Source organism: Amborella trichopoda, chromosome 9 (genome assembly GCF_054954075.1).
Source record: "Amborella trichopoda isolate Santa Cruz 75 chromosome 9, AtrichopodaSantaCruz75HAP2 v2.0, whole genome shotgun sequence".
Lineage (NCBI taxonomy): Eukaryota > Viridiplantae > Streptophyta > Magnoliopsida > Amborellales > Amborellaceae > Amborella > Amborella trichopoda.
The window spans coordinates 14,825,616-14,897,704 of NC_142344.1; the positions used below are offsets into that span (position 1 = coordinate 14,825,616).

The window sequence follows — 72,089 nt, forward strand, 5'->3', positions numbered from 1 at the left end:
AGAATTAATGTTATGAATCCCATGGGGGGGGGAATGATTGAGTGACATGTCCTCCCACCTTCCTATGTTTATAGTGTTGTCGAAAGTATGTCCCATGAAAATGATAGGTCCAGCATTACAGAGGGGCTGAACATGAGTGCTTCTCTACCATGTTTCAGGGTCCGAACAGTATTTTAAAACATGGATCGGGTGGCCGACACGGTAGCTATTGGGCCGAGCTTGATTTGGGATCCCATCTTGTTCAGCTGAGTCTATGGTCTCAAATTTTAAAAAGAAAAAGAAAAAGGTAGTTGTGCGATTCGGCGGTTTCAAAGAATTAGGCCGCCCACCTTTCAATCTAATGTAATGATTTTTTTTTTTTTTTTTAAAGGATGCGATTTATATAGAGCCAAGGCTTTAAACAATCAAAGTAAAGCTCACTTTTAAATAGTGTCGAGAAATACTAAAAATCTTTGTGATAGCCTTAAAATATATTTTTATCTCTAATTATAAATTTCAAGTTTAAAAAATAGTGTAGATCGAGCAGATCTATAAAAACTTGAAAATCTTGAAAATTGACGGTTTAAAAATGCATTACAAGATGCACTATTTCTAAAACTTGAAATCCATCTTTTCTCATGTTCATGCATCGTGATGTCGAGATGATCAATTTGAAGATATTTGGGCATCAAATCCAGTGAAAATTTTAATGTGCGCTCTAATTTGATTCCTTAGAGCCTCGCTTTTCCCTTCTTTTCATTTTTTTAATCATAGAGATTTGAGAAGTAGAATACGAAGTTTTCTATGGAGGACAAGCATCACGCCATGGAAAGAATAAGCATGGTTGGTGTGAAGGATAATTTGAAGGGAAAGCTTTCTATGTTTTCCCTACGGCATAGAAGTTCTATCCTCCTCCTACCATCCAGCGGTCCAGTTTTTTATCAAGAGAGCCACTCACCGTTTAATCGTATATCCGACGTCTCAAAATATATATATATTTTTTTTAAATACAAATTTTCTGAATATGAAATTTGGTACGTGACATCTTCTCATCGGGACGCACCTATAAAAAATATTAATTATAATATTTTGATCAAAACACCCCTTGAAAATTTCAAGGGTATTTTGATCATTTTTTTTTATTGAAAATAATTTTTTTATATTTTTTCGTTAGTGCGAGTTTAATAGAGGAATGGATGTCCAAAATTTAGTGTCAAAATAGTATATAGAAAAAAAATTAAAAATAAAATAGTGTAAAGACGCAGGATTGTGATTGGAGCAATCTTAACCCTCCATTAAAAAATGGATGGTTGGATAAGAGAGAGGATATAACTTCTATGTTGTAGAGGGAACATAGAATGCTTTCCCCAATTTGAAATCATATCCTGAATTCACGTAGAGAACGTTGTGAACTTATATTGCTAATCTACTAGCCATATGGAATTTTTCCTTAGTTGATTTTCTAAGAACAAATTTTTTTAAGAGTATAGTAATTATTAAGACTGATTTGCGAGAATTTCAATTTGCATAGGATATGTTTAGACCCAAACCTGAGAAGGAAGGTTTGAGGCTTCCCTTCCAAATTAATATGGAAACTAAGGGAAATTTTAGTATTGAAAATATTAAATAAGATGAATCCTGTCAAGTAACAATTCGAAACTTATGATATGTCTTTGTGAACTGCCACTTACATTGGCTAGATCTCGACAAATTTTTTAATAAAAACCAATTTTAAAATTCTAAATTATAAAAATTTAAAATCAAATAAAATATAAAAAAAATAAAAGTAATAAAATTAAAATGAATGAAAACATAACAATTTGGGCACACGGGCCTTGCACCTAAAATGGGGACCTAGCTTCTAGGATTTGCACGTCAATCCTCTCTAATTTTGAAATAGAGCCTATATTCTAAATTGTTATTATTGTTGCTATTGTTATTGCTATGGTTGTTGTTGTTTTTATTGCAATTGTTGTTGTTGTTGTTATTGCTATTGTTGTTGTTGTTGTTGTTGTTATTGCTATTGTTGTTGTTGTTGTTGTTGCTATTGCTATTGTTGTTATTGTTGTTGTTGTTTTTGCTATTGTTGTTGTTGTTGTTGTTTTTGCTATTGTTGTTGTTGTTGCTATTGCTATTGTTGTTGTTGTTGCTATTGCTATTGTTGTTGTTGTTGTTTTTAATTGTTATTATTATTATTATTGTTATTGCTATTGTTATTGCTATTGTTGTTATCGTTGTTAATTGTTATTATTATTGTTATTGTTATTGTTATTGTTATTGTTATTGTTATTGTTACTGTTATTGCTATTTGCTATTGCTATTGCTATTGTTGTTATTGTTATAATTATTGTTATTATTATTATTTTTATTGTTATTGTTATTATTATTATTATTATTATCAGATTTCTATGATAAATTAGCTATAATAGCAAAACCGCTATTTGATAGACTAAAAAAGAATCCCTCAAAATGGACCGATGCTCATACACAAGCCGTAAGAGTAATAAAGGCAAAAGTCAAAATATTACCCTGCCTTGCTTTATCTAATCCAACAGCTTTTAAAATTATTGAATGTGATGCCTCAGAATTAGGATTAAGAGGCATACTAAAACAACAAATAAATAATAAAGAACAACTTATTCGTTTCACCTCTAAAGCATGGAATCCTACTCAGCAAAACTATTCTACTATTAAGAAGGAAATATTAGCCATTGTTCATTGTCTTACTAAATTTCAAAGTGATATTTTAAATCAAAAATTTCTTATCCAAATCGACTGCAAAGCAGCTAAAGATATATTACACAAAGATGTTCCAAATTTAGTCTTTAAATAGATTTTTGCTCGCTGGCAAGCAATTCTCTCTTCCTTTGATTTCTCTATTGAACACCTCAAAGGATATTCTAATTTCCTTCCCGACTTCTTAACTCGCGAATTTTTGCAGGGGGGAGCGGGAGCAGGATAGAGAAGAACAACAGCAGCTAATAATGAATATGAATATTCATAATAAAGACAAAAGAAAGATGGAAATTGTTCCATCAATATCTTCTGGCTCACTGATAAGGAGTTATCCTCCTTCACCAAACCCATATAATTCTCCTAGCCAGTTAGTAAAAAGACCTGCGCAAGAATACTCTCCTCCTAACCCAAATAAAACTTCCTCCGTTGAAACCTCTGCTTTCGTTGAAACCACCTTTCTGATAGACTCTTTAATAGAAGATAAACATGTCATCCTAGATCCAAAAATCATTGCCAACTATTACTTGATGAACAATTTAAACTCTTCTAATGGTAACAAAACCAGAGAATGGTATAAGGCAATTCTATTGGAGACAGGCTTAATATCTTTGGTACATTTCTACCAAAAAAATACTAATATAATAGCCTACTCAAAACTCCAAATACAAAAAATAATATCATACAAGGAATGGGGCTTAGACCCTACCAGAAGCAGAAAACTGCAGGGGCCAGAATTTTCCAATAAATATTTTAAATATTCAGAATATATTGACGCCTGGCATAAAGTCTTTGCTATCCAAAATAATTATAATTCCCATACCTAGTTTATTCAGTTTAAAATGCCAGTTACTGAGGCATTTTCAAATTGGTTCAGAAATTGGTTCTTAATTTGGGGATTTGGTTCTCAGATTCTCTCTGACCAGATTCAGATATCTCAACAAAAATTTGTGGAATATAATAATAAAGATCCAAATATAGACTACTATTTATATTTCATGGCTCTTTATCAAGTCCTATAGATTATGAAATGGGAATTTGCAATATCTAAAAATTTGACGAATGATTGGGAATATATTCCAAAAATTGGTAAAAAGATATTTGTAAAATGGTGGAATGGCTATTATTTTAAATCTCTTACTCCTGAAAATATTAAATTGAAAAAAGTCCTAGATCAAAACCATGATGAATACCCAATAGTTTTGCCGAATATGTGAATAAAATGAAACGGCAAAACCCTCAGGCTACTAAAGAAGAGCTGAAAGAACAACTTCTACAAATACTAGAAGAGGAAACAGATGACATGACCACCTTTTCCCAGAATGAAGATAACACTACAGAAGACAAAGAATTTTCCCAAATGCCATAATTCACGAGGACCCGACCCGAAAAAATGATAATAAAACCAAAATATGCAAATATCTGCCGACAAAATCAGTCATATCCTATAAAGATACCCACTGTCTCGAATACTGTAGAAGATGCTGCCACCTGTCCGCCCTGTAGAAGATGCTGCCACCTGTCCGTCCTGTAGAAGATGCTACCTGTCTCGCATTAATCTAAAAGAAAGTCTGCCGACACCCACTTGTCCACTATCTCGCATCAGTCCAAGATAGTCTGCCGGCACCCACTTATCCACTATCCCGCATCATTCCAAAATAGCTGGCCGACACATGATTCCTTCAGATCTTATGGCCGACAGAAGATCAAATCACAGCTTCTGCGCTGGTACCCAGCTGGCACCCATAATTATTGAATCCTTCCCAGCCTCGCCTATATAAGGAGGGGACCTCTCAGTTACCGGGCATCGAAAGAAAGAGCCCTCTCACTCTCTCTTATAAGCTCTCTCTCTCTCTCTCTCTCAAGATAATTATGAATTCTAATTCTCTTTAAACTAAGCCAGGAGCCTGCCTTATTTCGAGAAATCAGATATACTTCTCTTTGTGTTCGTTGTAGTAATATTATCATAATCTGTCTTAGTCTTCAGGTGACATTTCTGAAACTCTCATTCTATCTGTGTTGTTTCTCTGCTTTCCCTTCTCTGCTGTTTCTCTGCTTTCCTCTGTGCTGTTTCCCTGCTTTACTTTTTGTTTCTCTTTTCTGCTTTTTTTTACATATATATTTAATTGACTTATAAGTCCTGTATATCGGGTGGTGTATTATAAACCATCCAAATTGCAAATGTGTGATTGTAATTTTGATAATTTGCCAAGCTACTGCCCTACCGAATGGAAATTGTTCACTAGCTTTTGTATTTGTAAATTGTAAGTCTCTCTTTTGTATCTATAAAATATCAAAGTATTATAATGTTTTCATCATGCAAATAAAGTTCATATTATCGGTAAAAATTAGAAATCTGACTTATACAAATTGGCTTGTCATAGACATCTCTCCTTTTTCCCTGTTTCTATTAATAATTGTGTGCTTATATTTTGGAATAGTCCAATTAATAATATAATAGTAAAAAATAGATCATGTGATCTGATTGGTATCAGAGCCAAGTTATCAAATTCTTTATCAGTAATATTCTTTTAGAAGATACTTTAGTCTTAAAGTACAAAGTACTTGACAAAATATCTCATTAGAGGTTAGTCCGAGAGTTGAGACCATTTGTCGCCCAGACCCGTTTTACCGCTTCAGGCCAGGAAGAGCCGCTTAGGTACCAAGGACGTAAGAGGTTGACTAGAGTATTCATCCGTTACCCTAAATGGAGAATTTTATTAGAACTCTGTCCAATAAGACTTTAGCCCCTTCTAATAGCATATTAAGGATAAAGAATAAGGAAGAAATAATAATTGACAATATAGAAAAACAAATACAAAACTGGGATATACCAAAAGTCCCTATAACAGACATTTATAGAAAAGGCACTTTTGAACTTAAAACTGGATATGCTATAAAGACGGTGGAACAAAGTCTATCTGTCAATAGTGAACAAGAAAATTTCCAATTATTATCTGACAATTATTATGTGATAAAAATTAAATTTACACATAGGATTAATACAAATAGCTATTAAATTATTATCTGATAAAAATTTCCAATCATAATCTGATACAAATTTCCAATTATTATCTGATAAAAATTTCCAATTATTATAAAATTTTCAATTATTATCTGATAAAAATTAAATTTACACATAGGATTAATACAAATAGCTATTAAGCCTCTTACAAGACTTGGACTCAATAATTCAATATTATTATGCCTCAAAGATAGCCGACATAATAAATTCATAGATTCTTTACTAGGAGTAGTGAAATCTAGCCTATGTAGTGGCCCAGTATATTTCAATTGCTTTCCCAATTTCTCGGTTTCATTAACTGATCCAAATTTACTAAAAGTACTCACACTCAATTTAAAAACTCAAGGATTCGATATGAATCCAGGATCCCAAAATATAGCTTTAATTTATAGAATATGTTATAAGGTGATGAATACACTCTGTCCAAATGTTTTACAAGTAGATACTAAGGGACAAACAATGTTTTTTCAAACCAATATGGAAAAATCAAATACTGTCATCCCAAAATCTATAGATTGGTCCCAAATTGTCCTTCCAGAAAATTGGTCAATCCAAAATGAAAACCAGCCTTATAGAGTCTCTGTCAATAAACATCCAGATCAGATAATCGAATACCCAGATGGTGAGATAGAAATACAATTTAGTTCTAATAGAAGAACTGAGTTAAACATTTATGATGACAATATAATAAAGCCCTCACAAAAACCATTAATACCATCTAGACATTCTACTTCCTCTTTAAGAGAAGAACCTATAATACAAGGACTAAGTAGAAGTACTAGTAATATACAGAGACCTTTATATAAACCTTTTGACCCTAGTCCTTCAAAACCAGAATCACATATATCTGATTTTGATTTTCAAATTTTAACCCTCCCGAAAAAAGAAAAAGTAGATATAGAATTTTTTAAAAAAGATTATCTCTCTGAAGAAAATACTAAAATAAGAAATTGGTATGTGAAAGAGTTTTCTTAAGAATTAATTAATGCCTTCCACAAGAGATATAATAAATTCTTAAAAAAGAATAAACGGACAATAAGTTTCTTTGCTTGGTTAATAGCAACCTTAAAAGAAAAAGAGATTCCAGTACCAAACTTTGAATTAAATACTTTAGAAGTCCAATATCAAAAATATTATACTTCTAAAGGTAAAGAAATATACAATATCCACCCTCCTGAACAAAACCTAATAATTAAAGGAATAAATAAGGAGAAGCCAGAAGCAAAAGCCTCCCCTTATAAAATTTCAAATGAGCATGCTCACATAGTAGAACTAATCCCTCATATTATAGAACAAAATAATTACACTAATCTCTACCTACAATCTTTAAGAAGACAAACCACAAGAATAGAAAATATGATAGATAAACCTAAAGAAAAAATAGAAGAAAGACGAAATGTTCTATTTAAACCACCGCCTATTATTAATGAAGAAAGATTCCATTTAAAAGGAATTAAAAGGAAAGAAGAAAATAAGGAATTAGTAGAAGAATTAATCAATAAATTATCTCAGCTAAACCTTAAAGACAACAAAGGAAAAACAAAGATAGTCAAGGCTGAAGCTCTAGTCCTTCAAGAAGAAATAATATCTAATAATGAAATAAAAAATATAGAAGAAGCATTCAAAGAGGATGATGAAATAAATAGAATAGACTATGGGAAAAAATGGAGACCAACGGCACAAACTAGAATGTACCATCCACGGCCTACTCCAGTAGATATCCAATTTGAAGACGATCTTGTCTCTCATACTGTGTCATATTCAGGTATAACCATTGTAAATTGGAATATCGATGGTACATCTTACCATCAAATCTTAGATACTATAAAACACATTACCATGTATGCTACTGCTTGTAAACTAGCAGGAAACCATGATCAAGATGCAAGAAAGGCCATTGTCTGTGGGTTTACAGGATGGCTTAGGGGATGGTGGGACTTCCAACAACAAATTATGAATGCTACTAAGCAATGGATAATAAAAAATGAACAAAATCAAGATATACCCTATAGTGAAAGTGATGATGTAAATACACTTATATACACAATAACTCTACACTTCGTAGGAAGTACTTCCCTATTAGACGCTAGATCTGAAGATCTTTTGTCTAATCTCCGTTGTCCTACACTATCTCATTATAAATGGTATAAGGATGTTTTCTTCTCTCATCTTTTAGCAAGAGAAGACAATGGTGCAAATCATTGGAAAGAAAAATTTATAGCAGGATTACCTTATCTATTTGTAGAAAAGGTAAAGAATAGACTTAAAAATAAGAATGGAGAAATTATACCATACTCCTTGTATACCTTAGGAGAACTTTCGGCAGAAATATGTGCAGAAGGCTTAGCTTTATGCACAGACCTTAAATTGAGAAGACAACTTGATAAGCAAAGGATGACCGGAAAGAAAGAATTAGGTGACTTCTGCGAACAATTCGGGTATAAATCAATACCCTTAGTAGACAAAGGATTTAAAAGAAAAAATAAAAATAAAAAATAAAAAATAGACAGAAATAAATCAAAAGATAAATTTATAAAAAAGTTTGCTCCTAAAGCTAAAAACAATAAGGGTAATAAAGGGAAAAGAAAAATACATGTATGCTATAAATGTGGGAAAGTTGGGCATTATAAAAATAATTGTAAAGTAAAAAAGAAAATAAATGCATTACTCTTAGATGAAGAAATAAAGAAACAAGTGTTCAATATAATTTGTCTAAAAGGAGATGAATCTGAAACTGATACTTCTAGTGATGGCTCCCTAATAGGAAACTTAGAAGATGAGAATTTAATACTTAGTAGCTCCGACTCATATATGGAACTAGATCTAGAAAACTGTATCTGTAAATCTGTTAATACTTTAACTAATGAAGAAAATTTGATTATAGATTTAATAGATAAATTAGCAGACCCAGAAGCCAAAAGAGATGCTCTAATAAATATTGCAAAAACAAAAACTAAACTTGCTTTTATAATAAAACCACATGAAGAATACAGTTTACATGAAATACTCAAAAGAATTAATAAGAAGAATATTATAGAAAAAGAACCAACTATCTCTGACCTAAAATATGAAATAAATGAAGTCAAAACAGAAATTCAACAATTAAAAAACAGAATTAGAATTCTGGAAATGGCTACAGATTTTACTGAATCTGATATCGATTCGAATAATGAGTTAGAATTTGATAATCTATTAAATACCCATAAACCCTTACACCAACACTTGAAAAGGATAATCCAGAAACTTCTAAAATACAAGAAAATAACTACGTCAATATTTTAGATAGAGTAATAATACAAAAATGGTTTGTGTTAATAAGAATAATAGTAGATAAGGAATACAGCTTTCAATCTCTTGCTTTAATAGACTCAGGAGCAGACCTAAACTGTATAAATGAAGGTCTTGTACCTACCAAATATTTTCATAAAACTACCCAAATACTAAATACAGCTGATGGGGGTAAATTGATAATCAAATACAAATTATCAAATACAGCTATATGTAATAATGGAAACTGCTTTGAAATGCCCTTTATCATGGTAAAAGGATTAAGTCAAGCAGTCATCCTTGGAACACCTTTCTTAAATTTGCTTTACCCTTTAACAATTGATAGTACGGGAATAAATTATACTGTTAAATTTGATTTTATTGATAAACTCAAAGTCAAAAAAATTAATAATGTTAAAACTACAATAGATAATAAAGAGAGGTTTTTATATCATTTAAGAGCAGAAATCAAACATAAAATAATTGCACAAAAATTAGTAATACCTGAAAATATAACAAAAATAGAAAATATTAAAAAACAAATAATAGAAGAACTCTGTAATGATTTACCAAATGCTTTTTGGAATAGGAAAAAGCATATGGTAAAATTACCTTATGAATAAAATTTTAAAGAAAAAGATATACCCACTAAAGCAAGATTCATATAAATGAATGCACGACTTCTAAACATTTGCATAAAGGAAATTGATGCCCTACTCCAAAAGAAACTGATTCGGAAAAGCTCATCTCCCTGGAGTTGTTCAGCCTTCTATGTAGAAAATGCTGCTGAAAAAGAACGAGGAGTGCCAAGATTAGTAATTAATTACAAACCTCTGAATAAAGTATTAAAGTGGATAAGATACCCTGTACCTAATAAAAAATATTTACTTGATAGATTAGTAAATGCATGTATCTTTTCAAAATTCGATTTAAAACCAGGATACTAGCAAATTCAAATAGCTGAAGAAGATAGATATAAAACTGCCTTTAATGTACCTTTTGGACAATACGAATGGAATGTAATGCTATTTGGATTAAAAAATGCACCTTTTGAATTCCAAAGAATAATGAATGAGATTTTAATCCTTATACTAAATTCATGCTAGTCTATATAGACGATGTCTAAGTATTCTCCGAAGATATACAACAACACTTTAAACATTTAAATATTTTCATTAATGCAGTTAAAACTGCAGGATTGGTAGTATATGCAAAGTTTTTAGCTTTAAGAGCAAACTTTTTTTATAAATTTATCTTTTGATTTATTTCTGTCTATTTTTCATTTTTTATTTTTATTTTTTCATTTAAATCCTTTGTCTACTAAGGGTCTTGTATTATACCCGAATTGTTCGCAGAAGTCACCTAATTCTTTCTTTCCAGTCATCCTTTGCTTATCAAGTTGTCTTCTCAATTTAAGGTCTGTGCATAAAGTTAAGCCTTCTACACATATTTCTGCCGAAAGTTCTCCTAAGGTATACAAGGAGTATGATATAATTCTTCCATTCTTATTTTTAAGTCTATTCTTTACCTTTTCTGCAAATAGATAAGGTAATATTGCTATAAAGTTTTCTTTCCAATGGTCTGCACTATTGTCTTCTCTTGCTAAAAGACGAGAGAAGAAAACATCCTTATACCATTTATAATGAGATAGTGTAGGACAACGAAGATTAGACAAAAGATCTTCAGATCTAACGTCTAATAGGGAAGTACTTCCTACGAAGTGTAGAGTTATTGTGTATATAAGTGTATTTACAACATCATTTTCACTATGGGGTACATCTTGATTGTGTTCATTTCTTATTATCCATTGCTTAGTAGCATTCATAATTTGTTGTTTGGTGGCTTCACTTATATGGAAGTCCCATCATCCCCTAAGCCATCCTGTAAACCCACAGACAATGGCCTTTGCTACTTCTTGATCATGGTCTCCTGCTAGTTTGCAAGCAGTAGCATACATGGTAATGTGTTTCATAATATCTAAGATTTGATGGTCAGACATACCATCGATATTCCAATTTACAATGGTTCTACCTGAATATGACACAGTATGAGAGACAAGATCGTCTTCAAATTGGATATCTACTGGAGTAGGCCGTGGATGGTACATTATAGTTTGTGCCATTGGTCTCCATTTTCTCCCATAGTCTATTCTATTTATTTCATCATCCTCTTTGAATGCTTCTTCTATATTTTTTATTTCATTATTAGATATTATTTCTTCTTGAAGGACTAGAGCTTCGGCCTTGACTATCTTTGTTTTTCCTTTGTTGTCTTTAAGGTTTAGCTGAGATAATTTCTTGATTAATTCTTCTACTAATTCCTTATTTTCTTCTTTCTTTTTAATTCCTTTTAAATGGAATCTTTCTTCATTAATAGTAGGCGGTGGTTTAAATAAAACATTTTATCTTTCTTCTATTTTTTCTTTAGGTTTATCTATCATACTTTATATTCTAGTTTGTATTTGTTTTTCTATATCGTCAATTATTATTTCTTCCTTATTCTTTATCCTTAATATGTTATTAGAAGGGGCTAAAGTCTTATTAGACAGAGTTTTGATAAAATTCTCTATTTAGGGTTACGGATGAGTACTCTAGCCAGCCTCTTACATCCCTGGTACCTAAGCGGCTCTTCCTGGCTTGAAGCGGTAAAACGGGTCTGGGCGACAAATGGTCTCAACTCTCGGACTAACCTCTAATGAGATATTTTATCAAGTACTTTGTACTTTAAGACTAAAGTATCTTCTAAAAGAATATTACTGATAAAGAATTTGATAACTTGGCTCTGATACCAATCGGTATTATTGTTGTTGTTGTTGTTGTTGTTGTTGTTGTTGTTGTTGTTATTATTACTATTATTACTACTATTACTATTACTATTTAGGATTATTATTATTATTATTATTATTATTATTATTATTATTATTATTATTATTATTATTATTATTATTATCATTATTATTATTATCATTATTATTATTATTATTATTATTATTATTAGTATTACTATTATTACTATCAGTATTACTATTATTACTATCAGTATTACTATTATTATTATTAGTATTACTATTATTACTATTAGTATTACTACTACTATTACTATTACTATTTAGTATTACTATGATTATTATTATTATTATTATTATTATTATTATTATTATTTATTATTGTTATCTCCCTCTAAACTGGATGGACAAGATTTCTATAAGTCGATCGATACATCTATTCATATGAGTCCTCTCTAAATTCGATCTTAGTGATGCATTTTGGATCTAAAATTTTTTTGGTGTTTACAATCTATACCGTTATGAATGTGAATGTAAAACAATAAATTGATTTTCAAAATAAAAATAATATGCTTTATTTATACTTTATACATCATTAATTTGTAGGTGGTGGTGGGATCAACAACTTTTAGCATCCATCTTTCAGATGGATGTTAGTCGAATCAATGTGTTACGCATGCCACACATTTTCGAACTGGATACTATTGGGCATCTTTACTTTAATAGAAGTTGAGTTTAAAGATCAAAATGGCTAAAACTTATCTAAATCGAATAAAATTTGGAATAGACTGGGCCAAACATATTAAGGGTACGATATGAATAGTCCAAGGCACGCATTAGGCATAGCTTTATGATCATTTTGTAAAATCATTTTGGGAATTTTACATTTCTCCTCTTTCCACTCTCTCCCAAATGAAATGTCAAAATGAGAGGATCCTTGGACCGTTAAAAATCTCACTATATGTTCTTCAATTTGGTAACAACTTCATGGACTTTTTGGATGAAAAATGAATGAGTTTTCATTTTCCATCCCTAAATGGCTGATTTTAATGAATACGGAAGCTCTAAAATCCAATAAACTGATTTTGGGTAAAACAAAGAGCGAGAAAATAATAACGAAAAGCAACAAAAAAAAAGAAAAAGAAAAGAAAATGATGCAAGAAGGAATATAGAGAACAAAGATGACCACGTTCATGGATGAAGACAATCAATAGTTTTCATAATGCAAGGTGAAAAAGAAGAGCAGCAGAATAATTCTTAACTAGAAGGGAACATGAGACGCATACAATATCAATCTGTCACAAACTTTCTCAACTCTTTATGAACTTCTATTCACCAATATAAGAGAGGGTGGAGAGAGATGGCACGTAAAGAGAGAGAGTGCGGGTAGAGCGAGAAAGAGTGAGATTTAAAAGGTAAGGTAAGGAGGGCAAGAGTAATTTAGTTTTTAAAACAATTATTTTTTTTACTAAGGGGTTAAAGCAAAAAAAAATAGTAACTGGGTCATGGGTGTAATACTAAAAGTATTGGAGGCATAGAATGTCTATAAAATTCATTTTGAGAAAAGTATCCATAATTTTTCCTAGAAACTACGGGAAATCTTACTATTGAAAATATTGAATAAGATGGATCCAGTCAAGTTACAATTATAAACTTATGATAGCTCTTTGTTGAACTGCCACTTGCACTGGCTAGATCTCGACTAAAAAATTTAATAAAAACCAATTTTAAAACTCTAAATTATAAAAGTTTAAGAAATGAAAAATGTAAAATTAACAAATTAAAAAGCACAACTGGTGCCCCATCTAAGATCGAAGCTTCTATTCTCACCTAACACATTAAAAAACCACTAATGATTTAAAAAAATGGATAGGGGCTCGTCATCCCCACTGAATTATCCAAAAAAAGAAAAGAAAAGATGGAAAACATAACAAATTGGGCCCACAACCTTTGCACATAAAATTGGGACTTAACTTGTAGAATTTGTATGTCAGTCCTATCCAATTTGGGAAAGAATTGGAGCTTGGGGTTTGATCTTAAAGATTGAGAGCTTTTAACGATAGATCTAAAGTACGAATCACTGAAAAATTAGGATTAGGATTAGGACTAGGTCTTGGGCTTTCAAGGTTACTAGGCCTAATTGGGGTTATAGGATACTCAAAAATGGTTTTTGGGGCAATATGTGGGAATTAGGGTTTACTAGGATAGGAAAAGAGCTCAGGGACCTCAAAGATAGGACAAGGTTTCTATGAGTCGGCTGATACATCTATTCATATGTGTAAGGTTGTTGTGAACCCCTAGCTTGAGGAACCGGGAATCCCAAATACCGGGATCCCACCCAAGATCGTATACATAATTAGCTAAATGTGAAATAGATGAATACAACTATAAATCGAGTGTGAGAAATAAAACAAACATAAAAAAACACACCACCACAACACACGTTTTATGTGATTTACCTTATAGGGCTACATTCGCCGCCTCGGTAAGTAGAAATCCAACATCACAATGAAGATTACAGTTTGGGTTACAATAGATATACCTCTTTCTAAATATCGATAAAAGACCATCACTGATCTTCCTTTCTAAACTCACTCTCCCAACTGAGCAACACTGTTGATCAATACATTCTTCCCCACTGCAATACCGCTACCGGAAAGATAACTTCGAGAGCAACCGAGAGATTCTCTCTCTAAAAGTGGAAGCCTTACCAACCCAAAACTCATGGGAATACCACCTCTCTCTCAGAAGCCACGTCTCTCTCTCTTGAAGACACATCTCTTTTTTGGAGATCTATTATCATAACCCCAAAGGGGTGACTCTCAAAAGGATAGGATATTATGTTTTCATTGAGTCTCTCAGATAGGTATCACTTTCTTATTTCCCAAGAAAGTCTATTTTTATTTTACCATAAAACCCTTAATATTTAAAAGAAAATATAGGTATGGTGATTTGGCTATTACCAAACCCAACAATATGAATCCTCACTCTGAAATCCATCTTAGGCATTTTGGATCTTAAAAATTTTGGTGTTTACAATCTACATCCTGGTGAATGTGAATGTAAAAAAAATAGAAAAAGATTTAAAAAATTAATATTTTTTATTTATTCTTTATACACCATTAATTTGTAGGTGGTAGTGGGACCCCCAAGTTTTCACATCCATCTTTGAGATGGATGTTAGTCGCGTCAGCATGTGCATCCCTGTGTCAGCATTTACATCCCCTGATGCATGCTCCTTATTTTCAAACTAGATAAAATTGGGTATTTATAATTTAATACAGGTTGATTTCAATGATCAAAACGGTTAAAACTCGTCTAAATCGAATAAAATTTAGATTCGACTAGGGCCACACATGTAAAAGGCACAATATAAGTTGCCCATAGCATGATGCATTGGGCATGTATGTACGAACATGGAACATTTTCCGAATTTTTTATTTGTACTCTTTCCACTGTCTCTCCCAAACGAAATGACAAAATGGTACGATCTTTGGACGGTTAAAAATCTCACAACATGTTCTTCAATTTAGTAACAACTTCATGGACTTTTTGAATGAAAAATTAAAGTGTTTTTGTTTTTCAACCCTAAATGGCTTATTTTAATGTATATGGAAGCTCTAAAATCCAACAAATTGGTTTTTGGCAAATCAAAGAGTGAGACAATGAATTATCCAAAAACAAAAAATGAAAAAACAACGACCAAAACCAATAGAAAAAAAAAATGCAAGAAGGAATATAAATAACTCTTATGGTTTACCACAAATATGACTATGTCCATGGATGAAGACAATCCATAGTTTTCCATTATGCAAGGTGAAAAAGAAGAGTAGGATAGCTCTTATCTGAAAAGGAACATGAACACAATCTCAATCTCTAACAAAGGTTCTCAACTCTATATGGACTTCTTTTCACTTTTATGAAATCTTTATTTCCCTTGCACACACACCGAGCTTTCTTTACACCTCTCTCTACATGACAACTTTATCAAAGATAGAAACTTTCAATAGAGACTAATATGACACTCTCCTTACCTTCCCATAACAAAAGATAAACATAATCACCTCATATCCTACTCTCTAGTTTGTTAGATATGGGAATATATTATGGGAAGATATTTGATCCTAAAGATTAATTGTTCATTTCCCCACAAATAGGAAAGCAAATCTTATAAGCTACAAAACCTAAAATTAACTCTCAAGCGACATGGCTTAGAATCTAAGACAACCCTAACAAGTTTCCACCTTGGCTTTAATTCTTCAAGAGACTCCTTTTTATCATATTCTCTATATTTGGTCCACTTCGCCCACTTCAACAACATACTAATAAAATATGAGCGTCACTTAAACTTCTATAATAGTACTGACTTCATCAATATTAAATTCACTGTTCTTCTGGGTGTCAATCTTTAGCAACAAGATATCACCTGAAGTTATTGTCTCATTGATAAAATGATAGCTAACATCAATATGCTTTGTTAAGTGCATTATGTTTTCTCTACACTAAATATTTGAAAGTTTCAAAAAAAAAAAAAAAAAAAAATCAATATGTTTGTTCTTGCTTGATAAACTTGATCTTCATCCAAAGTATTGTGATATATCACACGAAACAATATTTCCATCTTGCTCTAAGCTCATATCACTTACAAACCTTCTAAATGAAATGTCATCTTTATTGCTTTGTAACGACCATGTATTCTGCATTGGTTGTAGATAAGGCAAATGTGGGTCGTAGCATCGACCTCCAATTAATTATAGCTCCAGTAAACATAAATACATAACATGTAATAAACCTTCTACTATCCAGATAACTTACTTAATCAACATCCACATAACCAACAATATTTCCGACGTACTTGTTGCTACTGTCTACACAAGTCACACGTATGATGGACATATGTTAATGCTCCCTTCCAGATTTAGAAATATACTAGCTAAAAACACTTATGTCATAATATATTTCTGGATAAGTGCAAACCATTGAATGCATGAGACTTTAAGATTTTTAAATAAATATGACTCTAAAAAAAAAAAATAGCACACAATTAAGGAATAAATGTACCAAACACTTGTATAAAATCGCATAAGTATGCACATTTCATTTACAGCCAACTTTATACAAAGAATGGAACACCTTTGATCCATGAGTACAAAGACTCAGAAGACTCTACGAATATCAAACCTTAGAATTGATATAGATGTTGGATATCTTGTGTATGAAGTGAGGGTGTCAAACTGCTACTTTCTCTCTCTATAGTGCCTTAGCTTCTGCCCTGAAGTTTTTGGTTTGATTCTCTCAATCTCCTAGATATACAAAGATCTATATATCCAGAACGCTTTCTTTAAATCCTTTTTTTTTTTTCTTGGGTGAGTCAGTGGGGTGAGGGCCCCTACCCTTTGTAGGAATTGAGCCTAAGACGTAGCGTTGCAAATCGTGAAGTGCTAACCAATTAAGCCTGGGCTCTTTTCCTATTTTGGGTGAGTTAGTGGGGAGAGGCCACTACCTTTGGTAGGAATTGAGCTTAGAACGTAGTGTTGCAAATCATCAAGCATTAACCAATTAAGCCCGAGCTCTTTTCCTAAAAGAGATCTTTTTTTGGTGAGTAGGAAAGTTCAAGTCAAAACTTTGAATTAGCAAAAAAACAAGAGTGGTTGTAAGAGTGTCATTGAATAGATCCAAAGTTCCAAAAAATATTTCTTGGACTTCGTGACTCACCCCAACCTATCCAATTTGACATCTAATGAGTGAAAATGATTGTGACTTCCATGCACAAAAGATAAATGGTCTATTTGTAGACAATTCGTATATATAAATATCACTTTTAGTACTATATAGAATCATACCATGTGAGATCCATATTCAGAAAGATTTGATTTGGTGTTCAAAAGACGGAAGTCTTCTCATATTGATCCTAATTTCATTAATTTAGGGCTTAATCTTATTTGAATTTGATTAAAGAACATTGTAGAAACATTCTCTAATGTCATTAAATCACTCTAAAAGAGACCCCCATTAATTTGAAGGTTGAAAATCACAAAATCAATAATTTCACAACAAGGGGCGAGTATTTCTTCAAAGTTCACTACAAAGATGAATTGGGGTCTTAGTAAACCACCATGTTTTTAGCATTATTCATTCTCCAGTTTGATAGCAAATTAATTTCGATTTGATTTCCCCTAGCAATATCTAAAGACCATGAAATTTTAATTGGAGATTCTCAACACAATCCCGCAGAATTCTATAAAAATTTATTAGATTAAAATAAAAACATTTTATTGCCATTTTATCACTCGTATTTGCGCCCATTTTAAAAACTGCAATTTGCTGCACAACTCGTTGAACTTTCTATAAACATCTGAAATTCATGAATTTTAATTGTAATTCTTTGATTCATTGATCGATAAATCTACATAATGTTGGCTTTATTGATGGTCTATAGCATAGCCTACTAAAGTTCACACAACAATAGTATTATGAATTCTATTTATTTGGAACCCCCTAAACATGTCAAAAATCATAAAAGTAATCTTCTAAACCATTCTAGCATCTATAAAAAAGAAAAATTTGCTTGATTGGCGTCTCAGTTGCAGTTTACCATCTTGTGGCCATACCATGCACTTTTCTTTATTAATCGTGGTGATGAGACCGTGCATTTTAATGTGAACTTTTGCCTCAAGGTAGGGAGTTCAATCATGGTGATGAGACCCTGCATTTTAATATCATGTAACTAGGACATTACACAATTTTAAATTTATTTAATGTACTTAACATTGCCCTTGTGTATAATTAGAATGAGAACTTAACATTGCCTATGAACTATTACAACACGTAAAGAAAAACAATGCAAACTCATATGAGCGCAAATCCTTACAAAATCCATGAAGCCCACAAATGCATATGCTTATATGATTAAGGGATTTCTACTTGGGCACATTGCATAGGAAAATCATTGTATCAAATAGATCAAGACCTACAATATGGACCGTATGTAGGGGCTGGCTTAGGTTCATATGTGTATGTGTGTACCAAGGCATAGACCACAAAATCGAGTAGTTCAAGGTCATGCGACGTGGACCACGAGTAACGAATAGTCAAGGTGGCCCACCAAAGCAATGATCATGCTCCCCTAAGAAACCATATTACAGTTGCATGGGGCTTAATGGATGGTACGATTTAAGAAAATGAAAATTAATAGAAAGCGTAGCCTTTTTCCCCTTCAGGCTTCGCTAGAATAAACTTTCTTAACAATCAAAGACCCTACCCACTTTGGTTTGAACCTACGATGCGATTGTATTGCCATAAGGATGGGTTGAATTATGGCCAAGATTAAATCTCCTTGTTCTAGTGGTCATACTTTCATCAAAAGCATTCATGCAAGATTCATAAGGCATTTCTCGTCCATAGCTTCCAACTATTCGAGATGTAAACAACGACAATCTTGCTGACATAATTCCCAATGGACTTCTGCCTTAAGAGAGGGGAGTTCGAATTCTGATGGCACATCTCTTCCTTCTCATAGAAGAGAGAATGTGGCGTTGACTCTATTGTAATTCAGATTAGTGTGGTTTGCTGACAAAGGTTTTGGTAAATTTTGCATTGCAATCTCTTCCAGTTTTAGAAATTACTTTCTTACATTAGGTGTTTTTGGTCCATGACTTTGAAATCTTCAAAACACAAATAACAATAATCTTGCTAGTATAATTCACAATGTACTACTGCCTTGAGAGAGGAGAGTTCAACTACCAATGGTAACACCATTTCCCACCGATAGATAGAGAATATGGTGTTGTCTTAGTTGCAATTCGAACCATTATGTGGTATGCCTACAAAGCTTTTGGTAACTTCACATTCCATGTGAGTTTTAGAAATTGTTTTCTTTGAGATCTTACACGAGATCTTATTAAATGTCTCAGCGAACCCATTAGTTCTAGGTTGTACATGGACGAATACTTCGAAACTATATGAAACAATCTTGAGACAATTAATAATATGGTTTTTTGAAAGGCGACCTACTATTCGAAATTATGGGTTCCGGTGCACAAAACGTACTTATGATATGTTGACAAATATTCCAGATACTTTCTTCAAAGGAAGCCTCAGTCCGCTTAAAAAAGTAATTAGTGGTGACAATAATGTATGAATGATCGCCACAAGATATCGGGTCATTGGGCCAATGACATCCATTCCCCCATTCAGCAAAGGGCTATGATGTAATATTGGAACAGAGAGGTTCTGACATTTGATTGGATTTGATATATAGTTTGGAATTGAGGAACTATACTTGAGAAAAAAAACAAGCTAGAAATAGTGGAATATGGCTCAAGCCTGAGTACCTGACAAGACACATTTACCCTTCTCCAACTAGAATAGAACTGGAAAGGCCATGGAGGGCCAGTAGTACCAAAGGAAATTTAGTCGATCTTAAAGTTTTGGGCTGGATTGATACATCCTGCATATGTCAGCATGCACCTTGTCCATATCTTATTATGCCTCATCTTAGAGAGAGACATCAAAGGAGAATACCATCATAAGACTGTGTGTAAAGGGTTATATTGAGCAAGTGTATCTGATATATTGCCTCATAAAGGCATTTCTCTCTTTTCAATTAGTTGGAAGTCATCCAAGAAGGATGTACCCCGACAAAGGTTACCACCAGTCACTAATGGTAATTTTTGCACACATCAACCGTTAGACTTAGTGATGTTGAAGATTAGGGAGGAAATCATCCTCGACGATGTGCTAGACATCTGCATTCACTGCTACATCTAGTGGTATAATCCACCTCTCTTGAAATTGGATTTGTATGGGTTGCTTGGTGGGAAGAGTCATAACTATGCTCAATCTAGCCAAGCATCTGCTTGGCTATTGCACCAAGAGGAAATATGCATGAGATTGATCTCATCAAATATGGATAACCTTATTTGTGTATTGCAATAAACCATTAATTATGCAAGTTTGACCTCATATATCATCTTCAACTATTTGATGGCCCGTTGTGAATCCCCCAACATGGCCATGTCCTAAATACACATTTCATAAGCCATTTCGAGGCCGGCAATGAGGCTTCATATTCAACTTCATTATTGGATCACTTATTTTTTTTAGTGTAAATGAGGAGGGGAGAATTTCCTTATCATGAGTTATAAAAAGAATGTTTGCTTCAACCCCATAATTTTAAGAAGCATTGTCAAAATAAATTTCTCATTTTCTCATCAAAAAATGCCTTTAGGTATTCCTCGTACACCTGTTCAAATCAATTTGGATTCCCCTTTTCATATCCCCTACTTTCACTTTTTACTTGCCTTAATAATTATACAACAGAGCGTATACGTGAGAGAGGGAAATGTTTTTTTAAGCGGGGATATGGTAGAGACACGCACACGAAAGATTTCCAAAGATTACTCGTTAACATCACAATAGATTTTTCACCCCTCACTGCACGTAATAGATTTCGTTATTTTTAAGGAAATCTCATGTAACATCGAATAATCTATTTCCATTTTCTTACCATTAAAGTGTACCCAAGCAGTGTAAATGTCAGATTTCCTTGTAATCTATTATCAGGTAATAGATCTTCACATACCCAAATGGAATGTATGAACTATGGATAAATTGGGGAGAAAAAACGAACAAAGTGTTGGGGCCTTCGCATAAATTAGAAAATAAGCAGTCCTTACTCTAAAGGAAAGAGTTCTATATGAGGCGTATACCTTATACTATATAAGAGAGGCACACCTCAAAAAACTCATTGGAAAAGGTTGTTCTAACTATGGGAAACTCTTACTTGGGCTAACAATGAGTTACTTGGCTTGGCCCAGCTCTAAAAAACTAGGGTCAAGGCCACCAAATGTGGGCTAATGGCCGGGCAACCATGATCTGAGGGCAGGGCTAGACTGGGCCTAGCTATGCGGTGCAATAGGGTCAGCTTGGTTTGGTTCGGCCCAGCCAGTTTTTAACTTTTTATTTATATTTACTTTTGATAGATTCAAGGCCTTTTCGTGTAGGTCAGGGTTGAGTCGAGCTGGCTTGGCCCAGGCCCTACCTTTACCAACCGTAATCTCTAATTGATTATATCGACCTCGAGATGTATGGTTATGAAAAAAATACGATTTTCAGTCTTAAAGGTAATGCATCTTCATCTTCACATTATTTGGACTATCAATTTTCAAGATTTTCAAATGTTCACAAATTTGCTTGATCCGTACTATTTTTGGAGTTATAAATGTCATAATTAGAAAAAACAGATTTTCAGGGTATTGTAAAAGTATCTGACCCTAGAATTGCATCTTTTAATAGGATTTGGAGGTCTTACTTTGATTGTTTAAGTTGGCCATCTTATATAAACTGCAATGTTTTCTAAATATACATTTCATAAGGATTTATGTGTAAATTTTCCTAAACTTTCTTTTTGGACAATTCATTTTAATTATTTTAAGAAAATCAATTTTAAAAGTAAAATTAATCTCTTTTAGGGTACGTTTGGTTCGTGTGAAATTGTTTTCTAGAAAATATTTTCACATGAAAAGAGTTTTTTATGTGGTTAAGTATGGGAATATTTTTATACTAATTAGTCTTAGTGCATCTTTTCACACTAATTGATAGCTAATTCATGTAACAATATTCCGATACTTAACCACGTAAGAGAATTTTTTCATATAATAATGTTTTCCAAAAAATAATTTCACGCGAACCAAACATGCCATTAGTGATTCAAGATTAGGTTAGTAGGATTATTTGGTGTGAAAGTTTAGCTCCCACATCCATCTCCTATAGAATTCTCGAGAACCCCATAGCTTGCGGAACCGGGAATCTCAAACACCGGGATCCCACCCAAGATCTTATACATGATTGGCTGAATGCGAAGTAGATGAATACAACTATAAATCGAATGTGAGAAATAAATCAAACACAAAAAGGCACACCACAACAATACAAGATTTACGTGGTTCACCTTATAGGGCTGCATCCACGACCTCGGCAACTAGAAATCCACTATTACAATGAAGATTACAGTCTTGGGTTATAAGAGATAATACCTATCTCTAAACATCAGTAAAAGACCATCACCGATCTTCCCTTCTAAACCCGTTCTCCTGATCGAGCAATACTGTCGATCAACATCATCTTTTCCACCACAATACCGTTGCCGAAAAGATAACCTTGAGAGCAACATAGATATTTTCTCTCTCTAGAAATGAAAATTAACCAACCCAAAAGTCATGGGAATACCACCTCTCTCTCGAAGGCCATGTCTCTCTCCGTATTGGAGATACATTCCCATAACCCTAAAGGGGTGACACTTAAAGGATGGGTATTATGTCTTCATTTACTCTCTTATAAAGATATCACTTTCTTGTTTTTTAAGAAAATCAATTTTTTATTTCTCATAAGACCCTAATCTTGCTTCCTAAGACAGTCAAATTTATATTTCTCATAATACCCTAGTCTTTAGAAGAAAATATGGGTATGGTGATTTAGCTATCACCAAACCCAACATCTCCAAGATGGGATTTTGGAAGGGGATGCTTTTAGACAGGGTGCTATAGCACAATATATCGATTTCGGGGCAGCAAAACTGGTCAGATTGAATCCAGAGTTGAACCTAAAAAAATGACCTTGACCAAAATATATAGTATGAGGCTCGAACTTAAACCAAAAAATATAGTGTGGGACCTGGATCCAGATAAAAAAATGTAGTGTGGGACTTAGACACGGGCACGGGCACAGACCCAGTCTAAAAAAGGTCGCGCGGGACCTAGACTCAGGTTAAAAATATAGTACATGGCCCGGACCCAAACACGACTCAAAAATTAAAATATTTATATATTTAAATACATTTAATATATTGTGATCTGAAAATATTACCCAACCCAATCCCGCATCCAAAAACTAGTGTTCAAGTCCAAGATTTGGACCCTAACATGTCCAATTTTTTAATCCGTACTGACACCCGAATCGGGTCTATGCATCGGCTCCCGGGTTGGGTTCGGATCTATTGCCACCCTTTCTCACGACCAAAATAAAAAAAAAAAATAAATAATAATAATAATAATAATAATGAAACTTTACGGGATAAAGCCGTTCTCACCTGAGGCGCCAATTCGGCTCACTAGGAAGAGGGAGAGAGCGGAGGTTCTTGGCCGCCATGGGAACTCTTCGCCTCTCCTCCTCTCTCAACCTCTTCGCCTCTCGTTCTAAGAATCCTTTCTTAATTTGCGGCCACTCTCTCTCTGTTTTCCGGCAGAATACTGGTCGTGTTTCCCTCTCCAGTTGCCTCACCTCCATCTCCAGTGGCTTCTCTACTCAGCCACAAAAGCAACAGCAGGTGCAGGAAAATGAAGAGAGGCTCCCAAAACCCAACCAGGAAGGCATTACCCCGCGCTCTCAGGACTTCAACATGTGGTATTTGGATGTAATCTCGCAGGCCGAGCTCGCCGACTATGGCCCTGTGCGCGGTACCATGGTCATACGCCCATATGGATATGCCATCTGGGAAGCCATCCAGGTCTCTCTCTCTTTTTCTCTCTTCATTTTTTGATTGTTCTGGTTTTGAGTGTAAAATTTTTGTGTTCCAGGACTATTTGAATGTAAAGTTTAAGGAAACAGGGCACAGCAACATGTACTTTCCTCAGGCATGGTTTCTGTTCCCATTTTTACTCTTGTTTCTGTTCAATGGGATCCTAGTTTCGGATACTTCGTTTTCAATTGAATGCCGCGAAATTTAGTTTCAGTTCTTTGGACCTTGGAGTTCTTTTTCATCTTCTAAGTGTCATGGAGAAGTGAATTGATATGGCTGTTATAAAGCATCTCCCACCACATTTTTGGGTTGTGCAGACTGAATTCTTTATGTGAAATGTCTTGCTATTTTTATCGAGAACATCGAGCGAGGTTTTTTCTTCCCCTTTGTTAGTGTTGTTTGCAGTGATTCATTATATTGCAGGTAGGAAAAACTTGATGCTCCAAAGGTGTTTGAAACATTGTACCCTTGTGAAAATGTTTTCGTGCATGATTGTTTGTGTGTTTTATGTGCGGGACTATTGAGCTTTTTCAATGTTGCATGTGACTGTGTAAGGACTCTCATCCATATTGATGAAAATTTGAACCCAAAATGTGCAAGAAATCACCTCCACCAGTGTAATATGAACATACACTTTATGTCCGTTTCTCTTCTCAGAAAAAGAAAAATGACAGAATTTTGGGAATATAAAACTTTTTAAAGTTAATATTCTTCATATAGTATGTCTAAAAAAATTTCATGCCTAGATCAAGGGATCATGAATATTACGTTAGTGTAATGGTTATTGAGCTATAAAGAAGCACCTAGGCCAATGCTTATGCCAACTCTACTAGTGATTTTTGTTTTCCCCATACTGTAGTTCTCAGCTTTCTCTTATGTAATTCCAACTTCCCGATGGATCAAGCACATTGATGCACATGGTCAGCAGTGCATGGTCCTACATTTTCAGAAGGATGAACTAAGAATATTATCTCGCATGTGTTTGTTATCTCAATCCATAAGAAAAATGTCTTTCCTACTATAGGCCGACCTGTTTACTCATATAGTCACATTCGTAGGGACAGTGTTGTCTTTATCTTAGATTAGCTTTTTTCTCCCACGTTTGTGCCATATGTATTGTTCCTATATTAATGGAGGCTGGTCTTACTTTTGAATCATTCTCATGGGGAAGTGCTGTCTGCATGGCTGACTTTTGTCTTACCTATTCTTTGCTTTCTTCTTCCCTCTAATGTCTCTATCCAGCATTGCATGTTTTATTGTTCGCATAGGCTCATTCTTGGCATATCATTGTTGGTCATTTATTTATCGTTTACCTCCAATAGATTATATTAGCACAATATAACACTAGAGTTTCAACAGGTTATGGCTTGTTTCCTTGAAGTTGTATTTTCTTTGTCATCTATTTGTGAAGGGTTCTTTTGTTTCATGTTTCAGAATTGTGAATTCCGGAGTAGAATGTCATCAATCTCCTTTTTTTGGTTTATCTTTTCTTTTCTTTTTTCAATTGTAGTTGGAGGATTCTATATGGATTCATCTATACTTCATCAAACAAATGTAGCCACCATGATTCAGCAGAGTATCATGAAAATGACTTTGATGTGTTCTTAATCCTTTATTTATCTAAGCAACATGATCCAGCAAATGTTGTAATATCATTGCCCTTCTCATTCGTAATGCAGAAGATTAATATGTCATATGTGTTTTTAGCAACTTTTCTGTGTAAATAAATAATCGAGCCATTCCATTGTTGGCATAAGTGAAATTTACTTTGGGTTAGTTGTGGATCTAATTGCCCATTGTAGTAGGTTTCTTGTTTGAAAAGTTGCTTTTTTGTTCATCACGCATGTCTTTTCTTCTACTACTAGTTTGCTGTGAAGATGATCAGTTATACACTTGGCTAGGTACTGGCCAAATAAAAGGGACTTGATGTTGCTGACATAAGGTTCAAAAAACAAAAATTTTCTTACTTTGTGACATACCTCAAGCCATCCAATTTGACATCTAAGGGCTAGGAGAGATTGTGGCCCCCTTGTAACAATGTTAAACGGTCTTATAGTATTCAATCCCCATATATATATATATATATATATATATATATATATATATATATATATATATATAGTGATTTCATGCCACCCCATATATATATATATATATATATATATTTCGTGCCACATTTATATAAGTATAATGAAAATGATCTTTAAAAATCATGTTAGGGCTATTTATTTGACTTCATTTTTTGAATTTACACAGTTACACACTTTTAATTCCAATGAATAATCGCAAAAAACGCAAAATTTGAAAACACACTAGAGTGTTGCTAACACAGCTACCCTGCTCAATATTAGCATGTCTTCTACGCTACTAGAGTGTTGCTGCATTGGTGAGTTACATAGTTGCAGTATGTACCTTGGCCTTTTCATCCCTCAAGGAGATGGCCTCAAAGTACCTATCCATTGGCCATAGGAAGTTGTCTAACTCCCTGGCATCCCTAACTCCACCAAAGGTTTTAGGATCAGGTGTGCATATCTTAGGGGTCTCTTGGGTCACTAAGCCTCTATTTCTCATCTCTCTCTTACATAGGGCCAAATCAATCCTGACCTCATCAACTTGATCTTGCAACTTCACTAGGATCACCACCATCTTTTGTTGAGTATCCATCATCTCATTTAGAGCATCCCACGTCTCATTCTTGAGCTCCTTGAGCCAAGCCTCGAGTCCCTCTATGCTATTTCCGATCTCCGCAAATCGGTCTTACCCATTGCAAGCAGCTAGCTCTAGCCGTGCCACATGTTTCTCTAGTGCCGCTAAAGGGTCTTGGGGCTTGTCCCTTTTCTCCTTTTTGTCACGAGCTTGACTACGAGCTTGGTCATCTTTGTCACCTCAGAAGCCATGGTGCTACTCTCTTAATCTACAAAAACCGTAGCTCCCACAAGCAAGCTTCTAATACCATTTTTCATAGCCTTAGTGAAGTCCCGCGCATCGACCGTGCAACACTCGTGCACTCAACCCTTTGAGGACAAGTTAGCTAACCTACTAATGTGCAAAACCTAGTAATGTGCACACCTACTCACAAGAGTCACCAACTCACATAAGAAAGAAACGAACACATACTAGAAAGGGACACGATAAAAATAGGAAGAGCTCTTGTATTCACTATAACACTGAAATACTTACAAGTTTCTGAGGTACCTCCCAAATGAAAAGCCCTCCTCCCTATATAGGCACTGGGCCTTACAATGAATGGTCAAGATTAAGTACAAGTGTCACCAATCCAACGGTTAGGAACAATTTAGTATACAATGTTATAGAGAACTCCTTGCTAATTCTTTCCTTTGGTTGAATCTAGAAGTCCTCTAGACCTCTCATGATCCACCTAGACTTCTCTAGAACCATATGGGACCAAGTGGTAAAAATAAAATCGGACTATTGTACTCATATTGTATAAGGTATCGCATGAATGTCTTGGGCATCACAAGTGGCACAAGCGGCAGCCTTACCCATATTGGAGATAATATGATTAAGATGGACTGTATTAATTGTACATTGGGTCTAAAGCAGACAATCAGAAGCATAATGTTACTGTCTATGGGGTTAAAGTGAAGGCTTTGCATACTATAGGATCGCAAGGTATCAAAAAACGTTAGGCGGTCAGCTTGACGCCCAACGCCCAGCGCCCAGATCCTCGGGCGCTTTGTAGTGGAAAATCATCCATTTTTAGCCCTGTAGTGGAAAATCATAGCATCTTTAAAAATATTTGCTATCCTAAAGTACATATATGCATATATTTGTGTCAAATTTTGTAATTTATTACATTTCGCAACATATGTTTTACTTTTGGGGGTTAAAAAATAGACCCCATAACTTTTTTATACAAACTTGGGGGTCAAAATGACCCATTCTGCCCTTTTGGACGAATTTAAAAAGCAATTTCCGCCTGACCTACCTGGGCGTCAGCCCAGACCTGGGTGCTCGGCGCCCGCCCAGGTAAAAACGCTCCTTTTGGGTGCCTTTTCATGAGGCGTGCAGTTTTTTGTTAAAAAACGCCTAGGCGGGCGCTTAGGCACCGGGCGGACCATTTTTTAAAACAATGTATGCTCATTTTCCTTTGGTATAAGGAGGTCACAATCACTCTAAACCTTCAAATGTCTGTCAAATTCTGAAGTTTAGGCTGTGTCATAAAGATTGAGAAATTTTCTTTTGAATTTTGAGCTTGGTCAATAGCAATATCTCCATCAATCTGATTTTAAATTTAGCAGCCATTTATGTATGATATTGTTGAACCAAAGATAAATGGTCTTAATTCTTTACTTCTCTTAAAGTAAGTTATGTTATTGGTATTTTATATTATCATTTGCGAATATTATTTGCATTGATAAACAATTGGGTTAGGAGTCTATTTGGGAGATTTGATGCTGTCATTTGTTTATATTTCAGCTTATGTTTTTCTCTCTCAATTGTCCATACCATTTGGAAGATCTATTTTTGCCTATTGATACTATTGACTTTATTAATGGTGAATTGTCAATGAATTTTTGAAATGCCATAGTGAACTATTGCATTTCTTATGCTGTACATTGAAGAACCAGTGGTGGTTGTGTTATCATTTCTTATTTGTATAGTTGAGGTTACTCTCCACATTGAGAATGAACATATAAACTTACTACAACAGAGAAATTCAATGATGATTGTTTAGATCATAGTGGTTGGGACCTCCCAACTTAGGCAGCAATCCCACTCTAGAATCTTGCACCTGCTATCCAAGAAAGGGATCTTTGTGGTGTCTTGATTTTTAGAGCCGTGGATCTTGATCCCTGATGTTAGGGGTCTCGATTCCTACCTTAAAGATCAAGATAATGATCAAGCTGATGATTGTCTTCATTTAATATAGTTGCATGATTGGTTGGCTATAAATAAAGAAATCTCTGCTTTAAAGAGTATATATAGTCCTAGATATATACTCTTTAAGTTTGGAAGCAAGCTCTGGAAAAGGTTGTAGTGATCGAGATCCCCAAAAGTGTTTCAACTTCTAACATTTGGGGATCTTGATCCTTGAGATCGATGTTTCAAAAAGCGCTAGGTGGCACCTAGGCGGTCAGGGGGGTCCAAGCTGCTCAAGGCCTAGGTGGGCGCCCAGAACCTAGGCGGCCTAGTAGAAAAATATTTTTTTTTTGGCTTTTCTCTCTCTAAAATAGTCTCTAATTGCTTTTAGGTTTCAAATGAAACCCAAACCCATAATTTTGCCCATTTAGTATTAAAAAAAACCCAAAATACCCTCAAGGAGCAGCATTTCTGTCTCTGGGTGGAGCGCAGGCCTTGGGCGGCTGCCTAGGCGGGTTCAGGCAGGCGCCCAGGGATATCTGCCTAGGCGGCCGCCCAGGTGTTGGGCGGTCCGTTTTTTGAAACAGTGCTTGAGATATGCTTTGTGCGGACAATACTCCTAACCATAGGGATCCTATAGCTTTTCATGGTCCCCCTCTCCCACTCCCTATCCCATCAATTATGGTTTAAATACTTGATTTGTGGCTTGAAATTGCTATTCTTGTTCTACATTCAAAATCTATTTTGCTCGCAAAAAAATCTTGTCATGTGAATGTTTAGTTTGCAAAATTATCCTCAATATCTGTTTTTATGAAGATTTTTAAATTGAGATTTGGACCCACATTTTCTGACCCCTGTGACTCCAATGTTAACTACAGTTTATACCTTACTCTTTCGTCGAGAAAGAAGCCAGCCATGTCAAAGGTTTCAGCCCAGAACTAGCAGTAGTAACAATTGGAGGGGGAAAAGAACTTGAAGAGAAACTTGTGGTATTTTGCATCTTGTAGAAGTGCTTTAGTTGTTAATTGTGAAACCCATATATGAGATTCGTTTCGCATTAATCTGGTGACTTGTTTCATTTGAATTTCTTGGTAAATTTCTACGTGATTGTAACATTACCAGGAAAAGGGAGTTTTGGTTCTAATTTATTTACTTGCACTTTCGAGGACTTGGCCAGGTGCGACCAACTAGTGAAACCATTGTTAATCACATGTTTACTCAGTGGATTCATAGTTATCGAGATCTTCCACTTATGGTTAATCAGGTAAACTTCTATTGCTTTTTTTGAACATTTTGTCCTATTTCCTGTCTCAGTTCTGAGAAAGTATTCAATTTATTATTTGGTTCTTTCAGTGGGCAAATGTCACGAGATGGGAAATGCGTACGAAACCATTTGTGAGGACTCTTGAGTTTCTTTGGCAAGAGGGTCACACAGCTCATGCAACTGCAGAAGAGGCAGAAAAAGAGGTATTTTTTTGCTGTACTTCATATTCTGATTCATTGGGCCAGTGATGTTATCTGGTGGCGAAGCTTATGGATGGTATTATTTCGCAGGCTTTGCAGATGATTGACGTGTATAACACATTTGCTTATGAGCAAGCTGCAATACCTGTCATTGTAGGTCGCAAGTCGAGATCCGAGACATTTGCCGGTGCTTCATGTACATACACTATTGAAGCAATGATGGGTGATCGCAAAGCATTACAAGCTGGAACCAGCCACAATCTTGGGCAGAACTTTTCACATGCCTTTGGAACACAGGTCAGTTTGATTGCTTTCTGTAGCATGGATGAAACCGCTAGATTTAAGATTTCTATAAAGGGATGGGGTACTTGTATTATGGCCTGATATTTCTTAACTGAGTACATATGTTCTCACACTTGTTAAACTATGAGACAATGTCTTGACTGTGCTTTCTTGAACACACACACACACACACACACACATAAATATATAGTTGTGAGAGCAGGAACCTAGGACTAACCCATTTTTGAAGCTCCCTAGAATGGGCTTATAAGGGAATGTTCCTAGAGTATATGCTGTATGCACTATATGTATGTGAAAGCTTTTGCAGGAAGCATCCTTTATAATACACATACACCCTCTCTTTGTTTTCTAGAAGTGATTAAAAAATTTCAAACTGCATAATCCACTGCTTTCGCATTATATATATGGGTGAGATTTGAATTAGTGTCAACATTATATTGTTGAAATAGGGTGCATCTCAAAACTATGCGGAAATATACAGTTTTGTTGCTGGAAAGCCTTGTGATGGCATGAAAGCCTTGTGATGGCATGAAAATCTTTTGTCACCTCTAATTGTGAAATTTGAAGTTTCAAAATTACACAGGTTGAGCAATTCTATAAATAATTAAATTTTGTTAAAATGAAATGTTCAGATAATGCATTACAAGTTATATTTTCATGGCTTGAAATCTTCTTTTTTAAATCCATACATCTTGAGGTTGAGATGATCAATTTGACGGTTTTTAGCATTATAACTTTTTCTGATGGGTTTTTGAGGTGTGCCTTACTTTAAAATAGTATAAGATTGATACCATGTATGAGGTAGCTGCCTAGTGGCAAGGGCAATTTCATCATCTCCTGCAGCAATTGGTGCATCAGATCCCTTGTGGCTAGTTGCAGCGCTGACATATGCTCTCTAGGGCGAGAATCATCGCCAGCATCGAGTTGTTTTTAATAATGCCTTTGTGTCAATGTTGAGGTGGTCATTGTTAGGATGACTGTCCCAATTCTCATAAGTTGACTTGTAATCTGCACATATTGTACTCAACAACCTATCATTACCGTGCTTGTAAACCAGTGACTTGGACTTAGCATTATCGTACTCTTGAAGCTGTTTATGTATTTATAAGTGCTCCAACACATACTCTGTATTTGAGGGGTTGCTGGTTTGTGATAGTGCTTTCATAGTGAGTGAATATAATTCTAGCACCACAATTGTACAAGTCCTGCTAGAAAACGGTATTAGTCAACCATAGTAATAGATTGTAGAATAACAATACCCTTTTGTCACTAACCATATCATTGTTATGCTTTTGCAACTGGCCAATCTCATTCTCATCTGAATTAACTTTTAGGGTTTTTTTGTTTTTTACAAGTTAACACCTTCATGTCATGATGGGGTTTCCTCTACTTTTCACTTTGGCATTAGAACAAAGGCCAGGTAGTGGAGAGGGAGATTCGTCCTCTACTCCTCTCTCTCTCCCAACACTTAAATTCCATCACCTTCTGATAAAGAGTTGATGGATTGTACAAAGCAATTGCAATCTCTTGCAAGATTGCTCCTCCCTCATAGGCATCTCCTATGATAGCTTTATCGCTATCTGCAAACTGGATGGTCTTTTATATTGGCCTTGTGAGCACAAGGTTCATCTTTGTCTGTCTCCAGAATCCCTCAAATGATTGCGCAGCATACTTTGCTATTTTTGACATCTAGTGGTCCTTGCTTACTCCTCTCCCAGTCCCTCGCTCGATGCTAGAGATGTGAATGCAACCTTACCCTCCAACAATCACCTCAACATGATACAATGGTATCTGAACCTTGTCTTCTTGAATACAAACACCTAGCAAGATTGTGAATGTACCATGTGCATCGGTTGCTTGCAGTTTCAGCCATAGTTACCAGGATCATCTACTTTGGTAGGCGATCCTTTCTGGGATCTTGATCCTAAGATCCCGAAAAGCCATCTTCAGGGATCACTGTTCGTTTGGAATTTAGGATCTCGATCCCTTTTCAAGGGAATGAGTTCCATTAATCATTTGTTTGAGTTCCCGGTTTCTTTGGGATCTAATTCCTAAATGATAAGGTTCTCAGTCCAAGAGTCATGGGATACATATTTTATTACATTGTAACACAAGGAACTTCGTATACTGCATCCAGATTCTATTGCATCGTAACCTCTACCTTAGTCGAAGAGTCATGGGATACACATTTTATTACATTGTAACACAAGGAACTCCGTATACTGCATCCAGATTCTATTACATTGTGACCTCGTTAATCATTACAATAGCTTTATGTGGACATTTTAGCTATTGCAAAATAGATTTTGGCATTTTCCTTTGACCTGAATTTTTTATCTTTTTTTGAACTTTTTTCTTTTATTGTCAAATACAAACTAATTCTCTTTTTTTTTTTGAGCACTGCATCGTTGGCATTAAATGTATTTCTAAATAGAATCTTATCCCAAGGTTACGTTTCTCTACAATATTCATCATGCTCATAAATGATTCTCAAGTTAAAATCAATGTTTAGGAAGATATCAGTGCTCTGAATCGTTGGGGCATATATTCGATTCACCCAGTTTAAATAAGGTGATTGTTTATCCGAATTAGTGTACGGATTGAATTAAAAAGAATTTTAAAAAATAAAAAATAAAATAACGGGGAAATCAGGCAACTTGGATCCCCCACCTCACTGTTTCCAATTTGAGCCAGTTGATTCCAGTTTGGTCACCTTTTTTTTTTATAACATGTTGAAATTGTCAGATTTTAAACTTACCAATTGCTTGCAAGTGTATTGATGGCTTGCAGCTTTTCCCACGTTATGGAACATTTCTTCTGTACATGGATATGAGATCCTCGACCTCTAATCCATAATCCATGGGATTTAAATCCCATGAGAGAAGTCATTTTGGCTCCAATGGCTCATAAGTTCACATCCACTCATGGTGGAGGAAACATGATCGTAAGTGATGAGGTTGGCACTCCCCCAAGGTCTAAGGTTCCGTTCCCGCTCCACCGGATCGAGGAGCTCCCTGTAACTTCCTGGAGTTACTATTGAATCCCATCTTCAGGATACTTGGTTGCACTTGTGTTTCAATTGTCCTTTAGTATGATCTCTCTGTTTTTTTTTTTTTTTTGAATGTTCCTTTAGTGTGATATCTTGCAGCAAGTTTGAACTAGCTTGGTGAATGGTGAGTCTAATCATCATCATCATCATCGTCATCAACATCATCATCATCCAAGCCTCATCTTAATTATGTGGGGTCAGCTAGGATTCATGATAAGATGTGGCAAAGTTTTACACTGACTGCCTATCTAATGCAATCCACTTATTTCGTAAGTGTCGCAAAGTTTTATGTTGGTTGTCTATCTAATGTAACCCACCTACTTGGTAAGTCTGATCCTATTTGGTTATTCCTTGGGCATGAAACTAGGTCAGGCTATTTGGACTTCAGTCCTGCTTATACCATCTAACCTTTTTATACTATATATCTGTAATTCATAATGAACTGTTTGGTTGTGTTTGGCTGCTGTTTCAACCTGAAAGATGCCGCAAACTAGGTCTAACATTCAGCTTTGATTTGATCATTTATAGTTATTTGAGCAAATGCTGGAATATTACTTGCCTATAAGTTTGTATATTCAATAAATGCTAGAATAATGCATTAAAGGGTAAAATATTTACCTGTCAATTTTCTATGATTGCGCTTTGCTTTATTTTCTGGATAATACCGCGTAAACAAATATGTCAAAATTTCCTTATTTGGAGATAGCTATGTCTGCTAGATGAAGTGATAGAATGCTTGTGAGCTTTCTATTGGCTTCCTGTGATGTACTTGTTTATATTGCATAGCATTTGATTATCATTTTCTGTGATTTATTTGTGAGGATTTCAGAAAGTTTTTACTCTGAACAGGAATTTTGATTTCATCATACTGTGCTGTGTTATATTGGCGCAAGTTCTTGTTATTGTGTTTGGCTGGAAATGAGTCCAGGAATTATTGATCTCCTGTATCCATAGGAATTGTTCAGCAGCAAAGACTTTGCTATATGCAGATGTGGGATTCTTGAGTTCACATGAATTAGTATGATTACTCTTGATAAATTTTCACATATTTGATCCTGGGCAGTTTGCTGATGAAAATGGCCAAAGGCAATATGTATGGCAGACGTCTTGGGCTGTGAGTACCCGTTTTATCGGTGGCATTATCATGACCCATGGAGATGATGCTGGTTTGATGCTTCCCCCTAGGATAGCACCAATACAGGTGATTTTCTTGCCATTAAATGTTTTGTATTTGTTTAGAGTTTTCTCTTGCAGTTTACATTTTGCAAAATTGTTGCTCAATGGATGTGGGATGAGCACCTTTTTTTTTATTTCAAAAAGTTGATAATATTATAGAAGTATGTACACATTTTATCATGAGATTTGAGGGAGGTTGCGGACATGCCGGATGCTCTATAATTTAAAACATATTGACCCAAAAATGAGAAATCAGAAAAAGAGATGACTACCAGTAAACAGAGGTGGTGAGAGATACCCATCAAACGGGAGCTCAACACTTTCGAGATTTACATAATCATAGGAGAAAGAAAAGTAATTTCAGCGAACGGAGAGGAGATTGGAGGAAATGAAAGGGGTGTTTTTTTTTTGAGGGCAAAGAAGAGGGAGTAAAAGCAAGAGGTAGAGGTGACCCAACTGTCAATGCTGTACCAGCCAATGATCTGAACAGTATAAAAAGATAAAAAAATAGTGGTGGCGCAGCTGTTGATCCTGTACCTGGCAAAAAGCTGAAAACCACAAAGGAGGGCAAAAGATAGTGAAGGCAACCCATAATCAAAGCTCAACGCTAACATAGGTGACATGGAGAAAACATTGGAGGTGAGAGGAAAGGGGGAGAAAAAACAGGTGAGGCGAGAGAGAAGAACTCAAAGGTGTGAGAAATTGAGAAGAAATAGGCGAAATGAGAAGGAATTTTGGGAAAACAGGAAATGTGAGAAATGAAGAGAGAGATTCAGGAAAAGGAAGAAAGAGAGAAGACCGAGGGATTGAGTGAGTGAGAAAGAAAAAAGAGAAGAGAGATTTAGGGGGGAAGGTGGCAAAACAGAAAAACTAAGGGAGAAGGGTAGAAAGATAAAATAAGAAGCCATCCGAACAAATTTGGACACGGAAGCCGAGGGACGCTTTCTTCAAGTAGTGCTTGTTGTACAACCTTCAGCAGCACCTTCTTTAGCCAAGGCATCTACTGCCGCATTTGTCTTGCCAGGTATCATGGAAGGTGACTTGAAGATGCTTGCATAGATGAAATACCTGATCAAAAATTGGAGAGTCTCCACAGTTGTTGATATTTTCCAGTGGCGCAACCTATAATGTTCTCACAGTCCCCCTGCACTACAAGAATTTTTTGCCCAATCTTGGTTGGAGTCTTTTCAAGCCTTAAAGAAGAGTACCTGGCTCGGCCCCAAATAGAAAGCCCGATTCTTATGTATTCCCGGGAGGAGGATAGAACATTTACTTATGAGTCACAAATAATAGCCCCAAACTCATAACGGCCAAGGCTATTGACAGATCACCTTGATATTAAGTTTGATAGTTTCATGGCTTGAAGTTTGAAGCCCAAAAATAGTGAGATAGTTAACATATTCTGCGACGGCTGGCGTGGGTCTGTACTTAACCCTGAACATCCTAGAGTCGCATTCACCCAAATTGTCCACAGGCTGGCTAACACAGATGCTATCAAAATGCTAGTAATCCTGGTTTGGGGTATGGCCGGGAAAAATCAGCAGAAAGCAGTCCTCAAAGTATCTGTGTCCAGAGAACTGAGATAACACTGCCGTGAAGAGGGAGATGGCTGTGATTTTCTTTAGCTTCTCTACATAAATAGCAACGATTAGCCAGATTGAAACCTTCTCTTTGTAGCTGGTCCTAGGTTAAATTTCGGTTGCAAACAACTAGCCAAGAGAACAATTTTACTTTGGGTGGGATTGGAGTTAGCCAGGCCTTTGTCAAGTTCGAAGGAAAGGAGGGACTGGAAGCGAGAGCATAGGAGAAAGAAGAGACGTTCAAAAGGCCAGAGTTTAGATGAGATGTCATTTCCCAAACTGGTTATGAAGAACAAATGTAACAAACAAAGCAGGTCTGAAAGGTCTTTGGTTTCGGAATCTTAAAGGCTCTTTGAAAAGTGCAACTCCCCCCGCTCCCTAATGTAAGTGCAAACTTCTCATTTGTTAAGAAGTGCGATTTCTCATTTGAATAGCAACCAAACCCGCCTAAGTCACATGCCTAATTTTCATTTTTTAATAAAAATCAGATTGGGATGAAATTTTGAGGGCATGTGTGCCTCATGCCGGTGCATCTCTAAACAATATAAAAAAATATTCAGAAAATGACCAAAATACCCCTAAAAAATTGGGGTATTTTTGTCTTTGTTTAAAAGTACTTTTTCTTTTTTACTACTGCCTGAGGGTGACAAGTATAACTGACCAAATCTCATGTACTGAAAAAAGGAAAATTAAAATTGAAGTACTGAAACGTGCTTTCAACCATCCAATCAAGATTGGATGGTTGAGATTGATAGCATTTTACATGTGAACTATAAATACATTATGTGATCTATGCCATCACTTTCTTAGACCTACCATGGATGAGCCATAATTTCAAAATCTCATTCATCCATGAAAATTGCAATGAATGTTAAAACCAGTGGTTTAAAACACGGATCGGTGCCCCAGATCGGGTACCCCAAAAACCCATCAGAATTGGTGAATCGGCGTTTCGGATCGGGAATAGGCCGAATCTGTGAAACAAATTCAAAAAAATTATTAAGAATCACTATAAATGTTGTTTTTTAGGAATCCAATAAGAAATGAGGGTACTACATTTATAACTTTTATTTTTTTGCATCAATATGCGAATATTGAGATGTTCTTTCCTTGTATGAAGATTCTCATCAAAGATATATTAAAAACCTCACTAAATACAATATTATACATTGAAACTAGAATTATTGGTTTGTATTTTATTATTTTATCATAATTTTACTATACAAATAAGAATAAATTTGAAATTTGTCTTATAATATAATCTAATTTAAAATTCCAATTTAGAACTATAACAAAAAATAATACATTACATAATTTATAACGTAAATAAAATAATAAATAAAATATAAGATTTGATTATCATTGTAATTAGTATAATTATTAATTACAATATTATAATAAACATGATTCAAAAAACAAGGGTATGACCCTCATAAATAAATAAATCTAATGTATAATAATTAGTGTTTATAGAAATATAGAATTTAGTAACATAAATTTGCAATCATATTTTAATAAAACTAGGAAAATAAATAAAGAAATTCATATTTGCAATGTGGGATAATTGATAAAGCAACTTGAAATAAATTCTAAAGTGATATGAGTTAGTGTTATTTTTTTCTCTTAAAATATCATCTGAACTAATATTATTTTAATATTCAATAAACTAGTATTAGTATTATTTTTTTTCTTTTTTTAATATCCTATGAGCTAGTATTAATTTTTTAATCCCAATTAACTAATTAATTAATTCTTAATTATATAATGAAATAATCCCATGAGATAATAGCCTAATAGAGTCTTTTTTTTTTTTGGGGTAAGTAAATTTAAATTTTTTTGGTGAAAGATAGGGGTGGTCATCTATTATTTTTAATAATTTTTTTTCTTTTTTTTATCATATAATTTAATTGCCACCATCGGGCATACACCCTTATTCATGACGTGTTCTCATCCCCACCTAATCGTACACCCACGTAATATAGTACACTTAATAGTATTAGTTTTTTATTAGATATGAAGTTTATTGAATGCAAAAGTGTATTAGAGAATTGTCCCACATCGAAGGGATGTGGGAAGAAAAGGTCGTATAAAAGACTCCAACCCACCCATAACAATAAGTATTGGTGTTACAGGGCCACGTGTAAGTGGGCTTTTTTGACATAAGCAGTTGAGGGTTTAATTCATGGGCCAGGTGGGGCATGTAGTTCAATTTTTTAATAGAAAAACGTTACTGATGAGTCAGATTTGGTGATCCATGACATCACTTGGTGACTCATGATGTCATCAGGGCGATTCTAGGTATAGAATCGTCCGTATCCCTTTTTTCTACACGATCTGAGACCGGCTGAGCGATACTCGATCTGGATCGCACGATTCCAGCTCGGGTGGTCGATTTTTAAAACACTGGTTAAAACTATTGATTTTCAGATCTTCAGGTTTACGAAATTTCAGGTTCAACTAAACACAGATTTGTTGATTTCTGTATAGGTTAACAAGCACAATGTTTCTAACTAGATACGAAATTGTCCAACATCTGAATCTCATAACTAGAAACACTAACTTATGTTTCCAGCTTCCAGTTGCCAACATCTGAATCTCATACTAGATACGAAATTGTCCAACATCCGAATCTCATAACTAGAAACACTAACTTCTGTTTCTAGCTTCCAATTGCCAACGGCCCCTAATGTAATTAGAACGTTTATTAGAATTGAATCTGAAATTGAAACTTTTGAGAAAATAAAATAAGAGAAACTCATCCTAAAAAACATGAAGCAATGCTCGAATTTTTTGAAAGTCATAACTTTTTGCTTTGGTATCAAATTTTATATTATGATCCTTTCTAGAAAGGGAATCGAGAGCCCTACAAGAGTGAAACTGCTATGCCAGCTTCGCTCGGTGAACTAGGCTGAAAAGGGCCTCTAAAGACCTGAATCTTGGTCCTAAAGTTTGCTTTTCAACGTCAGTCTCCATGTCATTTGTGATATGATATGGTGATATCATGTTATTTTGTTCATCTTGAATGATAGATCTTTTTGGTGATGTGCTTGGGGATTGGAAATTGGTGGTTTTCTCTGGATACCATGTAGCATATCTGATTGTTGTGAGGGAGAAACCTGCTCCTGGATCTCTTAAATTGAATTTTAATTGTTGCTCATGAGATAATCTAGGATTGGAGAATTTTTGTGGTATAGGATCCTACTCGGGGCCTTTCACCTTTTGTGTTTCCACATTCCCAATGGTGACATTGCAGCTTAGTGGGTTGGAAGTTTGTTCTATTGCAATGGGACTTCCTTTCTTACTTAAGGTGGCTTAGCTTTCAAAAAATAGAAAATTTTTAAGTTGGTTATTAAATGTGATCAATTTGGCTTTGGATGGAAACGATTATCTTGTTGCATTTAATGATAATCCTTACAAATTTTTTGACACCTGCATGGCTTGGGAGTTGGTTTTGTTCTTAACATGCCTTTAAGGGCATATGAGAAGGCCGATACCCATTTCTCTTAGAAAGCTCAACAGTAGTACTCAAATCTGGGGTGTATGGCATCATAGTTGAGATTTTCCATCTGTGGTGCTTCTGCTCTACCGCAGGTTTGCAATTTGGGAGCTAGATCTTGTTCCCTACATACCAGTGATTTAAAAAATACTGGGTCGGCACAGAATTGTCCTGTCTGACCCGAGAATCGATCACCCCATTCTGGTTCTACGTAAATACAGGAAAATGGTTGAATTTAGAAGGAAACAGGTTGTTCTGACGTAAAACGGTGATTCACTATAGTAAAACAACAATTTGGACTGCTGATTCACCGATCCGGACTGGTTTTTGGTCGGTTCATTGTTTTTTCATGTGTTTTTTTGCCGGTTCACAATTTTTTTTGTATGGTAAAATGGCTATCCAGATTGGTTTTTGGGGTGCCTAATCTGGTTCACTAATTCATTTTTTAAATCAGTGCTACACAATCTCTGCCTTCTTGGGAACTCTTTAGTTCAGTCATTAAGGTAGAGCCAATTTGCTTCATCATCATCATCAGAGCCTTTACCCATCTGTTTGGATTCGACTGCACAAGTCTTGGTTCGTCATTTTGCTTTATCAAGGGCCATACGCTTAGTGAGGCCATATGTCCCATATCTTTTTACACTACTGCCCCCCATGTCCTTTAGGACATACCCCTTGCCCTTTTTGAGTCTTCTACTTGAACCAACTTCCACCTCCTAACAAGTTCTCTATTAGGTCTACGTTGCACATGGCCCGCCCACCTAAGTCTATTGGCCATGTGTGGCTCAGACATAGTACAACACTTAGTAGTTGGTGCAAGTTGGTTCAAGTGAAAGGCTCAAAGTGGACAAGGGGTAGGGCCAAAAATATATGGTTGGAAGTATAAAAAGATATAGGAACTTTAGTTTCACTGAGGGTGTGGTCCTTGATATAGCAGAATGACAGACTAGGATTCATGTTGCCGACCTCAAATAGTTGAAAGAAGGCTTTGATGATGATGATGGATATTGTAAGTTCCCTAATGGAGCCCAAAGGAGAATCTCGCCCTTCCTAATGAAAGAGTTCCCAAGAAAACAGAGAATGGACTTGCATGGGCCGTGCTATTTGATTCTCCATGCATAGAGATCATTGGAATTCAAAAAAGAATATAGAAGAATAGAACATTTGGGTCCCCGCCTAGAAATTTGTTATCGACATTCTACTCTTCATGGGAATTGAGCCTTCTTTTGATTCAAGGAGAAAAACAAATGGATTTTTTTTGCTGGGTTAGTGTTCTGATTTTGTTCAGTAATTCAGTTTACTGCTTGACATATGCTGGTCTTTCTTTAATATTATATAGCATAGTGATAGTGGCAGATGCTGTTCAATGCTATGGCCTTCTTCATATACATGGGGGTTCAATTTTAAAACTGATTGTTGTTTCCTTATAAAACAATATCAGGTTGTGATTGTACCTATCTGGAAGAAATCTGATGAGAAAGCAGCAGTTCTCAGTGCCGCTTCAAGCCTTGAGGAGGCATTGAGAAGAGCAGGTGTTAAAGTTAAACTGGATGACTCAGAGCAGAGGACCCCTGGATGGAAATTCAATTTTTGGGAGATGAAAGTAGGATCTCTTTCTTTGCATATGTTGTATTTCGATCTTACAATCCATCAAAGTTCTCAGCCCTAAAAAAGGCAAACTAGGGTTGCAGACATTTGAGCAATAATAGTTCATTTTTTCTTTAGGGTGTTCCTCTAAGGATTGAAGTTGGGCCTCGAGATGTTTCAAACAAGACTATTGTCATTTCAAGGAGAGATATTCCTGGAAAGCAAGGGAAGGTTTTTGGGATATCGATGGAACCTTCTATCCTGGAAGCATATGTCAGAGAGAGGTTGGAGGAAATTCAATCTTCTCTGCTTGAGAAGGCTACTGCATTCAGAGACAGGTTCCTCTCTATTTTTATTCCACTCTGATGAAGTATGATTTTTTATTTAGCACTTTACAAAATTAAATAGGTTGCTCTTTGACTACCTTGGTTGAAGATTAATTCTATAGATGCTAAAATGAATAGATTTTCTTCTAATGCAGTAATATAGTGGATGTTAATTCCTATGATCAACTAAAGGCAGCAATCTCTCAAGGCAAATGGGCAAGGGGTCCATGGTCTGCCAGGTAAATTTTCTCCATACTCTCTTTTTCTAGTGAGCTTAATGTAATAGCAGTAACTTAGGCCTTGTTTTATCTTGGATGACATAGCGATGCAGAAGAGTTGAGAGTGAAGGAGGAAACAGGTGCAACAATCAGGTGTTTCCCTTTTGATCAGCCTCTTGGACAGAAAACTTGTTTGATGAGCGGGAAACCAGCTGATGAAGTAGCAATATTTGCGAAGTCATACTGACTCAAGAGGTAATGTTCTGTTGCATGAGTTGTTTCTTTTTGCAAGCAATTCTAAAATTGATCAGGGTTACACATGTGCCTCTACCTTTTTCCCTTTGCTTATTTTGTTCATTCTCGAAGCAGTTGAGAGTTGCAATTATATCTCGAAGTTTAGCACCATTTATCCTGTTTATTTCTGGAATGTACCTTGTTACTTATCAATTCCTGCTCCATTTATGTAATGATGTAATAAATGAGGAATTTGATTCTCTTATAATTTGCATAGCCAACAAACTACTCAATGCTAACCAATGCATATATCAAATGCATAGAGCTTATGTTATGTCCCTTCTTGGATGGAGTATAGAGTTTTCAATCCACATTTTTATATTCATTGTTAGATTTAATTTACAATAATGGTGGATATGTTTTTCTGGTAGGATAAATGAGTATCCTATTCTCAACATGATCGGATGGTAACCTTCAACCTTAAAACAGAATAATTTCATGACTTCAAGTGAGACAGGTTCGGCCAATCAAAGTTCCATCCGAGTTCGTTCAGTTTTCAAAGCAAATTGGACGATGACCTGGGTTTTGCATTAACGCTCACCTCGGGATAGTGTGTATCATTCCAATTTTTTGGATTTCTCCAAAGAGACTGACCTCTGGATGGTCAGATGTGGCCCACAAGCATGGCAAATAGTTATAATTCAGCACTGCATCACAGCAACTATGTGCATTGTGAAATTTGATGTTGCATTTTGTGCCCAGTCTAGTTTGTTGTGGAAGTTTCGAGAAGCCATCGCATCGAAGATGGTTTTGCATCCCTTTTTTTAGAATTTGTAGATTGTATTGTTTGCAACAGAGGATAAAATAACTTATTTATAAATAAGAAAAGGAATTGTATACTGCAAATGTTTTACTTTTGGTTCAAGGTCATGACTATCTATAGCTGATAAAGGTGAAATTTGACAGTTTTAAGTGTGTTACAAAGTTCAAAAATTTTCTTGTGTACTATAAGTCTGGTCAATGGGACAACCCTGGCCACTTGATCACATCCAAGGGCCAAGGTTGTTTGTGATACCAAAAGGAAAATGGTCTCGTCATTTTTTTCTTTTCCATGAGAGAGAATTGTGGTGGTCATGTGGGACCCCATTAGAACATTTGGTATTGTGGTCAAAACACCAAAAGCTCGGGCTTTTGATTCGCTGGTAATCATCTTCTATTGATCTGTGAGCTCAATCTTGCAAGGATATGAATGAAGGAAGATTGATTGGAGCATAATAAAAATGCTCCGAATTATTTTTCAAAGATTGACCTTGGGTTGCTTATATAGATCTTAAGATCAAGTTTTTTAGTTTACTTTCTTGAAATTTATTGCAAGGTGAGCCAAAGATGCTTGAAAATTCTCAGGTCATTAAAATTAGGGTGTAAATGGGGTCGGAACAGGGTTAACACCTACCATGACCAGATCCGATTGGGTCTTGGTTGGATTTGGGTTCGACCTTAATTGGGTTAGTTGGATCCAACCCAAGCCGATAAAGTCCATGGTGGATCTTGACAGGACCTGACTTGGGTTGGATCCTAGTCAAAGGGATCCAGAATGATCCACATGGTCCAATGTCTGGTTCCAGATTGGGACCAGGATCTGGTCAAGCTGTTGGTTCGGCTAGTGGGTCGGGCGACCCAACTCGATTGCCACCGGAAATTAAAATCCCCATTAACTAGGTTTTCTGCCCAATAGACTGATTGTACAATGTGGTTGGTGCTCAAATAGCCCGGTTTGGATGTACATTTATTAAGAAGCAATTCTAATCTCACCCCAACTATTCACGAGTAAAGGAGGGTATCGTTACAAGCAAGAGCTGTTTCTCTCCCCTTCTAAGAAAAGGCGGCAGAAAATTATCCAGCCCACTGAAGGAAACTAGGAATGCATGCGTTTATAAATAACCTATTCATAAGCAGGAATATGAGAAATTGTGGGAGCCGAATCGGGCATTTGACTGGACTGAAACATGCGTGTCTTCATGTAGAGAATTGTTTTTGTGAGTTTTGGCCATGTTTTCCATTTGGTAAAGGAAGAAGTTTATATTGAGTGTTAACATTATACTGAAGAAGTAAGATGAACCTTAAAAATCCACTCACAAGGTTGTCTTGATGTCGAAAAACCTACCATTGATCATCTCGACCTTGAGAGAGAGATGTATGGCAATGAACAAGAAAAGGACTTTGTCCTAAAAATGGTGGATTTTGTAATATATTATCTAAATTGTCTATTTTAAAAAGCATTTAAGTGTTAATAGATCTTATCAATGTATACCAATTTTTGGAGATTTCGTAATTATGAGTATTAGGGCATCGTAGGAGTTCCAACACGAGAATTACATCATTTAGGGTTTAAGGTGGGTGTTACTCTAATTGTTTAAGGTTGATAACTTATATAAACTATGCCTTTTAGTAAAGGAAAAAGCTCATATAAGGGTGGGACCCTTAAACAATCAAAGACGCACCTTAAAAATTCATTAGAAGATGTTGTTTCGATGCGAAAAAACCTTCAAAATCGATCATTTCGACTTCAAGATTTATGGACATGAGAACATATGGATTTCATGTCGTGAAAATAGTGCATCTTGTAATGCATTTTTTAGACCATTTATTTTTAAGATTTCCAAGTATTCATAGATCTTCTCAATCTATACCATTTTTTAATATTTAAATTTTAGAATTAGAGATGAAATTATATTCTTAGGCCATCACAAAGATTTTAAGCATTGAAATAACATCTTTTGATACTTTTTGAAGGTGCTCCTTATTTTGATTGCTTAGGACCTCGGCCTCGGCCTTATACAAACCACACCCTTTAGTAAATACTATTGATTGATTTGAAGTAATTACAAAAAATATTTATTTTTTTGTAAATTAAAAAATAACCCAAATTCTTGAAAATCTGCATCCATACCTATTTTGTCAAAAAAATTTTTTGGAAAAAGTTTATATAAGGACGCTACCTTATAATGTAGAACTACGGATGCCCCTAAAAAATCCATCGGAAAAGGTAGTTTTAATATTGAAAAAACCTTTGATTGATCATCTCGACATCGAGATATATGACTATGAAAAATAAAAAAAAATTAAGTCTCAGAAATAATGCATTTTACAACATATTATCTACACCGTTCATCTTCAAGATTTTCATATGTTTATAAATCCACTTGATTTTAACCATTTTTTAAATTTGAAAATTTTAATTAGTTATAAAAATAGATTTTGAGATAATCCTAAAAACATTTTACATCAAAATTATAGGGCATGATAAAATTTGAAGGCGCACCTTACCTCTACACCTACAGATGCATATGTATGCCAACTGCACCCTTATTTTCTTAATCCCAAATGCCCATGAATCATCATAGGGTTAATATGTCCATGATGTTCCAAGGCCGGCCTCTTGGTCCCCACAGTAGACCATCGTGGTCGTACTAAGACCGTGGGGCTAAAGAGACCGATCTATAAAGAGCATGGGAAGTAGGTGCGTGAAAACTCCTCTATCAGGTTCATTATGGGCATTTTGGGTAAGACTATGGACGTAAATTCTAAAGAATTCAATTATTTTTAAATTGATTTAAAAACTAGAATTGTTTTTATAAAGAATTGTATACAGTGAGACTATTTAACTTTGGTACATGGAGGTCACAATTACATACTACGATCCCATGTGAAATTTGATATCTTTGGTATGTTATAAATTTCGACAAAATTTCTTTTGAATTTTAAACTTGATCAATAGAATAAATGAATAAATGCCACCACCAAACTTCACAACCAATAGTCAAGATGAACTGTGACCACCTTGTACCATGGTCTCATTACATACTTTCCCTTTTGATAATTACCCTCGATTTAAACCCCATCCCTCCTTATAAGAAAGAAGGGACAGCGTGGTGGAAGGGTATTCCTTGTTCTTTGCTCAAACCTTTCCCTTGAAGCATGTGAGTCTTAAACATCAACCAAAATGTGAAATGATGGAGAGGTGAGTGCCCCTCCATTTTATGGAATGACAAAATTATTACCTTAATTTGTTAGGGAAAACTATGATGGGGATGACTGTATGGTCACAAGGCTCTTGCCCCTCACACACGTTGCAAATGTCGAGTAAGAGCCAGTTGCACCAAACATTTCAATACTTCAACTCACCTCCTATTCTTCTTCCAACCTCCAACTTAGGGTTTACCATGAAAAACCCTAACTTTATATGTGAGTTTTGCATATAAATTGCATGTGGAGGCTAGTCTAATTGTATGTTAACACTGATGGAAGCTTTCATCAGTGTGGATATTATGGGTGCAAATATGCTAGGGCTAAGGCCAGGCCTAGAAGAGGTCCAAAAGAATAGCCCCTGGACAGGCTTACTTCAAAAAAGCCAAAAATTAGGCCCAACCCTGCACAGTTATTTCAAAAGGAAATGTATGCAAATATATCATTTATCTCCTGTACATGAAGGTCACAATCATTATTGTCCCTTAAATTTCAAAATAGATGGTTATAAGAGTGTCATTTAGTAGATAAGAAGTTCCATAAAGATATTCTCAGACATCGTAACTCATCCTAAGCCATTCAATTTGATATGAAATAAGTGAGAATGATTGTGACTTTCATATACAAAAGATAAATGTTGTGGTTTCTATAAGGTTGCAACCTTAAACAATCCAAATTAAGGTGCACCTCCAAAATTTATTGTCACATATAATTTTGGTGCAAAATTATTAGGATTATCTAAAAATCTATTGTCACATCTAATTATAAAACTCGAAAAATAGTTAAAATCAAGTGACGGTCTAGACAATGTGTTGGAAGGTGCACTATTTTTGGGATTCAAAATCTTTTTTATTTTTATTTTTTATCTTTTCATATTCATACATCTCGATATCAAGATGATTAATTATAGGGTTTTTTAGCTTTAAAACAATCTTTTCTCATGGATTTTTTAGTTGCATTTTTAATTTACATTTTAAGGTTGCAACTTTATATAAACGTTTTCCAAAGATAAATGGTCTCTTTGTAGACAATCGCATTTCAAATCCCCATGCAAGGCATGTATGGAATGAAAAATTTAGTTGCAATAATAAAAAGAATTTGAGGACTTGTATAATAAAAAGGGGCCAATTATATATATATATATATATATATATATATATATATATATATATATATATATATATATATATAACTCCCTTTGCAATCACATGCACCACAATTAAATATAAAAGACCAAAATCAAATAAGTTCTCTCTCCTCTTACTAGCACTATCCTAAAAAGGATGTAAAATCTATAATTCTTTTGAACTTCTTATTTAGTATGCCTATAAATTTGTGTTACTCCAACTCTACTACTTCTCTCTCTCTCTCTCTAAAAGCAAATATATTTAAATATATTTGAGTAATTAAATAATATATGTAAAATTAAGAAGACAACTATGATAAGCTCTCTTCAAAAGTGCTCCGCATTTCTTTGATCGAAGAATCGATTTCTCTCGAGTGACTATACAAATAACTCGGCTCGAGGACTGTTTTTCCTAAACAAGATACTTTGGGTAGATGAGTAATAAATTCAAAAATAACTTGAATCCAAAGAACTCGTTAATTATCTTCTTCAATTTTTTATGGGTCTTTCCAATTTTTTTGTTCCATTTGATTCACAAATTTATCTTGTTTTCTTCAACTAATTTGCGTGCTTTGGAGGTTTTGACCTCCTGATTGACTGAGCAGATATTTATGTGATTATCAAGGAAAAAGAAGACTACAAAATATATATAAATTATGTCAAATGAAATTCTAACTTGAAAACACGCCAGGAAATTTGATCATCCTTATGACATCACACTTACGTTTAATACAATGAATTTCTCCAAAAACCGTCATGAAAATAATATGCTAAGCACCAAGACTTCTGTTGGGGAATGATGTTATAAATTTGACTCACCAATGTCTAAGGTAGTTGTTATAAAGCCAAGTTTACTTTTCTTCTTTTTTTTCCTTCCAGCATTAATATGAAGTCGCTCTCGGTAGACATGAAATTTTACATAGCATATTGTGGAAACCCAGCGACCACTTATAAATAAAGGTCATTCTTCTTTATTGTTTTTGGAAAAATATATCAAATCAACTTACAAGATCAATAGGAGGTTCAAAAGATCCCATTTACTAAAGCAGGGGTTTTCTTTAATAAAATGTACCTACTTTAAATGTGGAATTGTATACTATGGGACCATCTATTTTTGTTACATGATGGCCACAATTACTTCTAGCTATTAGATATCAAATTGGATGGCTTGAGGTATGTCACAAAATTTCGATTTTTTTTTTTTTTTTTTGTTGAACTTTGTCTAATCAATGAGAGTGCTACAACCAGCTGATTTAAAATCTGACGGACAAAAGTATTTTTTACCTCTTTGTATTAAAAGTAAATGGTATCTTTATATACGTTTCCTTTGAATATTTGTTCAAAAATTCTCAAATTACCTCCGTTCAAAGTTTGGAACCATTAACAACTAAGGGTATTTTAGTAGTTTAACGCACTTAAGTGGTTTGAGCCAAATTACAAAAATACCACTAGGTTTTCAGGGTTGGGAGCACAAAACTATCAAGTGATAAAACTAACATTGGTTATGTATTTCTAACCTTGAACAATCAGGAGTAGTTTTGTCATTTGACAGTTTTATATTCTCCACCTTGAACAATTAAGTGTGCTAAATTGCCACTTAAGTGTGCTAAATTGCCAAAATTGTCTTAGTAGTTCTGGGTTCCGAATCCTGAACATGGATAATTTGCGCATTTTGAGCAAATTCTAAAGGAGATACTTTTATGAATTGAAACTTAAGAAGTAGACCCTTGCAAAGTAAATTGGCTCTTTTGAGTTCTTTAAAAAATTTGTAAGATCTACGACATAAAACTTATATACTTCTCTTTATCCAACCGTCCATTCTAAATGGAGGGCTAAGATTGCTCCAATCACAATGTCACATCTCTACATTATTTTATTTTTAATTTTTTTCTATAAACTATTTTGACACCAAATTTTGTATGTCCAATTTTCTATTAAACTCGTACAAGCAAAAAATATAAAAAAAATATTTCAATAAATTAAAATGATCAAAATACCCCTGAAATTATCAAAGGGTATTTTGGTCATTATACTTTATCAAAAAATTATTTTTAATATTTTTTATAGGCCCCCCCTAATGAGAAGATGGTACGTACCAAATTTCATTTTCATACAATTTGTATAAAAAAACTAAAAATAAAATACTTTGAGACGTCAGATCTAAGATCCAATGGTGAGTGGCTCTCTTGATCAAAATTGAACAGCTAGATACTAGGGGAAGCATAGATCTTCTATGCTGTAGGAGAAGTATAGAAGCCTTTCGCTTAATAATATTATCCTCGTTTTTTTAGGTACAGAACCTGGGATCCTGGTTCTTGCTCAAACTCAAGCGTGTTGTTTACTACTCTAATTTATGAGTTAAAAACAATATTTTTTTCTAGTTTTTCAACCAATAATTCATCCTCCATAATTTATTTACCCTTATTTTGATCGATTTTGATGCAATTTATTTACCCTTATTTTGATCGATTTTGATGCAAACTGGTCCCTATTAGACCCCAAAAGCATTTTTTTTTTAGTCAAAGTTGCATTTGATGACCTTTTTTCTTCAAAATTTCACCAGTTTTTTAACCTCTAAAATCAATTTTCCTTCCTTGCAATGCTTCTCTCATTTCTAAACCAAATCATCTACAATTTGTTTCAAATTGTTCATCTTGGAACCCTCGAACATATGCTTATAAAAACTTGTTAGATAGAAAAGTAAACAAAAATAATTTAATAATCCAAATTTCGGGACTTTTCAAACCCAAAATCGAACTTATGTAATTTATCTCTTGTTGTTATACCAAATTATTTCAAAATTATCCAATATTGTTCCTATCATATTGATCTACAATAGACCTAACAAAACTTTCAAATCAAAAGCAAAATTCCCTAAGATTGTTTTTTATTTATCTTTTTATGCTATTTTTTTTCCTAATGTGTTTTTTATTTTAATTTTTCATTCCGATTTCAATTTACATCTTATTTTAGATGAGGTAAATATTGATGCTTTTTTATTTTTCCTTTTTTATTTTTTATTTTTTTAAAAGAGAGATTGGACGAGTTGGTTGAGCCAACTCAATGATTCGGTTAATTCTGCTTGCGACCAATAGACGAGTTCGACCTACCGATCTACGTTTTTAAATAAGGGTGCAGTTGGCATACAGATGCACCTGTACGTGTAGAGAGGTAAGGTGCACCTTCAAATTTTTTATGGTACATAATTTTGATGTAAAATGTTCTTAGTATTATCTCAAAATCTATTTTTATATCTAATTATAAAATTTTAAATTTCAAATATGGTTAAAATCAAGTAGATCTATAAACATATGAAAATCTTGACAATGGACGGTGTTGATAATATGTTGTAAAATGCACTATTTCTAAGACTTAAATTCTTTTTATTTTTCATAGTCATACATCTCGATGTCGAGATGATCAATCAAAGGGTTTTTCAACATTAAAACGACCTTTTTTGATGGATATTTGAGGGGCATCCGTAGTTCTATATTTTAAGGTTGCATCCTTATATAAACTTTTTCCTTTAAATAATGGATAAAACAATAACATAATTTCCTTGAATAATGGATTTACGTAGATATTATTTTTATAATACTTTAGGCTTCTTTTTTCAGGGAACTTATATCTTTAATGATATATGAAATCACTTAATTTTCTAGAAGGTTTATGAAGATCTTATTTTTATAATACCTATGATCTTGGAAATTATGGGTACCTATCGGTTCAAATGGAATATATCTTTTAAAATGAATATATTTGGATGTGCCTCATGTAATTGGGTTATAGGTTTGTCCATATAAGGGCAATCACTTTGGAGATGAAAACTTGGGGAGAAAACTAAGGGACGAGTTTTCTAGAAAAATGAAAATTTTATTTTTGTGCTTGTGGGAGCTTGTAAAATATTTGTAATCTTTTTGCTTGCTTTGTGTTCTTTATAAGAAAAAGTATACAAAGAGACTATTTACTTTCCGTACAATGATTACTCCTATTCAACAGATTTTAAATCAAGTGATTGTAAGTGTGTCATTGACTAGATTAAATGTTCAAAATAAATTTTTTAAACTCTATAACATACTTCAGACCATCTAATTTGACATCTATTGCCTAGGAGTGACTGTAACTTCCTTGTAGTGATGATAAATTGTCGCATAATATACAACCCTTTCTGTTAATTAGTGAAGAGAAAGTTACTATACCGCTTAGATGCAGGCATTTGCCGAACCACTTTAATAATTGTTTCTCCTCTTGTATTTTTCTAGCTTTGTTCCCTTTAATCTTACCCAAACCTAGTTTTTATCATCTACAGCTGGTATCGGAGCTCTAAAGTTTGAGATCCTTATTATAAGAGGTTTGTGGTGGTGGGTCGCAGAGTTTTAAAGTAATTGGAGTTATTTCTCTCAAGTATGAATTCTTAAATGTTAATAGATCAAACTTCCTGAATTGGAAATTGAAGATGTAAGCAATATTGGTGAAGGACTGTTGTGGAGTGGCAATATTGTTTAGAAAAAAGAAACTAGAAATGATTTCATGCAACCGTTGTATAATAATATGATGCAACAACCTTGAAAAGCCATCTTGTGGCCATTTTTTTTATCAAAATTTTGAAATGTACAATCTTTACATTCTAATGAACAATCACAAAAAAAAAAAAATATTGGGTGATGAGGTCCTAAAACATGACATCTTAAATTCTATTCCTAACATGATTGTTATTAAATTATAGTGAAATGTTTTTCTCATTATTTGAAAGGAATATGTGATGTTGGTATTTGTTAGTAGGAAATAGCTATCAAAGTTGTTTGATATGTTCCAGGTGACGTGGATAAAAAGAGTTTTACTATTAGGTTTATTTGTTTTGTTTTTTTTTCCTCATAAGGTAATGCATTTAGCTTGTTATTGAGTTGCAATTTTGTGATAGTTTCATCTACTCTAGAGCTTGAATATACACTATTCATACATCAAAAGAAGTATCTTGGCAAATTAGGTTAGGAAAATTTTAAGTTGTACAAGAAGAGATATCCCTTCAGTGCGACAACCAAAGTGCCCTTGTTAGCAAAGAACCCCGCTTTCCATTATAAAACTAGTATCGCCTTGTTCAGACATGGTAGAAGATTAAAAAGTTTTGATGGATAAAATTTACAATGAGGGGGAAGAGAAAGGTCATGTGGTGCATAACTCTTCTTTTCTTTAAAGATAGGTATAGGCACCGTTTTTCTTTAAAGATAGGCATAGGCACCGTAAGTTTTGAAAGTCATGTGTCCTACAATTTAGGTGCCTTAAGATCACTCTACAGATAGGGTCTCTATTCATTCTACACGAGTCCAACCCTTAAATTTGATTTAATAATATAGTATCCATACATTCAAAGGGATTTTTATAAAGGTGTGATTTGTATAAGGCCGAGGTCCTAAACAATCAAAATAAAGTGCACCTTCAAATAGTATCAAAAGATGTCGTTTCAACACCAAAATTTTTTATGATGACTTAAAAAATAGTGCGGATTAAACAGATCAATAAATATTTGAAAATTTTAAAAATTGACGGTCTAGATAATGCATCACAAGATGCACTATTTTCAAGACTTAAAATCTTTTTTTTTTTACATCCATGAATCTCAAGATCGAGATGTTCGCATTTGAAGATTTTTTAGCATAAAAACAACTTCTTCTAGTGAATTTTTGAGGTGCGTTTTAGTTTGATTGCTTAGGGCGTCAACCTCATATAAATCTGTTCTTTTAATAATAAAGATGTTTTAATGAGATATGGGTAAATTTCTCGTTTTTTTAAAACGGTAGATATAGGGTAAGTGTCTCTCAATTTTGAGTTAGTGGCTAACCAATGAGCCGGGCTGCTTTTATTCTTTCCTCGATAATTCCATACCTTACCGGGTCCAACTTTTTCGTAAAAAAGTCTTTGGCTGACGTATTGATCATATGGGATGGACATCTCAGTCATCTGCCACACCTTGAAATAGATCACATGCGTGTGAAATTGGAAATTTGCTCTCCTTTTATTGGAGTTTTAAAAGATTACCAGGGTAATTAATATGTTGGGAAAAAGGGCTATTTTCCACCACCAAGGCAGAAAAAACCCACTCAGGGCATGGAAAAAATCTCATTGACCACAGTCGCCCACTATCACCATAAATACATACAAATGGAAGGACCGCACCATTAATTTCAGCAGCCCCACCTTTAATTTCTCAGCTGAATCCCCCAGTGTTGCAGCACCCAAAGGACTCAGTTCCTTATCTCTAGAAACCCAATTGGAAAAATGGGTTCTTTGCTGTTGTTTCTTCTCCCTCTCTTTTTTCTCCTAAACCCATCTCAAAGCCAACCCCTTGCAGGCACAGACACCACAGTCAATGGCTACAACTGCTCATACACCACACCCTGTGAAACCTATGTGTTTTACAGAGCCCAAAACCCAGACCTTATGAACCTCACTGCAATTAGTGACCTGTTTGGAGTGAGCAGGCTGAGAATAGCTCAAGCAAGCAACATCTCTTCTCTCACATCTCCTCTTGTCCAAAACCAGACCCTCTTTATCCCAATCTATTGTGCTTGTATGAAAAATTACTCACAAGCCAATATCACATATCAGATTCAGAAAGGGAATACATACTACCTTGTTTCCACATTGCAATTCCTTAACCTCACAACCTTTCAGGCTGTTATTGTGGCGAACCCTAGCCTTGTACCTACTAACCTGACCATTGGGGTTGAAGTAGTTTTCCCAATTAGGTGCCTTTGCCCTAACAAAAACCAGTTGCAGAGAGGAGATAATTTCCTCATAACCTATGTTGTTCAACCTGGCAATACCTATGAGTCGATTAGCCGGTTTTTTAAAGCGAACAGGAGTGCGTTAATCTCTGCTAACCCCACAGCAAATCTCGTTAATCCGGACCCTTTCTCGACTGTTTTGGTCCCTGTTTCTCAATTACCCCAGCTTGTTCAGCCCACACCATCGAATGTTAGCTCTCCACCACCACCACCACCACCACCAATTGTTTCAGTCGTTTCTCATAAGGACGAACATGGAACTGTGACTGGATTGTCTATAGCAGTTGGGGTTTTGGGGGTATTGACTACTGTTCTGGCTCTGGTTCTCATCTTTGCCTTTAGGAAAAGCTCAAGAAGAACTGATCGCGATGATTACGAATTGGCCCCACATCAACTCCAAAAGGGAGGAGGAGCTCATCTTACAGAGAAGGATTTCTTGGCTGATGTCTCCGAATGCTTGGACAAGTACAAAGTCTACTCCATAGAAGAGCTCAAGGAAGCGACAGAGGACTTCGATCCAAAAACCCTAATCCAAGGCTCTGTGTATAAGGCCACCATTGAATGCAAGGCCTATGCCGTGAAGAAGATGAGGTGGGATGTCTCTGAAGAGCTCAAAATCCTCCAAAAAGTGAACCACCACAGTCTGGTGAGGCTCGAGGGCTTTTGCATCAACGTGGAGGAAGGCGACTGCTACTTGGTCTATGAATACGTTGAGAATGGCTCCCTCCACCATTGGCTTCACAACCCTGAACCAGGCAAGCATTTGAATTGGAAATCTCGGTTGCAAATTGCCATGGATGTGGCCAATGGCCTACAGTATATGCACGAGCACACTAGCCCGGTGGTGGTGCACAAGGACATCAAGAGTAGCAACATACTCCTCGACAAGGCCCTGCGTGCCAAGATTGCAAATTTTGGACTCGCGAAATCCGGGTTCAATGCAATCACAAGGCACATTGTCGGGACTCAAGGCTACATGGCACCAGAGTATCTGGGTGATGGGCTTGTGACCCCAAAGCTTGACGTTTTCGCATATGGTGTGGTGCTCCTTGAGCTTGTCTCTGGCAAAGAGGCGGCTCGAGAAGGGGGAAGAGAGCTGTTGTGGGTTGAGGTCGAAAATGTATTGGCTTGTGAAAATAAGGAGGAGAGGTTGAGGGGGTGGATGGATGGGAGGTTATTCGATGATTCGTGCTCTGTCGAGAGCGTGATGAATGTGGCCGTGGTGGCGAGGGCCTGTGTGAGCAAGGACCCATCCAAGAGGCCCTCCCTCGCCGATGTTGTTTACATTTTGAGTAAGGCTGATGAGCTCTGCTTCGACTTGTCCTCGGCTTCCCATGATTCAATCTCTGTAAATTCCGGCGTCACTGCTCGGTGAAGGAGACTGAATTCGGACTTGTTTTCATCCTTACTGAAATTCGTGCGTATGTGTAGCTGTAGTACTGTAAATCAATGGCGAAGGGTCTTTCACATTTTGGGGTGCTGGGGCTACTGGTTTTGTTTCTCATGCTGTTACATTACATGGGGAATTTCTTTTTTCTTCCTTGTTTTTTGTTTTGTTTTTGAAATTATGATGTAAACCGATGCATTAATGCTACGCCACTAGTGATGAATTAGGAAGTCGGGTGAATTTTGAATTTTCAACGGAGTCAGATGCATTCGATATATAGAACAGATGGGATAAGGTTTGGGAGTGTGTTGAGAAGAGTTAATGGCGTGATAAGAGTAAGGGTGCAGTTGGCATACGGATGCGTAGAGGTAACGTGCAGCTTCAAATTTTATAATGGGATATGATTTTGATGTAAAATGTTTTTAGGATTATCTTAAAATTTATTTTTATATTTAATTTTAAATTTTTAAATTTAAAAAATGGTGAAAATCAAGTAGGTTTATAAACATATAAAATTTTTGAAAATGGACGTTGTAGATGATATGTTGTAAAATGCACTATTTTTTAGACTTAAAATCTTTTTATTTTTCATGGTCATACATCTTGATGTCGATGTGATCAATCAAAGGATTTTTCAATATTAAAACCACATTTTCCTTTGGATTTTTGAAGTGCATCCATAGTTCTACATTATAAAATTGCATTCTTATATAAACTTTTTCCTTAGAAAAGGGTGCAGTTGGCATACAAATGTATATGTAGCGATAGAGGTAAGGTACAGCTTCAAATTTTATCATGGTATATAATTTTGATGTAAAATGTTCTTAAGATTATCTCAAAATCTATTTTTATATCTAATTATAAAATTTTAAATTTAAAAAATGGTTAAAATAAAGTAGATCCATAAACATATAAAAATCTTGAAAATTGATGGTATAGGTAATATGTTGTAAAATGCAACTGAAAATCTTTTTATTTTTTATAATAATGCCTCTCGATGTCGAGATAGTCGGTTTTTCAACATTAAACGACATAAATAGGGCATGGGATGCAAACTTTAGATTGCAACTTTATATGACATAAATGGATTTCCTGCTATTTTCAATCTTCGAGGTAGGGCCACGCAGCTCGGCTCTGAAAATAGGGCATGGGCAACAAACTTTTGCCCGGGGCCCGGGCTAGGGGTACCGGGCCAATGTTTTTATTATTATTCTTTTTTCTTATATTATTTTCTTTATTTATTTTTGTACCGGTTAGGCCAGGTCCAAATCTGATAGTGTGCTTTTTTTTCTATAATTTTTCTTATATTTTTTCATTCATTCTTGGTCCCCATTCTTACTAGTTGGTGATTGAAGGGGCGTCGAGAGAACCTTCAATTTTAGAAGGTATTTTTTTAGTGAAATGGGGCCGTGGTCACGGTTAGGTGAAGGCATATTTTTTAATGAGCGTTTCCATTTGGCCTAAATAATCTTTCTTATGAATAATAAAAATCAGTGAGGACATATTCTTAATACAATTTGAAGGATCATTAATTATTGGATATGATTTGTATTAGGTTATAATATTATTGGGTAGAAGATAGGATTATAATATAGTATACTGTCTATTTTAGTTGGAGGTTGTAAATTTAACGTATCTTTTAAAATAACGCCATAAAAGAATACATCTTTAGGATAGCAGGAATATACACCATTCAAATGACATAAATAATGTAAATCACTGGAACTTTACTTTCATATGTAAGATGCAACTTTATATAAACCATTTCTTTAATTATTTGCCCTTTTTCATCATGACATTTTAAGAAGGGTGTGGTTTGTATAGAGCTTAGGCTACAAACAATCAAATTAGAGCCTACCTTCAAATAGTATCTAAAAATATGGTTTCAATGCAGGAAATCTTTGTGATAGCCTTAAAATATGTTTTAATATTTATTTATAAAGTTTAAAGCTTCAAAAAAAAGAGTGTAGATAGATAGATATATGAAAACTTGAAAATATTAAAAATTAACGGTCCTAAAATACACTACAAAATACACTATTTCTAAAAGTTAAAATCCATTTTTTATCATGTCCATGCATCTTAATGTCGAGATGATCAATTTGAAGATATTTGAACTTCAAAACAACCTCTTCTAGTGAAACTTTTGAGATAGGTTCTAATTTGATTGTTCAGAGGCTCGGCTCTATATAAACTTTTCCCTTTAAAAAATTACCTCATCAGGTTTAGCGGACGCAGCGAGACGGTTAGACAGGCACTAAAGGGGGAGTCAAGGGTAGGATTTGCAATAAGCGCATAGAATGTACTCCTAAATTGTATACATGTACCTTCGCTCTATCCGTCGTTCATTAAATTATAGCGTAGGGGTGGCAATGGTCTAGGACCCCACCCAGGGGTAGAATTGACCCGGCTCTAGATATGAGTCCAAAATTCGAACCCAACGGGTTGGGTTCGGGTCCATGTAAACCCTACCCGACCTGAATAGTATGATATTTAAATAATATTTAATATATGATATCTAAATAATATTTAAACAAATGAGTAATGATCCTATAGGATCCTCCCCCACCCTTGTGTATAGGACCTCAAAAAATCACCATTAAAGTTGGCACGGATATTTAGAAAAGTTGTTAGATAGATGTGGAACTTGACTTTTTTAGAAATCTATGCCAAATTTAATGGTGATCCTTTGGGGTCCAACACACATTGATGTGGGAGGGTCTCATAGGATCATTACTCTAAACAAATATAACTATATAATTATAGTAATAATATCTAAAGGAAAAGTACATAATGAGACCATTTACCTTTTGTACAATGTGGTCACAATTAATCTTAGCCTTTGGATGTGAAATTGGATGGTTACATTTATTCTATTGACCAAGCACAAAGTTCAAAAACAAATGTCTTGAATTTTGTAACACACTCAAGCTATCAAATTTCAAATAGGATGGTTATAAACAATTGTGACCTTCTTATTGTATACAATCCCATATATATATATATGGGAAAAGATGTTGTGCGTTCAGGTGTGTACTACTACAGTAAACACCCACGACCCAAATTGAATCTGGGCCGACCTGACGATCACGGATGTTTGATAGTATTTAAATTTTAATTTTATTTCTACAAATCTAAATCACTTGAAATTTTAGACTTTTGTTCTTCAAAAATAGGTGAACCTATGAAAAATATCAAAAAAATAATTTACACGAAATAACTTGACCAAAATACTATTGAAACGTTTTAGGGGGTATTTTGGCCAATTTTTTTTGTAAATTTTTTTTTATATTTTTATTAGGTGCGCCTTGATGAGAAGAACAAACACCTAAAATTTCAATTGATTTAGATTTGTAGAAAAAAAATTAAAATTCAAACACTATCGGACATCCGTGAGAGTAAGTTCGGTCACAGATGGCCTATTTAACATATTTATAAAATATACCTAAATATATTTAAAGTATTGATATTTTAATTTTTGGGTCGGTCCGAATCCAGTTCCACATTATATTTTTGTGTCTAGGGACTCTAGACTAGATCAGGTCTGGGTCCGGGTCCAGCCCGACCCTACCCTTTGCCACCCCTATCATATAGCGTCTCATCCAGAAATGGGGAATGCGGCAATTGGTTACCTTGTTCGGAAAGAATGAAACGAGAAGAGCAGTCATAGCTCATCGTGTACTTGCACCTGTTGCTTTTTCTCTCTCTCTATAAACTTCATTATGGATGATATCTCTTCTCAAGCTTCATTTTAGGGTGTTTCTCTTTTCATTTATTTGAATGTGAGATTCACATTAGTATTTCATGTTACAAATGCCTTATAGATTCGTCCAATGGAAAGGTTAGATTGGTTTTGCTCTGCCCATTTTTATATTCCTTGGGGTGATATGAACATGTTGATCAAGCATGTAGAAAATGGTTTTGATGATCTTAAATACTTCCAGCTAATTCAAATCAAAACAAGAAGAAAGAAGTAATTTGGCTTGTTGATGTCCATCCATCTTTGTTGCAAATTCTTCATCACCTTGGGTGTATTGTACTAAGGAATTTGCTTCATAATTCTATCACTGTCTTGAGCATAGAAAATGCTGGTAATGAATCGTTGGGTTTTCACATGTCAAACCGTAAATACATTGTGTTTGCTGGTTTACGGGGTCATAGCTATTTTCATGTTTGCTTCCTTGTTGTAAGATATGTATCTTGGCAATACTTGTTCTCAAATTCCTATTATCAAAGGATTATGATCATGTATTCTACATATATATCCACCCTCTTGGGATAATGAATACGGTATCAGAGCACATCAAGATCCTCACGTTACTGTATTCTTTCTATCTTCTCAATTTCAGCCCAGTTTGCATTGACAGTAATCCTCTAGCTTCTTTACCGCAACCTATCATTGATGCAGTTCAGTCATGTGCTCTGATACCGTATTCATTATCCCAAAAGGGTGGATATATATGTAGAATACATGATCATAATCCTTTGATAATAGGAATTTGAGAACAAGTATTGCCAAGATATATATCTTACAACAAAGAAGCAAACATGAAAATAGCTATTACCCCGTAAACCAGCAAACACAATGTATTTGCTGTTTGACATGTGAAAACCCAACGATTCATTAAAACCAATCCTCTTTGGATTATAGGTAGGGCCGGCTTGTAAATTCCATCAATATAAGCATAAAATAAATGGAATAATACTAAATGAAATGATAAAATGAGACTAAAAGTCAAAATAAATGCAAAGTAATAAAACTTACAAGCCGGTTAGGACCTCTTGGCCTGAAAACTTAGATTAACTAAATAAACTCCTTTTGATGAAATGAATGACTGAAAAATTTGATCTTTAAGTGAAAAGCCTGTAGAGGAATCTAGAATCTCAAAGGATTTGATGCCTTAGGTGATGAAAAGGTCAAGGTTTCCGTCTTTGAAATAGCCTGACATTTCTACTGGAAACTAAGGTTACAAAGGCTACTGGTTGGGGCTTCCTAAAGGCTAGGACTTGGTTGGATGAGGAATTTAGGGTTTCTAGAGAATGTGCTGCTCTTTCCCTTTTTTTAGAGGTCAAAACAAGGGTTTTTATAGGTAAAAGTAACCTAGAAATGTGTGAGACAATTGTCTGGACCAATCAATAATTGATAGATATTCGCACCACAACTTGCAATGCAGATCGGATAGACAGCATGTCAACACAACGTGCAATTGACTCGAGATGGCGTAGTTTCCCTAGGTTTGTGATTTTGATGACTGAAAATTACTATATCGGATCACAATTCACGCAGTTTGGGAGTATTGATATATTGTCATTCCATTTCACTTGTAAGCCTACCAATTTTGATCCATGATATTCTAAAATGGTTTTTTTATGGGATTTTATGGAGTTTATGAGCTGGATATGACTATGGTTTAGTGTGTAGCAGGCTAATGTCTTGGTCATTTCCTATACTTTGAGATTCGAAAACTCCAAGAAATTTGTCAACTCTAAAAATGGGGGTCTACACTTGCAAAATAACCATATTTGTTGTGCATTCTAATGCGAATTAACCCGTCTCGTGGATGGATCAAAGTAGAATTTCTACAAACAAATTTGTTCCGATCATAACTTTCAAACCATAAATCGGATTTGAGCTATTATTGGATTGTTGGAAAGCTCATGACCTCCTCTATAATTTGAACTCTAATTTGACCTAATTTGACTTAATTTCAAGGGATTCACAAGGCTTGAACTTTAGGATATAGGATTTTAGGGTTATGGGTGTTGGACTTTCATATGGGTTAGTTTCATATGTTTTTTTGGCGTATGGTTGTCTAGGATGACTAATTTAAGGTATTTAGGTGAATCATATGTCTAGATTTTAAGTTTAGAAAAGTGACTGGGTCAAGGTCCTTACAGCTTCAGGGTTTTTGGTTTTTTTGAAATTCCCCGAGCAAGGAAAGGGGTGTCTACATGAATCACTTAGGGGATCAAATGATTTTATTTTAAGTTGAAATTTTTTGGAAAAGTATCGGATTTTTTTGGAAATATCCATTTAAAATTTCATAAATATTGGACCTGGGAAGGGTGTCATGCGAATTAATCTTTGCTTGGGGCCAGATTATGATGTCCCTTATTGCATAATTGTCTGCATTTATGGTAGAACTGTATCTTTTTGTTTTTTGGTGATTCTCAGCTCCAAATTGTTAGGGTTTCTTTCAAAACAATTTTGAAAATAGATTTTGATCAAGATATGCCTATGTAATCCAGAAATATGAGAGATGGCAATAATTTAGAAAATGTATCTCCATGGTGTTTTATTTAATTTATTTCAAAGTATAAAAAGAGTTTAGATTGATTTGGTTTCTGATTTCATGGGGACAATATTACTAATTGATCCTGAAAGAAATACTTAAAAGTATGATCAAAGAAATCAATCATTAAATAGACTTCAACAACATTCCTAAAACTTAAATACTTGTGGAAAGTAACTTGATCTTTAAATATCTAAATATCGTGAGATTTATAACACGTTTTTTGGGGCAAACACATCCATTAGATAGATATTTTGATGAGAAGCTAAGTTACATCATGAAAAAGGCTAAAAAATGGCCAAAATTGCTCAATGTTATGGATTTCAGTGGCTATGTTTGAGTAATCTGCATGTACGGCAGAGTTTCTAAATTCGAATTCTCCCTCCTTAAATCATGGGATTTGATGTCTAAATAAGCATGAGATCTCGTGAAATGATTCTTTGGGACCATTCAAGAGAGAGTTCTAACACGAATTTGGGATCGTAATTCAGGGGAGAACTGTTGCAACTTATATAAAAGCTTCAAATATATGAGATCATGATATTTCTTCGAGAGCAAATAGAGAAAATCAACTAATTATAGAGCAAACTGACGAGTTCTAGAGAGACAGAGTCATAGTTTTGATCCCCTTGCATCGATAAGCAAGGTGTAAGAGATTAATATTAGTCTTAGGATCATCATAGCTGCAATTTTTCTTCTGTTCTTGGATTCTTTAGGCCTTTCTAACCCATAGAATAAAGGTGTTCCATTCTGTCGGATGTAAATGAAACAAGTTGCTTACGAGCACTTGAAATTCTTCCTGAATCCATTTTTAAAGAAAAGCTCTTAATCTTTATGTGATTTAAACTGATTTTGTTTTCTAGTTTTCGAGTCTTATACTTTCTCAAATTTTCCTTGGCAGAAATTTTCCTTAGTACACATTTTAGTGAAATAGTCGTGCATATGTTTGTGATAGATGACTCTAAAACTAGAAGAAACAACTTAAATATATCAAAAGAATAAATTTGGTGGATTTGGTTCATCATATACCATCACTTCCCCTTGTTGATTTAGCCAAATTTTGATGGACTCATGCCCATCAAAATGGGAGCACCTACTGATTCGTGGTGTTTGAAAGAGGATAATAACAATGTCTATGTAAGTGCTTCTTAGTGGCAGTTATGGTTATTTTCGGCTATTAGTTGTTTGAAATGGACAGTAGATATCTTCCATTCTTCATCTGGAATGGATTGGACTAAAGATATACATTGCATGACAGCAGAATTTCCCTTTTAAAATTTGGGAATTGCAGAATTTTGGTCATATATAAAGAAAAGAGATATGATAACTCCAGAATAAACTAGGAAAGGATCAAATACATAAAGATAGAGAAAAAAAAATGGATGATTTTAGAACAGGAAAATCAGTATTTTTAGCTATCCAACCTATTGAATAGTGTATATTGGTCAACCCAATCCAATTCAAACACATTGACTAACTTTAAAGTGTGTATGGAAACTTTTAAAAGAAAAAAAAAATTCTATAACTCATTCTAAACTCAAATTTTAGGAAAATGTGTAAGTAAAAAAAATATAAAGGACTTCATAACCGATAGAAAATGATAAAATGGCCCCGCTCTTTTTGGTGAATGTGGATCCTTGGACCTGTACTATAGCATAGGTCAACAATTCATAAAACCTATATCCTTGAGAGAAAAGAGAGTGGATCAAACAAAAGGAAAAGATGATAAGGAAATTAAAGGGAAATTGATGCTAAAATACCTTATATTAGTGGTATTTGAAAATGTCTACCATATTTTACATATTACTCTCATGTTTGTCTTTAATTTTTTTATTTCTTCTAAAAATACCCCGGCTTGAAACTATTAGCTTTGAACCTGTAAGAAATGTTCCTTATGATATGGATAAGGATCATGATTATCCCTTTCGAGATCGAGGGAAGTAATAACGAAAGGACGAGCCTAATTCTCGATAGTCAGATTGGATAGGGAGAAAGATTATGCTTTTGATCATGTTGCTGACCCCGATGACATGGATCCACTAGTAGAACCTGTTGATTCAAACAAACCAGGTGCAGAGGCATAAGCAAACTAACTAGGGTAGGGCCAAAGCGGTCCGAAACTAGTATTTTGCAGACCACTCATTATAAGGAATCAAATCAGTATAGAATTATTAGCTGTGAAACACTCATTGCAATGAATCAAAATGGCCAATGACTAATAATTATAGCCCCTCATTGTAAATAATGAAAGTAATTTCAAATTACAATAAAATTTGTTTGAAACCAATAGTTCTAGGCTGATTTGATTCCTTACAAAGATGGAAGAATATATCAAAGTGGCTTAGAATTATTACTTTTAGTTCTGGGCCACTTTGATTCCTTATAAAGATATACTAAAGAACAAAGTAGTCCAGAATTTGGAACTAATGGTTTCGAACTGGTGAAAAAGATGTCTTCAAGTTAGCAAAAAATAGGGAGACAAAAAGTGTAGGGATCTAGACCATATTAAATACATTAAGAGTGAGGATCAAAGAGCTTTGATGAAGGATGAAGTGGTCAACGAAAGGTGGAGAGTTAATTTTTAAATATTATTAAATGATGAACACAATAGGAACACATCAGTAGAATGAACCATTGACATCAATGAGGGTGGAGGTAATAGATACACTCATAAGATTGGGATATCAGAAGTGAAAGAAGCCTTGAAGAGAATAAAGAGAGGAAAGCCTTTAGGACGGGATGGTATCCCGATAGAAGTTTGGAAGTGCATGGGGGAGATCGGTATTTGACTAGCTGACCAAATTGTTCAACAAGGTACTAAAAACAAAAAAATATCAGACGAATAGAGGAAACATATTGTAGTACCTATTTACAAGAACAAAAAAAATATATAGAATTATGTGAACTATCGAGGGATCAAACTTATAAGCCAAACTATAAAGTTATGGGAGAGAGTAATTAAGCAACGATTAAGGCATGAAATAAGTGTATCATAAAATCAATTCGATTTAATGCCAGGAAGGTCAACAATTGAGGTTATTTTCCTACTTAGGCAACCGATTGAGAAGTTTTGGGTAAAGGGAAAAAAAACCTCCACATGGTCCTTATTGATCTAGAGAAAGCTTATGATTGACTACCTCGAGATTTAATTTAGTAGATGTTACAAAAGAAATGAGCCTCTAGATACCATATCAAATTGGTAAGAGATATGTATAAGAGAACACTAACTAGTGTGCGGACAACTAGTAAAGAGACGATGTGTTTTCAGTGACAATAGGGCCATCTCAGGGGTCAGCATTGAGCCTATATCTCTTTGTTTTAATTGGGAACGACTTAACTAGGCACCTGCACGATGAGGTACTATGATATATGTTGTTCATGGATGACATATTTTTTATCGATGAGACCCAAAGTGGTGTCAACAAAAAGTTGAAACTTTAGATAGATGCTCTAGAATCTAAAGGTTTTAAAAAGAGTCGGACTAAGACAGAGTTTATAGAATGCAAATTTAGTAATAATAGGAGTAAAAACAGGGAAGTGGTTAACATTGACAACCAATAAATACCAAAAGAGCGCGTGTTCGATATCTTGGGTCGATAATCTTAGAAAAAAGAGATTGAGAACGATGTCGCACATAAAATTAGAGCTGTGTGGCTAAAATGGAGACATGCAACCAGAGTTTTATGTGATCGACGCATTCCAATGAAACTGAAAGAAAAGTTCCATAGGATAATTATGTGACCAGAATTGCTTTATAGACAGAATATTAGGAGGTCAAAAAATAACATACCCATAAGATGAGTGTAGCTAAAATGAGGATGTTGAGATGGATGAGTGGCAAGACAAGGAGGGATAGAATGCATTCGAGGGTTCTTAGGTGTAGCTCCAATAGATGATAAAAAGAGAGAAAGTAGACTTATATAGGCTGAGCATGTGGAACACAGACCCAGTACATCAACTGTTAGGAGGTGGGAGTTGGTTCAAGTAGAAGGCTAAAAAATGGTAAGGGGTTAAGCCTAAAAGGACATGGTTGAAAATAATGAGAAAATATATAGGAACTTATAGCCTCACTAAGGGTATTACTATTGATACAGTAGAAAGGCGGACCAAGATTTGTGTAGCCAACCCAAATAATTGGGAAAAAGCTATGATGATGATGGTATTGATGAGTTCTGAACATGAGGTATTAGGAGAAAAGAAAAAAAAACACAAAAAAAGGGACATGGGCGTCAACTGTAAAACATGAGAGACATTTTACAGAAGCACTAATTATAGATTATATTAGTGTAACTTCGATATTCTGGTCATTTCAAAAGGAGGTGAAAAAGGAAGGTTCTAAACAACACGCAACTGGGAAAAGAAGGATCAAAGACTCAAATAAAATTGAAAGGTTAAATCATTAGGGACAAATCATAAGGGAAATAAAACATTCAATAAAGAAGTGAGGTAGAAATATATGAAACTTTAATGTGGTGCCACTCACATATAAAACTAATATTGGAAACTGATATTGGCCTTCCCTCGTTGCATAAGTACACATCTGAGCCTTTTATGAGAGGCATCGGTGTAAATTGCAAAGTTCTTATTTTCTTCAGGTAAGGTCAGTATCGGAGCAGTAGTCAGTCTCTTCTTTAGCTCTTGAAAACTTTTCTCACAGACATCTGGCCATATAAATTTTACATTCTTTCGGGTTAGAGGAGTCAGAGGGAGTGCTATCTTTGAAAATCCTTCTACAAAGCATCTATAATAGCCCGCTAACCTTAGAAAACTACAGACCTCGGACACATTTGTTGGTCTTCCCCACTTGAGTACGGCTTCAATCTTAGAGTCAACCTCTACTCCATCCTTAGAAATAACATGCCCAAGGAAGGCTACACTGGGCTAAAACTCACTCTTGCTCAACTTGACATATTGGGGTGGGTCCATGAGACATTGCATAGACTATAGGTAGTTGAATAAAGTAATAGTGAAGAACAAGTATCCCCTGCCTAGGATTGATGACCTCTTTGACCAGTTTCAAGGGGCTTAAGTGTTCTCTAAGATTGATATCCGATTAGCTTATCATTAACTACAAGTCAAGAAAGGAGATGTTCCCAATGCTGCATTCAGAACCCGATATGACCACTATGAGTTTTTAGTGATGCCGTTCGGATTGACTAATGCCTCAACTGTTTTCATGGATATGATGAATAGAATTTTCAGACCCTTTTTGGATGATTTTGTTGTGGTCTTTATTGATGATATTTTAGTGTATTCGAAGAGCTTAGAAGAGCATGAGCAACACCTGAGAGTGGTCCTTCAAGACACACTAGGTCGAATGAACCCCTTTTCTAACAACTCTTGTAATTGTTTTTTCAACTCTTTCAATTCTGCTGGGACCCTTCTATAAAGAGCTTTAGATGGGAGCGGTACCAGGGACCACATCTATCTCAAGCTCTATCTCCCTCACTAGAGACAAAGATGATAACTCCTCGGGAAAGACCTCAGGGTATTCTCTTACCACTGGTATCTCTACTAGCTTGGATTGGACATCTTGGTTTTCTACCACATAGGCTAAGTATCAGTACATCATTTGGCCAATAGATGGTAAGCCCAAAGGGCTGAAATAAAATATAGAAGGGGAGCATCATTGATACCAACAAAGTATAACTCAGGTTGGTTAGGGTGTCTAAGGGTCACAATTTTATCATAACAGTTAACAATAACATGATGTGTGGACAACCAGTCCATGCCCAAGATAACATCAAAATCCTGAATATCTAAAAGTATCAAGTTACATGTAGGACACACCCTTCAAGCAAAGGCCCACATTGTTTATATACCATATCAGTTTCCATAGAATCCCCCATAGGTGTGCATACTACTAATGTTCAGTCAAGAAGTGAAGACTCAACATTTATATAACATGAAAAGTGGGGTGCAATAAAGGAATGAGAAGAACCAAGGTCTATCAAAATTTTAGCTTCTTTACCACATGTAGAGAGCGTACATCGGATCATTGAGGTAGACGCCTTAGCTTCCTACTCCGTGAGTGCAAACACCCGACTTTGAGTCTTTGCTGGTTCTCGAGCCTCTTCACAAAGCAGTTCTTGATTAGGTGGCCAAGCTTGCCACAACCAAAACACGTTTTCGACTTCTGGTAGCACTCAACCGCATAGTGGTTACTCATTCTGTAGTACGAGCAGACCGAGCGTCGGTTATCCCTCACCTCTCTCGGGAAGGTTTTTTGGATTTTTGGGTTGCTCTGGTTAGCCCTTCCCCTAAAGTCTCTTCTGAGAGGCGACCGATTCTTCTTCCCAAAACTTCTAAATGGCGCAGACCTTACTCTCCCTTCTTTCCTCAACTGGAATTCTTCACAATCCCTCTCGATCTTCATGGCGAGGTCCACTAATGGGGAGAACGTCTTGAGGTTGGCTGATATCACTCTCCCTCTTAAATCTGGCTGAAGGCCCCCTTTCAAACTTGCTTGCCTTACACGCCTCTGTATTGATGATGTGGGGTGCATACCTAGGGAGTTCTATGAACTTGGGTGCATATTGTTCAATCGTCAGTCTGCCTTGTTGCAGCTCAATAAATTCCACTTCTTTTCTTTATCGGATTGAATCAGGAAAGTACTTCTCATTAAATGCCACTAGAAAATTTTCTCAGGTTGTCGCAATCGCTGTCTCCTCCCAGGATTCCCTCACTGAACTCCACCAGTGCTCGACATCCCCTTCTAACATAAACGTCCCCAGTCTCACTTTCTGCTCATCAGAACCATGTAATACTTCAAAAATATTTTTTACTTGCTTCCTCCATTTTTCAACCTTTTCCACTCCTCCATATCCAGAAAATGCTGGAAGTGCAAGTCTCCTAAACCTCTCAGTCAATCCACTATCATCTTGGTCTAGGGTGGAGGTAGCCTGGGCCATCATATTGTCCTTCATCAATTGAGTCATGGCCCCGAACGTTCTGAAGAGTTCCCTCAATGCCTCGGTGTTCTCATTACTAGAACTCGCATTGTTGGCATGAGTCCTCATCATCTTGACCTAAAACATGAACACCCAGTTATTAACCTATCTATAAGCCATTCTAGAGACACTTCTAAGACTCTCTAGGCCAATAATCCTATCATGGCTGCTCTGATACCATAAATTGTCACACCCTCGCCTCCAGCCCCCTTACCGTACTTACCGTAGGGCAATAGGGTGCGGGGCTGCGACCAAAGGTAGCGAATGTCACTCAGGGGAGAGTGCGTTCAATGCTTTTTAAAAAGACGAAATCAAAGCAAACTACAAAAGAAAGCCAAACTCCAACCACAACCATACATAAAGTTGGAGAAAGAAAAACCAAATTATATAAAATTCCATAGTAATACAAATTGTCCAAGGCACCAAAGGCCCAACAACAAAAAAACATAGCTTCACAATAAAACAGCTATATGGTCAATTTCCATCTGACACCTACAATCAAAAGGAAGTTCTTCGTCAACTGTGGGTCTTCAACCGCCAGTTGCGATTACCTGACTGTCCGTTCTCGACCCTCGAGCTATCACTCAACATTTAAGAAAGTCAAAGGAATGAGCTATGAAGCCCAGTACGTTGATCAAAATGCTATGCATTCTTGCCTATACACTATTATTTACAACCGTCCCCAAGATTCATGCAGGTTTCAACATGGAATCATGTATCTCAATTCATTAGCAATGTGTCGTGAGTGATTTCTTTCATGGTGAAGTAAGCAGAAATCAGATATCCCATGAGCAAACAGTCTACCAAATCTTTTCTATTAAAATAACAGATCAATAAATTCAGACAAACATATATTAACTATATGCAATCCTAATCTCGCCTACTCCCAAAGTAGAAGCCCTATCAATCAGGCCAAGCCAATCCCATTGCTTAAGACTTCTACCATTTTTCAGGAGGGAAGACAATGACAAATGGATGACCCATTTCGTAATGTCTTCACACACACGCACACACACAGTCCCCAACACGCTTTGGGGCTTTTGATAGGCGGAGGCCTTACAAGACACAACTCTTTCCTTAAGCCCTTCTGACTAGATAGAGCGTTACACTACTACTGGGTGACCCAATTATTCACATTCACATCCTAACTCACGTCCTATCATGACAAGTCTGGGAAACATCTCAACTGCCTGTATGACTTTCTTATCATATCACATTACATTACACTACTAACGGATGACCTATTGCATAGTGCTTTATATCACATTCTTATCATGCTATATCGCACAACCGATGGATGACCCATTACATAGTGTTTCATATTACAACTGATGCATGTCTTATTGTAACCATGAATATTCACTATCACATGTGCATGTCTTATTAGAACCATGCACATTCATTATCTCATAAGCATTCACTATTTCATAAACATTCACCATTTCATAAGCATTCACTATTTCATGGGCATGTCTTATTTCAACCATGCATAGTCAATAATTCATAAGCATGTCTTATTACAATAATTCACAAGAGAGCATAAACTTCAGTATGATAGCCCCTTAAAAAATTGAGCATAACTTCCATTCACTATTTCATGGGCATGTCTTATTTCAACCATACATAGTCAATAGTTCATAAGCTTGTCTTATTACAATAATTCACAAGAGAGCTGAAACTTCAGTATGATACCCCTTAGAAAATTGGTCATAACTTCGAATCCACAAAGAATTGGTTATGGTTCCAAAATCATTTTGAAAATAGACACACTCATCTTTCATTTAAAAGTGGTTTGGCTTCAATCAGAGGTATATTGGTCAGTGAACAGCTCCACATAAAAGCATATAACAGTCCTAAAAAATAGCAGGAATTCCAATGTGACAATCTCTTAGAAAATTGGGCATAACTTCCAATCCACATAGAATTTGATTATAGTTCCATCACCATTTTGAAAATAAACTCGCTCATATTTTATTTAAAAGTGGTTTGGCCTCAATCAGAGACATACTAGTCAATGAACAGTTCCACATAAAAGCATATAACAGTCCTGAAAAATAACATAAATTTTAGTGTGATAGTCTCTAAGAAAATTGGGCATAACTTTCAATCCACAGAGAATTTGGTTATGGTTCCGAAACCATTTTGAAAATTGACTCATATATATTTCATTGAAAAGTGGCTTGGCCTCAATCAGAGATATATTGGTCAATGAACATTTCCACATAAAAGCATACAAGGTTCCTGAAAATTCATTTCAAAGTCTTGCCATACTTCAAATAATGATTGATAACTTTTCAACCAAAATAGGCATTAACACATGGTCTTTTCCATCTTAAAATAGATTCATAGAGGTGATTTCCTACCAAACTTTATAACCAACAAAGATGTCTTCATGACCTCAAACTATCACATCGATAAGAGTCACATATCTGAAAAAACAGGGCACAATATAGCATAATTTCATTAACATACATCTACCCCATATTTATAATTACATTCACATGCATACTTAGATTTCATACTAGGCAATCAACTAAAATCATGGATGCTAAATCTACTTACTTGTATCCAAAAGAACTCCAAACTCACACAGGTTCCCCTCAAATGCCAAGCTTCCAAGGATGGCCAAGCCTAAGGTTCTAAGTGTTTGAAATGGAGGTCGTGAGAGAGAGACAGCAAAACTCTCGAGAGGGGTGTGAAGATGGGTTATATAAGCAAAGAGGGGGAGGCAGCAGGCAGGTGGTATGCAAGGGGCTACAAGTCGTATCCAGATGGCTTATAAGGGCATACAAGTGGGGTACATGTGTCACATGGTACTCATAGAAGTTCCTTGGACAGTCCTATACATTCACTCTCGGCAACAATGCGCATGACAGTAGCACACACGGCAGTGTCACACACAACGGTGATGCGCACCGTGGTGACACGTCGCGATGTCGCGTACGGCGGTGTCCTTGTC

At 35.2% G+C, this 72,089-nt stretch overlaps 2 protein-coding genes across 4 annotated transcripts; both read left to right on the plus strand.

Moving 5' to 3' along the window:
* Window positions 1-23,892: 23,892 nt before the first annotated feature.
* On the plus strand, window positions 23,893-43,469 carry OVA6 (Class II aaRS and biotin synthetases superfamily protein). 3 transcript variants are annotated; one of them, XM_088846514.1, is made up of 12 exons: window positions 23,893-24,294; window positions 24,365-24,421; window positions 30,009-30,119; window positions 30,297-30,394; window positions 30,484-30,597; window positions 30,685-30,891; window positions 35,010-35,147; window positions 41,640-41,801; window positions 41,924-42,123; window positions 42,267-42,350; window positions 42,435-42,584; window positions 42,995-43,469. In XM_088846514.1, the coding sequence occupies exons 4-11, from the start codon at window positions 30,341-30,343 to the stop codon at window positions 42,574-42,576; spliced, it is 1,101 nt and encodes a 366-aa protein (XP_088702640.1). In that variant the 5' UTR covers window positions 23,893-24,294; window positions 24,365-24,421; window positions 30,009-30,119; window positions 30,297-30,340; the 3' UTR covers window positions 42,577-42,584; window positions 42,995-43,469. The 3 variants fall into 3 exon arrangements, with proteins under 3 accessions (XP_088702640.1, XP_006829100.2, XP_088702639.1); XM_006829037.4 differs by having other exon boundaries at window positions 30,308-30,394; XM_088846513.1 differs by lacking the exon at window positions 24,365-24,421 and having other exon boundaries at window positions 30,308-30,394.
* Window positions 43,470-53,725: 10,256 nt separating this feature from the next.
* LOC18424451 (serine/threonine receptor-like kinase NFP) lies at window positions 53,726-56,141 on the plus strand. The gene has a single exon (XM_006829038.4). The coding sequence runs from the start codon at window positions 53,992-53,994 to the stop codon at window positions 55,873-55,875; it is 1,884 nt and encodes a 627-aa protein (XP_006829101.1). The 5' UTR covers window positions 53,726-53,991; the 3' UTR covers window positions 55,876-56,141.
* Window positions 56,142-72,089: the final 15,948 nt, after the last annotated feature.

Bases quoted from the DNA above. Each gene is read 5' to 3' on its own strand.
- LOC18424451 (XM_006829038.4), top strand. From the start codon at position 53,992: ATGGGTTCTTTGCTGTTGTTTCTTCTCCCTCTCTTTTTTCTCCTAAAC.
- OVA6 (XM_006829037.4), top strand. From the start codon at position 23,935: ATGGGAACTCTTCGCCTCTCCTCCTCTCTCAACCTCTTCGCCTCTCGT. The intron at 24,295-24,364 runs GTCTCTCTCTCT...TTTGTGTTCCAG, and splicing joins CCATCTGGGAAGCCATCCAG to GACTATTTGAATGTAAAGTT. The intron at 42,351-42,434 runs GTAAATTTTCTC...TGGATGACATAG, and splicing joins AGGGGTCCATGGTCTGCCAG to CGATGCAGAAGAGTTGAGAG.